At 44.6% G+C, this 70,943-nt stretch overlaps 1 protein-coding gene, 2 long non-coding RNA genes and 1 other non-coding gene across 4 annotated transcripts; 1 reads left to right on the top strand and 3 right to left on the bottom strand.

The window, feature by feature from the left end:
• Positions 1-19,901: 19,901 nt before the first annotated feature.
• LOC116561443 lies at positions 19,902-21,784 on the bottom strand. Its single transcript, XR_004273432.1, has 2 exons — positions 21,673-21,784; positions 19,902-21,548 (listed from the first exon to the last, which is right to left on the bottom strand). It is a non-coding gene; the product is annotated as an uncharacterized LOC116561443 (long non-coding RNA).
• Positions 21,785-23,526: 1,742 nt separating this feature from the next.
• LOC116561442 lies at positions 23,527-24,779 on the bottom strand. The gene is made up of 2 exons (XR_004273431.1): positions 24,386-24,779; positions 23,527-23,923 (listed from the first exon to the last, which is right to left on the bottom strand). It is a non-coding gene; the product is annotated as an uncharacterized LOC116561442 (long non-coding RNA).
• Positions 24,780-25,644: 865 nt separating this feature from the next.
• GATA6 (GATA binding protein 6) lies at positions 25,645-59,546 on the top strand. The gene is made up of 7 exons (XM_032293219.1): positions 25,645-25,890; positions 27,309-28,471; positions 33,525-33,691; positions 38,016-38,141; positions 39,460-39,547; positions 39,643-39,746; positions 58,205-59,546. The coding sequence occupies exons 2-7, from the start codon at positions 27,346-27,348 to the stop codon at positions 58,370-58,372; spliced, it is 1,779 nt and encodes a 592-aa protein (XP_032149110.1). The 5' UTR covers positions 25,645-25,890; positions 27,309-27,345; the 3' UTR covers positions 58,373-59,546.
• On the bottom strand, positions 36,683-36,789 carry LOC116561629. Its single transcript, XR_004273527.1, has one exon. It is a non-coding gene; the product is annotated as a U6 spliceosomal RNA (small nuclear RNA).
• Positions 59,547-70,943: the final 11,397 nt, after the last annotated feature.

The raw sequence follows: 70,943 nt of genomic DNA, 5'->3' as shown, positions 1-70,943 counted from the left end.
GCTGGACTGTTTTAAATTTAACCCTTAACAATACGGTTTATTTCCAGGCCTCCAGTCAAGTAAAGGCGATTCTACGCAAAACCCTGTGAAAATTCTAGAGATGGAGTCCTAGGCTCTAAGCCAGTCACTCAGTGGGAAACCACCATTTTAGACATTGGGAGTTTAGGTGTACAGTGTGAGTGAGACTGAACGCACTCTTTATTTTGCTGAAAAGGCTGAGTAATTAGCCCTTTCTTGATTTTACTTCCATTTTGTTATTGATTGTCATGCACCTAATTCCAGCTTCTCATCTTATCTTTTTTTGTCGATGCTGTTTTGAGATGGAGTCTCACTCTGTCGCCCAGGCTAGAGTGCAGTGGCGTGATCTTGGCTCACTGCAACCTCTGCTTCCCGAGTTCAAGTGATTCTCCTGCCTCAGTCTCCCAAGTAGCTGGGATTACAGGCTCACACCACCACACCTGGCTCATTTTTTGTATTTTTAGTAGGACGGAGTTTCACCATGTTAGCCAGGATGGTCTTGATCTTCTGACCTTGTGATCTGCCTGCCTCGGCCTCCCGAAGTGTTGGGATTACAGGTGTGAGCCACCCCGCCCAGCCCTAATTCCAGTTTATTTTCTAATCGCAATCCTTCTACGGCTTCACGCCTCCTAAATGAACACTGTGACCATCATAAGCTAAAAAGAGAAGGATATTCTGTAGAAAGCTGGGGAAACTTACTTTTATTAATGTGAGGGTACTTGGGAAAGCAGTATTAATCCATTCCATTTTTTTTTTGTAGGTTTATTTAGATCGTCTGATGGTTAACTTTATAAATTCTTATTGCGTGATTAACTAAAGACAAACCATCAAAAAGTGGGTTCAAAGTCACCATGATTTCTTCCCAAGGCATGCTGCGAAGTCAGTGAGCACCAAAGCTACTGTCGGGGACCAAGAATGAGTTACTGTATATTTCTAGAGCCACTGTATTTCTCTTTGGCAAGGAAGTAGAGTTGAGAGGAAGATAGAAGACACATAGATGCTTCTAAATTATGCAGGAAAAATGTATGTTTCTATGGATATTTTTCTTTCTGGTGGTGGTGGTGGATCCTAAGTTTTAAACTGGAGTGAAAGTCTATGTAGCTGGGATTTGAGACAGAGGGTGGATGTCTATGGTCTGAAGCTTCTCGAGGGCGAGGGTAGAGTGTTCTCTAGGGTAGGGTAAAGAGAAGTAGAATCCTTCCATTTGCTTCTCTGCTCCCCACACTTGTGTGCCTGCCTGGGATAATCTAGCTTCCTCAGCTCTGCCACCCAGTACCTCCCCTGCAGTGGTTGGCTATGGAGAGAGACAGTTCAGTGGACATGGTGGGTTATCTATCCATTCTCCCCTTCACCCATCTCAATGAACTCACATTTTTATGTTAGTTTACATCGTCACCCATGTACTTTGGGAAGAGATCTCAACCTAACACATGATTGGCTAAACCAATCGGCTCATTCCATTTCCCACTGAGGGCCATTGGTTCAGGAGTGGGCATGCGACTTACGGGGTCCAGTCAAGGTGAATCTAAGGACTCCTGCTTGGGATCCTGTGACAGGGCTTTCCTCCCTTCCACCGCATGCCAGGATGTGCAGGAACCATTGTGTTCCTTTTGCTACCCGAGAAAAGCAACTTAAAGATGAAATCCAAAGAATGAGAGAGGCATGTGAAAGGGGGTGGCAGAGAAATGTGGCAGGAGGTCCTGGTTAAGGTGACTCCAAAGCCAATTCTGCTCTGAACTTCCCGTTACAGGAACACATAAATGTCCTTATTGTTAGTCCAGTAGAGAAGATATTCTGTATCTTATCTTGGAACCAAAAACATTCTAGCTTTTTACAGAAGTTGGAAGCGCCTCCATACACCCATTTCTGGGGGCCATGTTTTCCCTCTGACATGATGTTAGGAATGGTAGTAAATTGCTCATATGCACCTAGAATGTAGATTAAATGTATACGCTTGCAGTGAACAATAGCAGAAAACAATGCAGTTCAAGTATAAAACATTGTACAGTGAGGAGAAGGGAGTATTTGAGGCTTTAACCAACATTTATCCCTCCCTTCCCACCTTCCCTCCTTCCCCTTCTTCCCCTCCTTCCTCTCCCTCCTTCCCTTTCTTCCCTTCCTCCCTGCCTTCCTCCCTCCCTCCCTTCCTCCTCCCTCCCTCCCTTCCTCCTTCCTTCCTCCCTTCCTCTGTCCCTCCCTCCCTCCCTCCCTTACTTCTTCCTTCCTCCCTCCCTTCCTCCCTCCCTTCCTCCTTCCTTCTTCCCTTACTCTGTCCCTCCCTCCCTCCCTCCTTCCTTCCTCCCTCCCTCCTTCCTTCCTCTGTCCCTCCCTCCCTCCCTCCTTCCTTCCTCCCTTCCTCCGTCCCCCCTTCCTTCCTCTGTTCCTCCCTTCTTCCTTTTCTCGCTCTCTTTCTTCTTTCAGAAAGGATCTCCCTCTGTTACCCAGGCAGAAATATAGTGGCACAATCACAGCTCACTGCAGTCCCAACCTCCTAAGCTCAAGCGTTCCTCCCACCCCAGCCTTCTGAGTAGCTGGGACCACAGGTGCACACCACCATTTGTTGTATAGAGATGGGTTTTTGCCATGTTGCCCAGGCTGATACCATATTATTCCTATGGAGAAATCTGTTCCAAGTTCCACATAAGCAACTCATAAGTGAAATTGTCGGGACTCTGTGGGTCTCAGGTTTCCCATGAGTGTGTCATATTAAATAAAGTTTAAGATATCTTCTAGGTTTAACATTCTATGAATCTTTGTTACTGGTTCATTTTAAGTAAGTTTAATGGAATTTCTGAAATAGGGCAGCATTCTTGGATAACATGGCATTCGAAGATTGTTCATTCCCTGTTCAGCAAGCTGCGTCTTGTTTGTTTTCACAGCAGTTGAGGATTTACCACCATTATTTTAACCATTTTTGAAATTCTAGCACTCACATTTTGCCACTAAATATTTATACACAAAATACCTTATTTATTGCAGCGAACTCATTATTTTGATTTGTCAGTTTTTATGGAAACCTGAGAGATCCAAACAGGCTCATATTTCTAAGCAAAGGTAAATGGAAATTTCCTCCTCCGCCCACGTGTTAGTCAAAGTAGGAACTTTTTCTAAGAGTAGAGACATTGGCTATCTTTAGATAGTTTCAACACAAAAATGACAAAAATGCAATGGTTCATAATACTCTGGTTTAATATTTAAGTTATAGATTGAAAAATAAGTGGTCTAGGAAGCACAGAGGCTGCCTTTAAATAAAAAGATCCATGCCTAGAGTCATGATTAGGCAAAGCCTACTTTACCTGTAAGTCGGTGATTGCTTACCTGGCAGGAATTAAATGTTTCTTTTTTCTCTCTCTCTCTTTTTATTTTTTATTTATTTATTTTTTTGAGACAGAGTCTCGCTCTGTCACCAGGCGCCAGGCTGGAGTACAGTGGCGCAATCTCGGCTCACTGCAACCTCCGCCTCCCAGGTTCAAGCAATTCTCCTGCCTCAGGCTCCTGAGTAGCTGGGACTACAGACACGCGCCACCACACCCGGCTAATTTTTATATTTTAGTAGAGATGGGGTTTCACCATGTTGGCCAGGATGGCCTATATCTCTTGACCTCGTGATCCACCCGCCTTGGCCTCCCAAAGTGCTGGGATTACAGGCGTGAGCCACTGCGCCCGGCCGGAATTAAATGTTTCTAAGTGACTCCTCTAAAAACTCTTTCCCATTAGCCCACACCAAGAAGTCTGAAATTCTACCAATAAGTCTTTTAAGAAACTGTGCTACACAGCGTGTCCACTGGAAAAAAAACTTTTTAACCCATCACCTTCCAGTGGCACGCTAGCTGAGACCAGCCTGATGGCCAGCTGTTTGGGGGTGAGTGCTGAGACGGAGAGGAAGGGAGTACTGAATCTGGGGTACCCTACTGAAAGTCCCCTTTGGGTACACAGCACTGGGTATGGGAGCAGGGGACCAAAGGCCATCTGGTTCATTTCATGGCTTTTTCTCAGAGTTTCCTATATATCTTGATTCAAAAGAAGTCAATGGATCTCATTTTCCTTGAGTCTCTGAGGGTTCAGATTGGAAGAAAGCTTCCTTCTACATCATTCCCATTCTCTGTTCTCTTGTTTCTAAATGTATGGTCACCTACCCATCAGTCTCACTGGGCGCCCTGTGCTGCCGTGGCCTGGAACTTATTCTTTGGCAAAAGAACAGCTGTTTGGATGCTGCTTCTCTCCTCAGAATGACTGCCTTAGGATTATGTCCAGGAATAATGTGGGTCCCTGATTTGGCGCATGGCGAGGGAGGAAGTGAGAGACAATTCCTTTGTTTCTTCCTCAGTTCCAGCCCACAGTCCCCATATCTGTGTTAGAGGTGAAGCAAATAAGGCCGGGCATGGTGGCTCACATCTGTACTCCCACCACTTTGGGAGGCCAAGGTGGGCAGATCACATCAGTTCAGGAGTTTGAGACCAACCTGGCCAACATGATGAAACCTCATCTCTACTAAAAATACAAAAAATTAGCCGGGCATGGTGGCACATACCTGTAATTGCAGCTACCTGGTGGGCTGAGGCAGGAGAATTGCTTAAACCTGGGAGGCAGAGGTTGCAGTGAGCCGAGATTGTACCGCTGCCCTCCAGCCTGGGCAACAGAGCAAGACTCTGTTTAAAAATTTAAAAAAGAAAAGAAAAAGGAGAGAGATATGAAGCAAATAAGGGAAAAGATGATATTGATGTTTGCTCTTGGTGCTGTGGAACAGAAAAACAGGAGACCTGATGTGAGTCTCTGCTGAGTCTCTGCCAAGGATCTGTTTGGAGTGCATCCATTAGGTAGGATATCTGATAGTGACAAATTTTTAAAAAGGATTCTGTAGGGCAGCAACCTCACCTACCTTCTCTTTCTTCTTCTTTTTTTTTTTTTTTTTTTTTAGTAGAGACGAGGTTGGTTTTGCCATGTTGCCTAGGCTGGCCTCCAACTCCTGGGCTCAAATGATCTTCCCCCCTCAGCCTCCCAAAGTGTTGAGATTACAGGCATAAGCCACTATGCCCAGCCCAGTGTTCTTATAAGAGTTCCGCCTTGTGTCTTGTTGGATTCGCATGTCCAACAGGGATATCTTGGTTAAAGTACAAGGACATAGAATGTACTACGTGCCAGGAAACATGGCATGTTTAACAGCTACATAGAATAGGGCTTAACAAAGAGTTATTGGAACACTTATCATTTTTCTTTAAAAAGAAAGGAAACTTTAAAGAGGAATTTTTCTACTTCCCACAAGGCTTACGTGAGAGTGTGCTTAAACTTAGTTTGCTTGGCGGTCTTGTCCCTGTTTCCCTATACCGGGGGCTTCCAGGAAGGGAGGAGCACTGTTTGATGTAGATTTTCCACAAGTAGGTTGCCAGTTCTCACACTATGCATTGCCCTGGCCCCCAAGTGCACAGAAACCTAGTTCATGCTGAACACAGCAGTGGAAAATGTAAGTGATGGTATTATTATTATTATTTTTAAGACGGACTCTCACTCTGTCGCCAGGCTGGAGTACAATGGCGCGATCTCAGCTCACTGCAATCTCTGCCTTCTGGGTTCATGCAATTCTTCTGCCTCAGCCTCCTGAGTCGCTGGGACCACAGGTGTGCTCCACCACCACGCAGGCTATTTTTTTTACTTTATTTTATTTTAGTAGAGATCGGGTTTCATCATGTTGGCCAGGATGGTCCCAATCTCCTGACCTCGGATTTGCCCGCCTCGGCCTTTCAAAGTGCTGGGATTACAGGCGTGAGCCACTGCGCCTAGCCAAGTGATGCTATTCATAAATTGCGATCAACATAAATGAAAACCTTGACATTTTACCTGAATGAGCCCTTCACAGTGACCCTTATTTCTTCTGTACTCTTTTCTTTCTTCTTTTGGTGTGACCTTATCTTTTTGGTTTTTTGTTTTTGTTCTGGTATGTGCTAGTCATCATTCTGTTCCTTTATGTTATACTCAGTGGCAAAAGGAAGTTGCTCACTCTCAAGACTGAAATCTGTTCCTTAATATCAGAATGATGAAAACAAAAGAGGAGAGTGACTTGGGTACTGAAAATGGAAGGTATGCCTATGCTTTATGTTCAGGGTGCTTAAGACATTGTTGGTGTTTACCAAATTCATGGGGATTTGTACTACGAGCTATTAATTCTTTTATTATTATTATCATTTTGAGCAGAGTCTTGCTCTGTTGCCCATGCTGGAGTGCAGTGGTGCAATCTTGGCTCACTGCAACCTCTGCCTCCCAAGTTCAAATAATTCTTCTGCCTCAGCCTCCCAAGTAGTTGGGATTACAGGCGTGCACCATCATGGCTGGCTAATATTTGTATTTTTAGTAGAGATGGGGTTTCACCATGTTGCCCAGGCTGGTCTTGAACTCCTGACCTCAAGTGATGCACCCGCCTCAGCCTCCCACTGGTTTTATTTTTTTGAGGCAGGGTCTCACTCTGTTGCCCAGGCTGGAGTGCAATGGTGCAATCATGACGCGCTGCAGCCTTGCCCTCCTAGGCTTAAGCATCCTCCTGCCTCACCCTCTGGATGAGCTGGGACCACAGGCATGTGCTTCCACACCTGGCTGGCTTTCTTTCTTTCTTCTTTTCTTTCTTTTTTTTTTTTTCTTTCTTTCTTTCTTTTCTTTCTTTTCTTTCTTTCTCTCTTTCTCTCTTTCTTTCTTTCTTGTGTAGAGATGAAGGCTTTATTGAGGTTGATCTCAAACTCTTGCCTCAGCAGTTGTTTTAAGAGGTTTAATAAGTTACTGGCCAATTCAGAATTCTAAATACAACCAATAAAATGTTCCTAAGTGGCTAAATTTTGAGAAAAAATGTGGAGTGTATTTTGAAGTTGGGGGCCTAGAATTGGAGTTGAAGTTGAAGGAGTGGAATGTTGTGAAATATAGAGTTTATAAAAATTCAAAGTCTGAGAAGTAAAGGAATAATGTCCAATGCAATAATTGCCTCAAAATAATAGTCTTTTTTTTTTTTTTTGAGACAGAGTCTTGCTCCATCGTAAGGCACCAGGCTGGAGTGCAGTGGCGCCATCTCAGCTCACTGCAACCTCTGCCTCCCAGGTTCAAGCAATTCTCCTGCCTTAGCCTCCTGAGTAGCTGGGACTACAGTTGTGCACCACCACGCCCAGCTAATTTTTGTATTTTTAGTAGAGACGGGGTTTCTCCATGTTGGCCAGGATGGTCTCTATCTCTTGACCTCGTGATTCACCCGCCTCGGCCTCCCAAAGTGCTGGGATTACAGGCATGAACCACCGCGCCTGGCCTAATAATAGTCCCTTTAAGAACCAATTGTACAATGCATGAGATTAGAAAATTTCCATGGGTTAGAGTAAGGATTTGTTTATATTCAGATAATTGATTCAGGAAATGACCCATGATATCATTTGATCATCACCTCTATTCAATATGGAATCCTCCCAAAAACTAATGTTCAAACCTTCTGGTTTAGAATTCTATTTAGGAGGATGTGGGAGAAAAAAAAAGTTGAAATGTAAGAAGCCATCTAAAGAGATTGTTGTCATTAGTGTGGAATGGCATGCTATGGATAACGCTGGAATTTATGCTTCGGGCTTGGGAATTACCTAAAACCTTGGGCAACAACTTGTTCAACCAGCATTTACTGAGCTCTGTGTGCTGGACACTGCATCAAGGGGAGTAAAAAGATGAATGAAACGTAATCGGCTCTCCTCAGATCTCCCAGACTCAGGGAGCAAATGGCGCAGCGATGATGAGTGGGTTGTCTTGGCCGAGTTGTATGACTGGTTTTCAGCACTTGGCTAGTTCCCCGCTTCTGTTCCCTCATCCATAAACTGAAGAGATGGGATAATGAACAAATGGGCCTCCTTGGGCTGGTCAGGCGGTGACACAGGCTGGAGAACTGGACTGACCAGCTCTGCGGTTAAGCCTCTGAACTCTTCAGGCCTCAGTTTCTTCATCTGATCCTCAGGATAATAACTGTGCCCACCTTGCAGTGCTGTTATGGGAATTACATTGAGACAATCCACATGGAGAGCTTGGTTGACAGAAAGCACTGGGGAGCCTGGCACGGTGGCTCAAGCCTGTAATCCCAGCACTTTGGGAGGCCGAGGGGGGTGGATCACGAGGTCAAGAGATCGAGACCATCCTGGTCAACATGGTGAAACCCCATCTTTACTAAAAATACAAAACATCAGCTGGGCATGGTGGCGCGTGCCTGTAATCCCAGCTACTCCGGAGGTTGAGGCAGGAGAATTGCCTGACCCCAGGGGGGGGAGGTTGGGGTGAGCTGAGATCGCACCATTGCACTCCAGCCTGGGAAACAAGAGCAAAACTCCGTGTCGAAAAAAAAAAAAAAAAGAAAGCACTGGGGAGATGTTAGCTGCTGTTACCACTACTGTTACTACTGTTCCTAGGTATTTGGAGAAACATTTCCATATTTGAAATTATTGGCACATTTGTCATTGTGCAGACAGCACATTCGAAGGCAGATAAAATGTTTTCACTTTTATTTTTTACTTTTTTAAGACAGAGTCTCTCTCTGTCACCCAAGATCGAGTGCAGGGGTTTGATCGCGGCCCACTGCAACCCCTGCCCCCCAGGTTCAAGTGATTCTCCTGCCTCAGTCTCCCAAGTAGCTGGGATTACAGGCGTGTGCCACCAGGTCCTGCTAGTTTTTGTATTTTTAGTAGAGTTGAGATTTCACCATGCTGGCCAGGCTGGTCTCACACTCCTGACTTCAAGTGATCCACCTGCCTTGGCCTCCCAAAGTGCTGAAATTACAGGCATGAGCCACTGCACCTGGACTGTTTTCACTTAAATCAGAAGGTTTGACATCATGGTATCACTATCTAGTGCTAATTCCACACTTTGGTTATCATAGATGATGATGATGATGATGATGATGATTTTGAGACAGAGTTTTGCTCTGTCTCTCAAGCTGGAGTGCAGTGGTGTGATCTTGGCTCACTGTAACCTCTGCTTCCTGGGTTCAAGTGATTCTCCTGCTTCAGCCTCTCAAGTAGTGGGATTACAGTTTCCTGCCACCACGCCTGGCTAATTTTCGTATTTTTAGTAGAGACAGAGTTTCACCATATTGGCCAGGCTGGTCTCAAACTCCTGACCTTGTGCTCCGGCCCCCTCAGCCTTCCAAAGTGCTGGCATTACAGGCATGAGTCGCTGCTCCCGGTCTATCACAGATTATTTAAAAAGGGCAGAGAGGCTATATAGATGTGATCCCCATTATTGGCAGATTTGATATTTACAAATTTGCATACTCAGTAATGTTTATTGGTAATTCCCAAGTCAGTACTCACAGCGCTTTCCTGGTCATTCTCAGATGTATCTGTGCAGAGCAGTAAAAAGTCTGAGTTGACCAATATGCTTGTTCCCAGCTGAGGCTCAACAGGGCTACGTTCTGCCTTGTTTCAGCGCCCATACTGTAAACAAGTGTCCTTTCGAAGTCTCTGTAGTGCCACGTTTTTCACATTTTTGTTCCTTTTGTTGGTGATTTTGCTGTTTGAAATGGCCTCTGAGCATAGTATGAAAGTGCTGTCTAGTGTTTCTAAGTGCAAGAAAGCTATAACGTGCCTTACCCAGAAAATATATGTGTTAGGGAAACTTCATTCAGGCATAAGTTACGATGATATTGGCTATGAATTCAATGTTAATGAATCAACACTACAGATGACATAAGGTGTCTTTAAACAGAAACACACATAAAACAAGGTTAATGAAAACATTGCGACCAGAGGCTCATAGAAACTTAACCTTGCATTTCCCCCGGGAGCAATGGGTCAGTACCCACCAATTCAGTGTTTGTGGTAACTTAACAGCACATAGCTATCATGAATAAGAACAATCAACAGCATGCATGTACATGTGTCTATATGAATGTATAGATGTTTGTGTGCATGCGAATGTATATAGATACTTAAGTATTATATTTTGTTTTTACAAAATTGCTGATAAATTTGTCAGAGTGAATGAATGGGGCTCTTTTGAACTGAGAGTCAGACTTGTGAGTTGGGCTTATTGGAACAAGGCCAGTATGTTGGAGGCTGCGAATCACATTTGTAAAGAGATTATTTTAACTTGTCCATTAAATAAAGAATTGTAATACTAGCTCCTCTCTGAGTGGTTGCAAGAAGAGGAAATTGATCTTGTCCTAGTCCCTATTTTGAGCGATTGGTCTCTAAAGCCTCCCATTGCTGCAAGGAAAATTCCAGATTTAACAGATGGATTGAATGAATAAGAAGAATCCATAGCATGACTTTGAAAGCCTTAGGCATAAAAGCTATGACAGTACCTGGACTCTGGAGCCAAGTTGCTTGTATTTGAAGTTAATCTCTGTCATTTAGCTAGCTGAGTGACCTTGGGCAATTTTCTTAGCCTCTCGTGCCTTCCCTGTAAAATGTGTACCTACCTCATAGAGTTAGGAAGACAAAATGTAAAAGCTCTTAGAACAATGCCTGGCACAAGGCATGTCCTTGTCCAATATTAACTCTTATTAACGTTACTAATCTTCGAAGCTGCCCTCCATCTCAATCATAGGACCACGAATTCACTCACTAGACACTGACTCATCATGTTCTATGTCTTAGCAACTTAGTAAGCTAGTATCTGACTATAGATACATGTAGATAATTTTGCAGATCTGTGGATATATGGGTATATTAAACTCTCTTATGCAGTTACTCCAAGGAAGAGACTGCCAACAATGGATGATATAGTTTCTCATTTTTTGCTTTGCCAGGGAGCCAGAGGGGAGTGCCATTGGTGAAGGCAGACATGCTACCCGCTGTGTGGGTGAAGGAAACTGTGGCAGCAGAGATCCAGGAGAAGACACCCAGCTTTGGAATGCAGGGCACCAGGGATTCTGTGCAGGAGCAGCAAGAGTCTCCCCTTTGGATCCTGGGAGGGCTCTGAGTCCCGGACTGAAGGACAACCTGAAACCTCAAGAGACCACAGTGGTATTTCCATCTCCAGCAGCACAAACACTTGCTAAATGCTGACAGGCACAGGGCCTAGTGCTGGGTGCTGCCTGTCAGAATTCTGACTGTCTATCTGCAAAAGCCTTCATGGTATTGATTGCTGCTGGCTGTGGGGATAGCAAGGGGGAAATGACCAAAGAGGTTCACACAAGGGCTTTGGAGATATTGGCGATGTCTTCTTAAATTATTATCATTTTTTACAAGTTTCTGAAATAGAGAAGGAGTCTTGCTTTGTTGCCCAGGCTGGTCTTAAATTCCTGAGCTCAAATCGTCTGCCTGCCTTGGCCTCCCAAAGTGCTAGGATTACAGGTGTGAGCCACCATGCCTAGCTGATATTGATTTTATTTCTTAAGCTGGATAATAACTGCATTGGTTTTTGTTTCAGTTCTTATAGACCACACACACACATATGTATTAGATATACTCTTATAAGTACATATATTTATAAGTATATAGTTTTGGCTGCAAAGATAAATACCAAAATTACAGTGACTTAAACAAGTTGCAAGTTATTTCTCTTTCTTGGAACAGTCTGAGACTAAGTGATCCTCTTCTAAAGCTCCGTGATGTCACACTCTCTACTGCCACTTCCTGCAATATGTGGCTTCTGTCTCATTGTCCTGGGTGGCTGCTCCAGTGCCTGCCATCATGTCTAAATTCCAGCCAGTAGTTTGAGAAAAGGTTAGGGGAAAACCATGTTTCTTTCCTTTTAAGGGAATGATCCAGAAGTTACAATTTTTTTTGGAGGAAAGAAATTTTTTTTTAATAATTATTATTATTTTTTGTCTATTTTTAGTTTTTTTTTCTTTTTTTTTTTCTTCTTTTTTTTTTGTTTAGAGGCAAGAAATTTTTTTTTGGAGGCAAGAATGTTTTTGGTCACCCAGGCTGGAGCACAGTGGTGTGATTTCAGCTCACTGCAACCTCCGCCTCCCAGTTTCAAGTGATTCTCATGCCTCAGCCTCTGGAGTAGCTGGGATTACAGGCCTGTGCCACCACTAGCAGATAATTTTTGCATTTTTAGTAGAGACGGTGTTTCTCCATGTTGACCAGGCTGATCTTGATCTCCTGGCCTGAAGTGATCCATTGGCCTCAGCCTCCCAAAGTGCTGGGAGCCACCGCATCCGGCTCAGAAGTTACAATTCTATCTTATATCCCACTGTCTAGAACCTGGTCTCTTAGCTCCCCTTAATTGCAAAAAAAATCTGGGAAATGTAGTTTTTAGCTGGGCAGCAATTAATAGAGCTAAAACGCCTTTTGCTATATAAGAAAGGAGGTGCCAACTCAGTGGCTCATTTCTGTAAACCCAGCCCTTGGGAGGCCGAGGTGGGCGAATCACGAGGTTAGGACTTCCAGACCAGACTAGACAACAGGATGAAACCCCATCTCTACTAAAAATACAAAACTTAGCCAGGTGTGGTGGCGGGTGCCTGTAGTCCCAGCTACTCAGGAGGATGAGGCAGGAGAATCACTTGAACCTGGGAGGTAGAGGCTGCAGTGAGCCGACATCGTGCTACTGCCCTTTAGCCTGGGCAACCAGAGCGAAACTCCATCTCAAAAAAAAAAAAAAAGGAGAGCAATATTAGAGGGCAAAAAGCAGCCTCCGCTACAAAGTATATATAAGTGAGTAATTTAAAGAGCTGAAGGGAAAACTACCCTTCTCAGTGCATTAACTACGAACTTATTTATTTAAAAATCATTATAGTCTTGGCCAGGCACATTGGCTTACAGCTGTAATCCCAGCACTTTGGCAGGGCAAAGTGGATGGATCACCTGAGGTCAGAAATTCAAGACCAACTTGGGCAACATGGCAAAACCCTGTTTCTACTAAAAATACTAAAAAATTTAGCAGGGCAAGGGGGAGCGTGCATGTAATTCCAGCTACTCAGGAGGCTGAGGCATGAGAATCATTTGAACATGGGAGGCAGAAGCTACATTGAGCCGAGATTCCACAAGTGCACTCCAGCCTGGGTGACAGAAGGAGATCCTATCTTAAAAAAAAAAAAAAAAAAAAAAAAAAAAAAAAATCATTAAGTCATTATAATCTTGAAGGAGAACAGAGGAACATAAACTATAAACATTAGAAGTTACTGCTGATTGATAACTAGTTTGAAATGAAGAATTAAAAACTGTAGTGTAAATCAACCAGAAGGTGATTTGGATTTTTTTCCTCATTCAGGGTGGCCTTGAATAATTTGAATTTTTAAAATGCTACATGCCCTCAACTCTTCAGAAACATAACTGGCAGTTTTAAAGCACAGGGACCTCTTGCATGCCAAGGTTAAATTGGTTCTGGAGTATTCATGAGTATTGGTGCCACGGACATGAAGTGATTGTGTAGGAACAAAGGTGGGAACCCACTGTTTCTCTTCTCATTTGTCAGGTGAGATCTCAGGGAGGTGGTAGAATCTCAGGGAGTGGTGGAATAGGAACGGAGGGAGCTTGAATTTCTTTCTTTTTTTTGTTTTTGAGATGGAGTTTTGCCCAGGCTGGAGTGAAGTGATGCAGTCTTGGCTGACTGAATCAAGTGATTCTCCTGCCTCAGCCTCCCTAGTAGCTGGGATTACAGATGTGTACCACCAAGCCCGGCTAATTTTTACATTTTTATTTTATTTATTTATTTATTTTTAATTTTTTTATAAAGATGGGGTTTCACCATGATGGCTAGGCTGGTCTTGAACTCCTGACCTCAGGTGATCCACCCACCTCGGCCTCCCAAAGTGCTAGGATTACAGGTGTGAGCCACCGCACTGGCCAATTTTTACATTGTTAGTAGAGACAGGGTTTCACCATCTTGGCCAGGCTGGTCTTGAACTCCTGACCTCAGGTGATCCACCTGCCTTGGCCTCCCAAAGTGCTGGGATTACAGGCCTGAGCCACCACCCCCGGCTGGGAGCTTGAATTCCTATTAAGCCCTAGAACAGTGCTTGTGAGAAGGCTTGAGGAAGAAGAAAAGCCATAGGTGGGACAGGGAGGAGGGTTGGGGTGAGGTGCAGCTGCCAGGATTTTGAAAGTAGAGAATGAAGACTATTAAATAGTAAGTAGAAAGTCTGATGACAGGTAGAGAATTCATTTACAGTTCCAATGTGAGGGGACAGCCCTCAAGCACCTGCTTCCCAAAAGGCCTACAACAGTCTAAGTAAGAGGCTGCCAGGGCCTGGGGAGAGTGTGCCACAGGCCCACAGGCCCAAAGACAGTGCAGGTATGATTGTAAGTGAAAGCTAACAACAATGGCCTGGAACATGGCAATAGGTTGTGATGCTGGTGAGTGGGGATTACTATTTGATGGCATATGGAGGAGGCTGGTGATATCATGTCTTGACTTCAGAGAAGTGAGTGGGAAGGTTATGGGGAATGTGCTGTATATTTTCATGTGCCATTCATTCAACGAACACGTATTACATGTCTGCTATGGGCTAGGCCCTGCTCTAGGCTCTGGGGAAATTGTGAACAGAACAGACAAAAATCACAGCTTTGTTGAGCTTACATCCTGGCGTTCCAGCCTAAGTTTATTATTTTGGGTTCCACTTTAATGCCCCAAATCTAGTTATAATGTACTTTAGCAGATTCAGTCATGGCCTGGCCCTCATAGCGTGCAGCAGTGATCTCTGTGTCTGAAGAGGTTTTCATCCTTAAGGCCAATTCTCCAGTGAATACACTTAGGGATTTGATCATTTCTTCCTCATGGACATTCCTTATCTTTTGTTCTAAAAGGCATAGTTTTGCGTCTACATTTTAAGTATAATTTTATAGTTAAAAATCTCTGGATGCATCAGAATCCTGCCAACCTCTCCCCTTTCTTGCTGGCACTTCATGCTACGGCTCCAGTTAGTTATCTTTGCTTCTTCTCATTTCCTAAGCTTTGTCTGATTAAGTCATTTCTCAAAACTCATTCAGGTGAGTTTGGAAACTCCTCCAGGAGCCTTCCCTGGTTGCACTCCAGCAGATCCCGCCACCTGTTGTGGCAATTTTCTGTAACATGGTCTGTCTCTCCTGGTTATCTGGGAGCAGTTTGAGGGCAGGGCATTGTCACGAATCTTTGCAACTCTCGTGCCCACCCTCGTGTTTGTCTCAGCAGGCATTTGATCAAGGAGTTTGAATGACCAAATAAAACAAACTTATTTGCACTATCAGCTAGGGATAGACAGGGTGAGTTGATGATTGCAAATAATTTCCTGAAGGAAATGTCTAATATTCTCAAAATCTTTTTCTTGTCTTTTCTTTTTAGTTTTGATCACGTTCCTACCTCACTTCTTTGAGGCCTTGCTACCTCCTCTCTTCTCCTTAAAAAGTGGCCTGAAATAGAAGTTTGTGGTTTTGCTTATATATCAAACATCTCAAACAGCCTGTATATTGAGGTAGACACTCTTCTAAGCATTTTATAAATGTTAATTCATTTAATTTTCTTTTTTTGTTTTGTTTTTCTTTGTTTCTTCTTAATTCATTTAATTTTCATGAAAGTCATGTGAGATGGTGACTGTTAACATCTCCTTTTCACAGATGAGAAAAATGAAAAGTGTGTGTATTTTGTCTGTGTGTGTGTGTGTGTGTGTATATATATATATATATGTATTTGGAGACAGGGTCTTGCTCTGTTTCCCAGGCTGGAGTGCAGTGGCGCAATCTCAGCTCACTGCAACCTCCACCTCCTGGATTCAAGCGATTCTCCTGCCTCAGCCTCCTGAGTAGCTGGGATAATAGGCGCCTGCCACCATGCCCGGCTAATTTTTGTATTTTTAGTAGAGACAGGGTTTCACCATGTTGACCAGGCAGGTCTCGAACTCCTGACCTCAGGTGATCCGCAAGTCTCGGTCTCCCAAAGTGCTGAGATTACAGGTGTGAGCCCTGCGCCCCGCCGGAAGTAGAGATATTAAGGAACATGCCCAAGATCACACAGCTAAAGAGTAACAGCAAGCTGCGTATCTGGGATTTGAACCCATGCCTCCATAACTGGTGCTTAATCTAGCTCCAGGTGCAGAGGTGCAGCCAGCTGCTGCAGCGGCTACACTGGGAAGACTCTTCCTTATGCACCTAGCCTTTTGCACTTCTGCCCAAAGCATGCTGAGCTCTGGACAGAAAGAGGACTTTGAAATGTAAAGGTTGACAGCTTTGTAGATCCATACTGTGGTTTTTGGCTAGGGTTTGCTGGGCACTGGTAGTCACTCTTTAAAAATGGTGTGATATTCACACTGTTTTTGTTGGATAATTGCGTGCCTTTAATTTGTGGTATTGTAAACAGAGCAGAAAACTAGTTTAGGAGTAGCCAGAAAAAGTTATTTGATATCCATTAAGTCAAGTTTCCATTTTTATTCACCTTTGTAGAGGTGAATATTATTATGGCCTGTGAAAAAGCAACATTGTAATATACTCTAATGGGTGTCTCTTGAATGAATAGATTAAAAATAAAAATCCCTTCTGAAGGTAGGCAACAACTCTGCTTTCTTCCCTAATAGGCTAATACGATTTTCCCCTTAGGTATTATGACAATTTAGCTCTCTGTAGAACATGAGTGTTAAAGGGGAAAAAAAATCATATCTTTCTTAGTTAATAGACTTAGAATAGTGATTTTTTTTTAAAAAAAAGACCTACTTAAACTGCTGCTACCTAAAATGTTTACCTTAGTCAGAAAACTCTGATAGTTCAAGATAAATGAAAACATTAGCTCATGCAAAAGAATTGCTTATTTGGTAAATATGATGTTCCTTTAGAGTAAACACTGAGAATAAGGGCGTCCATCCTCAGAGATTGCCTTTGGTCAGTGTTCTGTGGTTTAGTGGGCTTATATTTACAGGCAAAGAATAAATAATTTAGATAGCATCTTCTATCAGAAGACATTTCAGTGGTTTGAAAACTTGACTCTAAGTTAACTGTTCAGCCTTTGGAAATAGATCATTCCTTTTGTTTAGCACACTGGTGCAGTATTTAGATTAATGTGTAAGTTTGTATTTAACCTGACAGAAACCAAAAAGCCAGACCTGCCACATGCTAGCAGTCGTCCTGGGGCCCTGAGAGACATACATGCAGTAAAGGGGACCCAAGTCATTAGTTTGTGATTAATGTTTATAGAAGGTAATATTTCTACCATTTTATGTATAGAACAACTGAGTCACCGAGAGGTTAAGTGTCTTGCCCTTGATTGCAAGGCTGTTTAGTAGTCAGGAAAATTTAGCACTCATGCATGCACATTGACCACAAGTTTGCATCCAATTCTCTCTCTCTCTCTCTCTCTCTCTCTTTTTCCCTCCCTTTCTCTTTTTGATTGAGACAAGGTCTCACTCTGTTACCCAGGCTGGAGTGCAGTGATCTCTGCTCACTGCAACCTCCACCTCCTAGGTTCAAGTGATTCTCCCACTTCAGCCTCCGGAGAAGCTGGGACTAAAGGCACATGCCACCATGCCTGACTAATTTTTGTGGTTTTTGTAGAGACAGCGTTTCACGATGTTATAGGCCAGGTTGGACTCTAAGTCCTAACCTCAGGTGATCTGCCCATCTCAGCCTCCCAAAATGCTGGGATTACAGGTGTGAGCCACCCCAGCTGGCCTTTTTTCTTTCCTTCTTTCCTTCCTTCCCTCCTTCCCTCCTTCCCTCCTTCCCTCCTTCCTTCCTTCCTTCCTTCCTTCCTTCCTTCCCTCTCCTCCTTCTCCTCCTCCTTCTTCTTCTTTTTCTCTTCTTCCTTCCTTCCTTCCTTCCTTCCTTCCTTCCTTCCTTCCTTCCTTCCTTCCTTCCCTCCTTTCTCTCTCTTTCTTTCTTTCTTTTTTTCTTTCTTTCTTTTTTTTTTGACAGAGGGTGGGGTTTTGATGTGTTGCCCAGGCTGGAGTGCAGTGATCTGGTTATAGCTCACTGTTGCCTTGAACTCCTGGGCTCAAGCGATCATCCCACCTCAGCCTCTTGAATTCTCACCAGTTCTAAGTTTTGTGAGTTACAGTTCCTGTACTTGCCCACAGGCAGGTTATAGGCTGGAAGTGAGAACAAAACCAAGAGGATGGTGACGACCACTTTGGAGGGGAAGGAACCCACCCAGGCTTGCTGTGGTTAACAGAGCTGACACAGGGGCTGATGTTCCCCCTGGGTCCAGCCCTCTTGGACCCTCTGGCTCTCCACTGATCCCCAAAGGTTTCTGTCCATGAGGATTCAATCAGCCTTGGGATGGCTGGCCGGAGTTGGTGAGGGGAGCAGGAGGGCTGTAAATCTGGGAGAGCTGCAAGTATTCAGGGTCTTGAACTTTATCAGGTTTGAATGTGTGATTGTGAAAGTAAAGAGCAGAGAAATGACAGCACTCAGTAAATCAAACATAGAGAAGATCAGAACTGTCAAAGACAAGAGAAAAACAGGCGGTGGGCACAAACGGCAGAAAAACTGCAGGGACAGGAGACTTTTATGTTCCCTCCAGACTTTGCCTCCTGAAAAACAAACCTCTTTCCCTGTCATATTATCTTGAGAACAGTATTCTTTGTTTTATCCCATAAATTCCTTTTTAAAGTTTTCATTATGAAGGTTTAGATCTTCTTTTAGAAGATAGAGTGCTATAAGAAACAAAAACCAAAACAAAACAAAACAGAAAATCAGTTGAAAAATCACTAGAGTGACCTAGATTTTTTTTTCCTGTATCAATAAGTGTTCCATAGCTTCTCAGAGATCTTTTTTTCTTCTTTCAAAAAAACATGTGATTAAAGTATAATAAATTTGCATATATAGCAATACCAAATTGAACAGTAAAAGGCATAAGAGAAGTCTAAAGTTAAATGATCAGGTCACTTTAATTAGTTCTTTTTCCCCTGCTAATATCCAATGCCAGTCCTCAAGGTTGCCCTTCTTAGTGGCCTGTTAATTCACTCCTGTGTACTGTCAGAAGGAGATTCCTGGGAAGGGGTGCTGCTTAGGACAGGGATTCTTTTGTTGGAGCAGAGGAGGAGCCTCAAGATTACTGTCTTTGTCCTGTAGAAGGCATTACAGAAGATCTGTTGCTGGCATTTGCAAGGGGAACAACAAGGGCTGTCTCCTCTTCAAAGGAGCCAAAGACAAGTAAAGAACCTATGTTTGTCTCACCCTTCACCTCCTTTCCTACCATAATGCAATAAATAAAGCCCTCACTGCTGGTACATAGAAAAGGCTTGAGACCTCTGGTGAATTGCGGGTCCCAACGTTGAATGAGTGCTCAAATAAGTTATTTCCTGGGAATTAATTTCGCTCCTGGGGACTGTTGGGTCACACGAGAAATCGAAATTTGGTGTAGTATATGAAAGTCTATTACAATATAGATATTAGTAATAACACTTATATAGCATTTACTATGTGCCAGGTACTATTAGCAGTTTACATGTAAGAAATCTTTTCGTCCTCTTAGCAATCCTGTAGAGGAGATACTTTTATTATCTTCATTTTGCAGATGAAGAAACTGTGGCACAGAGAGATTGGACTATTTGCCATGATCACAGCGCTAGTAAATGGTGGCATCAGGATTGAAACCCAGGCAGGCTGGCCCAGGGTCCTGCTCAGGCCCACTGGCTCCTAGACATTTCCTCAGTGTATGAGCCACTCCTTTCTTTTCAAACCCGCTGGGTCGCCTAGAGGACAGTCTGGACTTGGATACTTTTCTAGAGAAGGGAAAAAAACTCAGTCATCTCCTTCCATCTTGGCAAGTGGGACTTTGCCTAACTGGCTTTACAGAGGTGCCAACTTTCTAGACTGTAAACACTTCAAAACTAGGAGCTAACTTTTCTCTTTCTTCCTTGTGCAGTGCATACTCAGTATGCATTGGGCAAGTGTCAGGGAACTGGAGGTCTGCATCTTGGTAGACAATCCTTTGGTCCTAATTCTCTCTATGTTTGCAACATAGCTGAATGGAGAGGTCATATTTTTGGTTAGTAATTTTTATTTGTTTGCTTCTTGGGCACTTTTTGCCCTTTTGATTGTCTCAAAGAGGGGCATTTGTAATTTAGCAAGTCTCCAAAAGCTGATTTCCTTCTTTTTCCTGTTTCCTTTTAGTAATCCCTGTCCCACACTTTTTGGTTTTGAAAAAAAAAACAAAAACAAAAACAAAAACAAACTATAGAACAGTCAGGAAGGTCTTTGGGCTGAGACAGCCCAGGGAGAGTGATATCTGGACCCAGGCCCTAGAACTGGCATGGCCTGAACACCTTGTGATACCAGCAAAATCCAGGAAGAGCCTAGGTCCTGCCTATCTAGTGGGTTGGAAATTTCTCCATCTCTTTCACCTTCTTGGGAGCAGAAATACTCCCTTTTCCTCTGATGCTCTGATTTTTCTCCTCCCCAGAGGCTGGTGGGGTAAGGATTAGATAGGATGGATGATTTTTGGCATTCACCTTATTTGGAAGGGCTAACAAGAAAAGAAAGGCATCTTCCACTTCCCAACCCAGTGTGAGGGGACAGACAGGAGACCCTGGGCTGCCTTTTGGAATTGAGAGTCCTGCCCCCAACATCTGCTAGAGAACACATTAGGGGAGGCAGAAGACTTAGGAAAGCCCCCTGCAGGGAAGCCAAGGGATCTCATCTGCAGCTACCCCACCAGCCCCCACCCATCACTTCCTTATCCTATTTCAGAGGTCGAAAAGGTTTATGCTGGTCTGCAATATGGACTCCTTTTACTTGAAGGGAGGAGAAAACTTCAAAAAGTCACACCTGACTCCCCAAACCCACTTTTTAGTATCCAGGATCAGGAAACTGGATCTTCCCTGCCATCACCCTTTGGTGAAAGGGAAGGGATCCAGGGACAGGGCCTCAGCCCAACTGGCAGCCTTAGGCTTTATGTAGTGGTGCCAGTAGCAATTAATAATGATAATAAATACCACATTTCATAACCAAACCCAAGCCGAGGATGACTGAATGATTGGACCTCTGCCTCCCACCTGCGTGCCGTTTCTCTGCGAGTCCACACCCTCCCGGGCAGCCTCAATTCCACCCACCACCTTCAGCCTGGGGTTCAAAGGAATGGCTGCTCCCCAGGACCAGCGACGTGGAGCAGCACACTGCCTCTTAGCAGACCCACAGGGAGTGGAGTGGTAAGTGGGGGCGGTTTGGTTTTATCTTTATTATTTAGCATCAGAAAATAATAAAAATACGGTGGTAATTTTGGCCCCCTGAGCTCGGTTTAGGTTTTCTGCGAAGTGCAGGATCCCCAGCTCCCACCTGGAGCTCCAGAACTCCCGGGGACCCCAGTGTCCGCCCTGTCCCCTAGGGCCTTGTCACTCCCTGGCCCCGTAGCCCAGGGGACTTCACCTTCCCTGGGCGGCGGCCACGGGTCCCGCCCGGCCCCTCAGGGGTCTGCGGCCGCCGAAGTCGGGGTCTCAGGGCGTCAGGGAGCAACCAGGCCGCGGGGAGGGAGGCCGGCGCCGGCGCGGAATTTCTTTATCGGGATTTGGGAGCCGCGAGCTTCTCCTTTGCTTCTTTAAGCGATCACGGAAAGACACCTTTCGATCTTTTGTCAGACATCTTGGCCCTTAATAGCTAAATTTATTTGGTTTAAAGCGGCCACGGGAGAAGCAGGGAGGGAAGATCTTTCGTCGGTCATTGGGTGGCCTAGATAACAGGCTTGGAGAGAGAGGGGAGAAGAAAGTAAAAAGGTTAATGGATGAGGGGAGGGCTGGAGGCGCCCGGCGAGGGGCTTGGAAGGCGACCCTCCCCCGGCCGCCCCCTTATCGCGGCCCGAACTTACCCGCGGCGCAGCGAGTACATTAAGTCACGTAAACAGCGCGGAGAGGAATGCCACCGCGGTGACCTCTCCTGCGCCGCCGCCGCAAGCCCACCTCCGCGCCGTGCTGGCGGCCGCCAGCGGCGCGCGGGGGTCGGCCGGGGGCTGCGCTGGGCGAGGGGCCTTAGGGCCGGGTCGGGCCTGCGCCGCGCGCGGGGCCTCGATTCCGACCGCCCGGGGACCCCGGCGCAGGCTCTGCGCGGCCCTTCCCTAAGTGGCTGGCGGCGGGGAGCCGGGGCAGGGGGTGGGGGCGACCTTCAAGTTTCCGCCGCCACCACCTGACGTTTCTAAAGAGTGTTTTTGGTTTTCCGAGAATTAAAGAAAATCGCCGCCAGACTGGTCGACGGCCTGCGGTGCAAGTACGGCCACGCAGTAGGTGACAAGCCGCCCGGACCCCGCCGCTGGGCCCGGACGCTGGCAGGGGTTGGGGGCTCGGAGGTGACCCCGGGTCCTTGGGTAGAAGCGTCCCGGGGACGGGAAGAAATATGGTATAAGCGGGAAGGCCTCATAAATCTGAGCTGTTAAAAATCTAAGTTAAAAATATGTTTTAAGTCAGAAATGCATTCTTTTTCTTTATGAAACATCGCTGGAGCAGCCAGTTTTGTGACAGGGTCGTAAAAATGAGCGTGAGTTGGCGCGGGTGGAGGTGCGCGAAGACTCCGGTCCTTGCCCGGGTCTCGCCGCTCCTCCGGAAGCGGCGCACATCTGGGTCCTCAAACACCCTTCCCGTTTGGCAGCCAAGCCCCTGCCCCCTGCCCAATTGGCTGCAGTGTTCTGGGTGGATTCGAATCGTGAATCGTGGTATGGCGCGGCCCAAATAAATCAACCCTGCGGACAGGTCGCGCCCAGGAATCAGCCCTCTGTGAGGGTAATGGGGACCGCTCGCCCAGGAGGGGCCGCTCATTGGGTCTAAATAGACCTGAGATAAATAGTTTCGTTCAAGATTAGCAAATCCCGAAAGAGGAGACAGACGGGGTGGGGGGGGGGGGGAAGGAAAGGAAGGAAAAGAAAAGAAACAAATACCGATGAAGAAAACAAGAACTTTTAAGAGCTTGTCCGCGTACCTTGGACACTAGTGGGGGTCTTCTTCCTAGCTCTTGGGGTTCTCCCTTGTTTGGGGTTCACCTCTTCCCTCCGAACTTCCTAGTTTGCTGGCTTTTCAGACCAGCTGGGGCGCGCCCAGGAAGCTCCACGCGCGGGCCTGGGGCTCATGGGAGTGGCTTTGAAAGCATGCTTGTCTTCCCCGGTGTGGTCCCTAGCGCCAAAGATGCATTGGGGAAAAGGCACATTGGAGAGATCAGGAAGCCTGAGTTTCTGTCTGAATCAACTGTACGAGTTAAAAAGTTTTATTTTTAAATTAACCAACATTAAAAAAAACCAAAACAGCATTCACTACCTATTCCCTCGTTTGATTGGAAAACCAGTCTGAAAAAATAAATACAATCTGTGACCATGAAAAGGAGCAATCACTTATTTTTCTTATTTGTTTTGAACATTATTTTAAAAAATAGATAGGGAATCTGGAGGGTAAAATGCCGGGTCCCTTCCCGAGCCCTTAGAGCCCGAACGTTGTCGAATCGGTCAATGTCCATCCCGCCGCTCACCTCTGTCCCAGCAGCGCCAGGGCCAGCGCGCCCTCCCGCTGCGTCTGCGGAGCTGCGGCAAAAGCAGGTCCCGGGGGGTATCAGTGTCCAGGAATATCGGTGCAGACATCCTTGTACTTGCAAATACCAAAGAAATACACAGGACAGGGATCAGGCTCGCGCCAGGGCTCGATCTCCTCGGGGCTCAGGGTTGGAGGCCGTTCACAGCCTGGACTCAAACTGAGCCAAAGAGTTTTATTTTTAGCAAATAAGATGATTTTTAAAAAATTGCTTTTAATAGCAAACCTGAGAAACATTATTTCAAAACGTTGAAATCAAAGGAAATCAAATGTCCACAACACATTTCCGTCACTGCTTACAAATAAGCTTCTGCAAAACCCAGTCCACTTAAACATTTGGTCGGAACTCACGAAAAGAACTAAAAAGCAAGGCATTCCGAGTCCTGGCAGGGGTTGAGTGGCTGGGCGGACGCCTGGCTATCTCATCTGGAAGTCGCACATTCGATCGCACTCAGGTTAAAATTTAAAGCCCCTGGATTCTGCTCCAGTCGCCAGCCTCTCCATTCCAGAGTTTTCTACCTTCAGCCTTTTCAAAATGCGGGCACGCTGAAACTGGGAGCCGTCAAAATGATTGGGGGAGGCAAAGTAGAATGCAATAAAAGTGACTACATTCGACGAGAACGGTTTCTGGACCTTCTTGGTAGCAATTTAAAATTCAGAAGTGTCTAGCAGCAATTTACAACGAAGAAGGAAAAAAGAAGAATTATCGCTAGCTTCCTGAATTCCTCGTCCCCTCCCCCGCACTGCCAGGCCATGTCCCCACGTCCCCGTTTCCCCAGGAGCCACAGGTTCACAACTCACAGTTACGTGCAGAGGAAACAACGCTTAGCGACGAGGTCTCACCATCTCTGGAAACCATACTTTACAACGCACCTACCCACCCCAGTTCAACTCTGCACAGCCTCCTTTTCCCTCCCTAACCGGGAAAACACTAATGTAAAAACAAAACAAAAAACCAGACCCTAAACACTTTCTGGGAGACTGACCTTTAGAAAATCATTTACTTCGATTTACCTTGTGTGTGTGTGGGGGGGTGGGGTTTAAAAATGCATTATCACAAAAACAACTCCTCTTGTCCTAAAGTTTCCCTCGGCAGCCTTCTGGGGTCACTTCTGTCGGAAGAAATCCTTTCTGTGAGCGAAAGGGAGAGAGACATATATCACGGCTCCGGCAGCGGACGAGCCTGCGGCCGCGCGAGTCACTGCTGACAGATAGGCGCTGATAACCCCGCGACGTTCATTTCCAGTCCCTTTGCCCGCTAGGGACCGTATCAGTTTGTACAGAGTTGTGATAACCGTTTGGACGGAGTGAAGAAGGGGGTGTGTATATGAACGTGGGGGTGGGGAAGCAGCATTTAGCGCTGGGTCCAGGGAAGGCGACACCCCTTCTTCGCAATGACTTATCTGCGACTTACCTGAAACTCTCCCCGGGGAAAGCTCAGAGCAAATGGGACATCAAAAGTTGGAGAGCGTCCTCGAACGCGACTGATGTGGAAACCCTTTTCCATTTCGAGCGCCCTGTAGACTACCGTTCTGTAACGACCCAAGTTAAAAGTTCCCAAAGGTCAGCTGGGGAATGCCGTAGTGAGGTATCTGAAACTTCCCGGGAATTTATATATTTAAGAGCAGTAAAGCTAGGGAGCCGGGCACTGGGTCCTACTTTTCCAGATTGTTGGAACCCGGGTTATTGACAGCCACCAACACCTGAGCCGTGCTAGGGCATCCCAAGATAGGGTCGGAGAAAGTTTAAGGTCGGTCTCACACAACTGTAGAGCAAAAAGCTCATTTGCTGTGAAGGGGCTAGGCGGGGTGAGGGTAGGGGGGCGCACAGCACGTTCCCTCCTCCTTCTGGGGGCGTACTGACCCACGGGCTGGAGCGCCCCTCCCGCCGTGGCGTCGAAGTGGGGCTGTGCACTGCCAATTCCTCCCGTGCCAAGGCTCCCTCCGCCTCCCTCGTGTGGGTGTGTGTGCGACTGCGGGAGCAGGAGGGTGCACCGCCGCTGGGTGGGTGAGGGTCGCCAGCCAGGTTGGGGGTTCTGTGGCCCTCGCCCCTCCCCCAGCGTCCCTGGGCTCAGCGCCCTCGGGTGGACTCGCCCCCACTCCGGGGATAGAGCTCCGGGCTCAGCCCACGCCCGCAGGCAGCGCGGCGCTCATTGTCTGCCTGGGCGGCGCGCTCCCCTCCCCCTCGCCGTCCCCTCCCCACCCTCTTTTCTCTCCTCCCCTCGATCCCTCCTCCTCCTCTTCACCTCCAGCGCCCAGCTGCTCGCGGAGCGCAGTTCCGACCCACAGCCTGGCACCCTTCGGCGAGCGCTGTTTGTTTAGGGCTCGGTGAGTCCAATCAGGAGCGCAGGCTGCAGTTTTCCGGCAGAGCAGTAAGAGGCGCCTCCTCTCTCCTTTTTATTCACCAGCAGCGCGGCGCAGACCCCGGACTCGCGCTCGCCTGCTGGCGCCCTCGGCCTGTCTCCGCGCCTGGGAGCACCCTCCGCCGCCGCCGTTCTCCAAGCGCAGCGACAGCCCGAGGTTCGGCTGCTTCCTCCTCGCGCGATCTCTCCGCTTCCCTCCCCTTCACCCTTACTTCTCCTGGTCCCCTTGGCCTCTGGCTCTCCGGCCCTCTCCAGGCCGCAGTCAGCTCCGAGGGTGTCTCCCTCCTCCCCTCCGGGCGGGCTATAGTGGCTCCCAGGCACCCGGGACACCGCGGACCAACTTCTAGTCTCTTTTCCTCTCCTCAAAGCGCTTATCTGCGCGCAGTCTTATCTCCGAGTTATCTCAGCCCAAAGGGGCGGGAGCGGGTAGTCAGGCAGGCAGAGAAACTTCTTTCTTGCTATCTAGCCAGGTCTGTGTGTGGGCATTAATTTTAGTGTGGTAATCTCCGATGAGCCGAGGCGATTTGGAAGAGCAGCCTGGAGGAGGCCAGCCCCGCTGCATTTCGCCTTCCTCCCCCACTCTCTCCGAGTCTCCCTGTCATTCTTCCGGCTCTCAACTTTGGGGTCGCCTCGGCTCTGGGGCGGTCTCACGCCCCCCCAACCCCTTGCGTTCCCCCCTCCTTTTCTCTGCGCTCCGCTCCACCCAGCTACGTCCGATTCCGGAACGGTCCGGCCTTTCTGCTGCTAGAGATGACCGCGGGGAGGGCCGGGTGGCTCGGCAGGCGTGAGCGCTCGCGCTGGTGGCAGCAGGGGCAGGCCGTGTCTAAGGTGTGGGGGGCCGCGGGGACGTCGGTGGGGTTGGCGACTCCCGCCCCGCGAGCTCCCCGCACTGCCTCTGCCAGGAAGGACCCGGCTGCTGTCCCCGCCCTGACGTCCCACTTTCCCTGGGCCGAGTTGCATTTCTCTCTGGGGCTCGCAGCGCAGTCCAGAAAGCTCCGGGAGAGCCAGTACAGGAGAACGCGGCGGTTTCGTTTTCCTGGACAGGTTGCCTGCCTTCCTTATGCGAACCGTTTTCCCGCGGGGAACCCTCACCCCGAGGCATCCGCAGGAAGGCGGGATGCGGCGTTGGCGACAGGCACAGCTACTTAAATTCTTTTGTGTGTCATCAGCCCGGGGGAGACACTTTAGGGCGGAAAGAAAGCCTCAGCCAGCTTCTGCAGATCACCCCTGAGGTCTGGCGCGCGCACGGAGAAAGGATGCGGCGGAGAGGGTGGGCGGCTAGGGCGCGAGACCGGAGCGGTGCCTGTGAAGGAGGGCTGGTATCCCAGTCTTTCCATGGCCCTGTGGCGGCTGCGCAGGCTCCATTCGCCTCTCCCTTCCCAATCCTCACGCCCCGGGCAGAAATGGGATGTTTGAGAAGTCTCAAATGGGATCTTAGACTTCTGAAAGATCCCATTGGAGGCGGATCCCGTTTGAACTAGAAAAAGGATTGGAGGCGAGGTGGTGTGCAGCCGAAGCTCTTGGTAACCCGTCTGTGTCTCTCCTACCGTTCTCGTCTCCCCCACCCCGCCTCAGGACCTAGACGTCAGCTTGGAGCGGCGCGGGACCGTGGATGGCCTTGACTGACGGCGGCTGGTGCCTGCCGAAGCGCTTCGGGGCCGCGACTGCGGACACCGGCGACTCCGGAGCCTTTCCAGCGCGGGAGCCCTCCACGCCACCTTCCCCCATCTCTTCCTCGTCCTCCTCCTGCTCCCGGGGAGGGGAGCGGGGTCCCGGCGGCGCCAGCAACTGCGGAACGCCTCAGCTCGACGCGGAGGCAGCTGCAGGACCCCCGGCCCGCTCGCTGCTGCTCAGCTCCTACGCTTCGCATCCCTTCGGGGCTCCCCACGGACCTTCGGCGCCTGGGGTCGCCGGCCCTGGGGGCAACCTGTCGAACTGGGAGGACCTGCTGCTGTTCACTGACCTCGATCAGGCCGCGACCGCCAGTAAGCTGCTGTGGTCCAGCCGCGGCGCCAAGCTGAGCCCCTTCGCACCCGAGCAGCCGGAGGAGATGTACCAGACCCTTGCAGCCCTCTCCAGCCAGGGTCCGGCCGCCTACGACGGCGCGCCAGGCGGCTTCGTGCACTCTGCGGCCGCGGCGGCAGCAGCCGCGGCGGCGGCCAGCTCCCCGGTCTACGTGCCCACCACCCGCGTGGGCTCCATGCTGCCCGGCCTGCCGTACCACTTGCAGGGCTCCGGCAGCGGGCCAGCTAGCCACGCAGGCGGCGCGGGCGGGCACCCCGGCTGGCCCCAGGCCTCGGCCGACAGCCCCCCATATGGCGGCGGAGGCGGCGCGGCGGGCGGCGGGGCTGCGGGGCCTGGCGGCGCTGGCTCGGCCGCGGCGCACGTCTCGGCGCGCTTCCCCTACTCGCCCAGCCCGCCCATGGCCAACGGCGCCGCGCGGGAGCCGGGAGGCTACGCGGCGGCCAGCAGCGGGGGCGCGGGAGGCGTGAGCGGCGGCGGCGGCAGCCTGGCGGCCATGGGCGGCCGCGAGCACCAGTACAGCTCGCTGTCGGCGGCGCGACCGCTGAACGGGACGTACCACCACCATCACCACCACCATCCGAGCCCCTACTCGCCCTACGTGGGGGCTCCGCTGACGCCCGCCTGGCCCGCCGGACCCTTCGAAACCCCGGTGCTGCACAGCCTGCAGAGCCGTGCCGGAGCCCCGCTCCCGGTGCCCCGGGGCCCTAGCGCAGGTAAGGGTCGCGCCTCGGGGTGGGAGTGCGGGTCCGAAGCGGTGGGACACATGAGGGACGCGGAGCAGCTACTCCACTTGGGCCCTGTTTTCAGGACTTTCTTGTCCGAGTGCGAGGAGGTCGGCCTGGTCCCAGGAAGGTTTGCAGGCCTGTGGCTGGGTGATCAAAGTCTGGTAGCACTGAGGCGATTCTGTTGTGCCAAGTTCCTTTCCGCGGAAGAGACCAAATGCACATCTGCATCTTCGTGCCTTGGAGAAGTTCTCAGGGACTTGATGACTAGTGAATGGCATCTGCTATTGGGGAAAAATAGAGGCTGGGAGGGAACTAACGGCGCTTGAGCCCCATCGCAGACCCTACTTTGGGCCAGTGGAGGAAATTCCACGATGGGGGTAAGTTTGGGAGAGTGGTAGGCCCTTGATCCACCCCCAAACACGCACACATGTACATGCAGGCTCACCCAGTTGAACTCTCCAAAGGGTGCGTGTGTTTTCCTAGAGAAGGGTGTTTAGAAGAAGAGCACAACAGAAGGACCTAGATATCCTAGGGAAGCTAGTTGGCATCTCCCCTCCCACGAGGGAGACAAGGAAAGAAAAAATGAGGACACTTGGAGTGGCCAGACTTGTGACTTCATCCTGAAGGAGAGCTGGTGGATAGGCCCTTGGGCTTGGCATCAGCTGGACCCTGGTTTGGGACTTGTGCTCTCATGGCTAGGCTGCAACCCGGAGGTCCTGGAGCTGGGGCACCTATTCCTTAAAAATTTAGCCCACCAATTTTTCAGCTTCCAATTTGACTCATACTCTAATTCCTGTGTCTGGGAGCCATTAGGGGGTAAACCGTGAAAACGTTATTGTCAAAAAATACCTGGAAGTACCTCATTTTGAAAAGTGTTTTGTTTACTCTAGCAGAAGGGGGTGTTTAGGCTCCTTTTCTCAGCTGCAACCTTCTGCGCCCTTGGTGCTTTCAGCTGGCTCTTCTTACTGTATATTTCACCTGTTTGATAATCTTTCCTCTAAGGAAACAGCACTTTTTTTTTTGTTGTTGTTTGAAGGGAGGTGTGGGGGAGGCCCCTTGTGCCACAGAGGTGGCAGAGCGCAGGGAGGGACGTTAGTCCAAACAGTCCTACCCCGATGTCTTGTGTACCCCAGGTCTGTGCTTCTCGTAGGAGCCTCCCTGCTACCTTTAGGGACAGCAAGTCAGTCCTTCTAGGGGTGCAGATTCCTTAGGTTAAGTGAGACATTCCCAGCCTTGTGTGCGAAAGACACAAGAGACACAACCTTGTGTGCTCGAAATACAAGAGGCTTGAAAGTGAAGGAACTGATTTGAACAGCTTTCTGCTGCCTTGCAAGGAGACAACAAGACATCTTGGTAACAAGTTCTTTCTCTCTCCTCTTCCAAGTTCTGTAAGACTTGGTCTCAAAGTTCTCCCACCCTCACTTTTTTTTTAAGATAGTCTCTCTCTGTTACCCAGGCTGGAGTGCAGTGGCTCACTAAAACCTTCGCCTCCTGGGTTCAAGCAATTCTTCTGCCTCAGTCTCCTGAGTAGCTGGGATTATAGGTGCGCACCACTGCACCTGGCTAATTTTTGTATTTTTAGTAGGTTTTGACATGTTGGTCAGGCAGATTTCGAACTCTTGACCTCAGGTGATCGACCCACCTCAGCTTCCCACAGTGCTGGGATGATAGGCATTGAGCCACCATGCCCAGCAAAATTCCCTCTTTTTGCTTCTGCTGCAAAGCTGGCCCAGGAGACCATCTTTCCCATGGGTGTGTGGAATGGGATTGGGGAACCTGTTGAGATTTGCACTATTGGTCTGGGACTTGAGAGTAGAGGGCTCTCATCCTTACTGCTACATAGGGACCCGTGCTTGGCTCCCAGGATCTGAGAGACGGAAAGACTGGGAATCTCTCCGGGGCCAGTGGTTGGGTGTGAAGTTTCTTTTGTCAGTCAGAAAGTTCTGTAGGGAATGTGCAAGGGTGTGTGAGTTGGGTGAAGGGTGGTTGCAGCTTGAGCCAGCACCCGCAGCTCTGCTTATTTCTTGACACACCTTAGCTTGATCTCCAGGTTCCTTTCCCCCAATCTCCCAGCATTTCATATGACTGAGAGAGAGTCTCTACACGTTTACAGTAACTGGTCCTGTAGGAGAAATCCTTTTAGACGCAGTATGGGGCACTTGCGGACAAGCCAATATGTTTCTTTTTGTTTTAAATTCGGGCTATGCTTTTCCTAATTTTTTCATCTTCTGGGCACACCACAGTTAGAGAAATTTTCTGTAGACCCAGAAGATTTGCTATTTTTTAAAGTATGTTTAAAAACAAGGGTAGGGATTTGGGAACACCCAGCTTTTGCATAGAGTCTTTTAGGAAAGCAGGAAGTGACTGGGACCAAGCTAGTATTGGGGTGAGGGGTGGGGAGTGAGTGACCCTAACTTTGCTTGTCCTCACAGGTATTCTGAGGCTGGCTTCCTAGCTAGATTTCCTGTTTCTTCAACCAGATTTATTTATTTTTTTTTTGAACAAACCATTTTTGGAGACAGACACTTTAAACACCAGGGCTAAAACCTGAGTGCTGAGCTTTATCAGCCCGCAGAATTTGGAGGCTTCTGGGAACCCACACTATACACCTCTCGCTGACTGGGTAGATGAGTTGAGGAGTCAAACACAGTTCTGCAGAAGCTTAGGAGGGCGTAGGACCCAGGAAATAAAGGGGTGTGAGGACTCCCTTTATTTCCTGGGTCCTACACCCTCCTTAAACTTCTGTAGAACTGTGTTTGACTCCCTGTGTCCTCGTACCACACAGAGAAAGACAGTTGGTGGTGCCCTTCTCCCCTGAATCTCACTCTCCAACGACACCCCAAACAGCCATGTTAGGAGAGAAATGGCAAGTTGAAAAGGGGAAACTTGGTGAGCAACACTCCAACAGGATCAGATCTTATAGCTTTTATAAAGACAGCATTTTTTTTTGTGTGTATCACCTACAGGATTATAGCTGCCTGGTGGGTGTGGGAAAGAGGTAGGGAGGGAATGAGAGCTTTTATTTAACTAAAAATAAGCCAGCTTCCTAGATTGGGCTGGGTGCAGTGGCTCACGCCTGTAATCCCAGCACTTTGGGAGGCTGAGGCCTGAGGTTAGGAGTTCCTGACCAACATGGTGAGACCCCACCTCCACTAAAAATACAAAAATTAGCTGGGCGTGGTGGCATTCACCTGTAATCGCAGCTGCTCGGGAGGCACGAGAATCACTTGAACCTGGGAGGCAAAGGTTGCAGTAAGCTGAGATCTGCACCATTGCACTCCAGCGTGGGCGACAAAGCAAGACCCCTTCTCAAAAAAACACAAAAAACAAAAAAGCCTTACTAGCTTGTATTTATCCGACGTGCACTTCTAATTAAATTTTGTCTTTGGCTTTTCAGAGTTCTACCTGGGGAGTTCACACTGTCTTCTAATAGGATTCTTATTGTTCTCAGGCATAGGACTGGGTTTTCCAGGGAATGCCCCACTCCTCTATCTAGAGGGGCTCTGATAGGTAACATTTTAAAGTCAACAACAAAGACAAATACCTTGTTTAACTTCAGTGTCCTTGAAGTCCTGACCATTTTACTGATTACCGTAGTCAATAGTGGCTTTTAGGGCAAAGAAGAATAAATCTTTGTGATGTGTTGTAAGTTGCAGTATCCCCATGACAACTTTGAACTTTGTAGGATGCTAGGTTCTTTAAAACTTTGTTTTTTGCATTACTGACCAGTACTGATAGTTTCTTTAAAACTTAATATGAAATGAGAAAGGAGACATGTTTTGTAAATAGTACTGATGGAATTAAGGAGTTTTTATGCTAAAGTCATATTTAAATATCGTTACCACACAGTTGATGGTAGACACAAGCAATAAGCTGTAAAGGGATGAGAAAGAACAAAAAGGTTTCGCTAGCACACAATCTTCAGATAAAACAATGACATGTAGTGTTTATTTACTTTAAAATGTGATTCAGAAATGCTTTGTCAATAATGCAAAACTGGAACATTTAAACCTTCTGTAATCTAAAGAACGGTAAACAATGGGAGACTTTCTTTTTTTCTTGCCTATACTTTATTCCATATTTAACCTTCTTGAGAAGTAACAAATGTTACAACATTTACTCTTAATTAAGATTTGTTTTTATTAGCAGGTTTAGATTATTGTGAATTCGGAAAACCAACCAAAGAATAATTGGCAAAACAAACAGATTTTAAATGGATTGCATAACTTGAAATGACCACTGGGAAGGTATTGGTAATTTTTTTCAAACTGTAAGGTATCACCCTCTTGTAAAAATTTTGCAGATAGAAGCAGTTGGGCCCACTTCTACATCAGGGTATTTTAGTATGTGATTTTTGTGGCATGAAAATAAAACTTAAACTCTGTGCTTAATGTTAGTACATTTTCCTCCTGAAAAGATGTAATTTTCTAATCTCTAGTTTCTAACTAATGTAGGTGCCTAAGAATAGTACTTTTAATTTCACTTGTGTATCTTTAATTGAGAAGAGGCACATATGGATGTGTGGCAGATGTAGAAAACACTTTTTAAAATTACTTGAGATAAAAGTAAATTTTATCAGCCTCGCTGTGTCCCCGGATATTTGTGGGTTACAGCGGGGCTCGGTGGTCAGTGGTCAGTGTTGCTGTGTGGCTTGCTCAGGTTTGGCAACGACGTACTGTAATGATGATGGATTTCAGTCTTTAAAAGCTCGGGGACAGCTTGAGAGTAGGAGTCAGGGGACTCAAGCCGACCTCCCCACCGCTCATCTCGGACTCTGAGATCCTCTGCTTCCAGCACTGTCTCTTTTCCGGGGTCAATACTGAGGCGCCTTGGGGGTGCAGAAGTATTGGACAGAGGGTTAGAGGATCAATAATGACGAAATCAAAACCCCTGCTCCTGGCTTTGCGGCCAAGGAGAAAAGGCGCAGCCCGGAAGGGCGCGGGAAGCCGGGCACCGGGACTGGGGGCCGGGATCTCCGGGGCCCGCGGGGAGGGAAGGCCCGGCGCGGCCTCACCGGCCTTTCGCCCCGCTGTCGCCGCAGACTTGCTGGAGGACCTGTCCGAGAGCCGCGAGTGCGTGAACTGCGGCTCCATCCAGACGCCGCTGTGGCGGCGGGACGGCACCGGCCACTACCTGTGCAACGCCTGCGGGCTCTACAGCAAGATGAACGGCCTCAGCCGGCCCCTCATTAAGCCACAGAAGCGCGTGGTGAGTGTGACCTACCCTGCCCCTGGCTTGCGGCCGGCTCCGGGCGCTCCTGGCCTGGCCCGCCCCGCCCTAAATTGCCCAGCCTCGGGCGTCACCCCCGGGGACAGGTGAGGCCTCCGCGGTCCCACCCGAGCGGGGACTCAGCGGTACCATCCGGTCCCGGCAGTTCCAACGCCTACCCACTGGCGCCCAAGTGGAGGTTATCCCGAAATTGGAGTCTGGGAAGCCAAGATAGCCTTTCCCCATATTTACATGCTGGGAATGACGTCCCTAATGACAAAAACAAAAAAAGGAAGGTGCAAAATATTACCATGTTTTAAGAAAAAAAATCTACCTCTAGGTGTACTTTGCCGAAACACTGTAATAATTCTGGTAAGATAGGCAAGAAATTGGTGATGGTAACCCGGGGAGAAAAACACCTACTGAAGCCGGGCGAAGGAAGACTTTTTTCACTGTGTATGGTTTAGATTTTATCCTTGAAAACCATGTTCACTTATGCCATTCATCCCCCAAATAGAATGTCATAAATCCACCCACCCTCCCGCCTCCTCACAGCCACATTCTTTTGGGTGCCTTTGACTTTGTCCTTTCCACCTTCTTGGTCCCTCTACCTCTTATCCTCAGGAATATCCTCAAATTCCATATCGTGGATTGCACTTGAGTCTGGTGAAAATTTATTTGCTCTAACTTTTGTTGTTTCGAAATCAGAGAAATTCGTGGAACTTGAGAAAACTGTGGTTTGTAAGTTCTTAAGTTGAGCGTTTTCACCGATTCGCACACGTTTTACCTTATTGTTGTCTGTTTTTTAATTTTATTTTTTGGTTTGTTAGTGTTTTTTTGTTTTGTTTTGTTTTGAGAGGGAGTTTCCCTCTTGTTGCCCAAGCTTGGGGTGTAATGTCACCATTTCGGCTCACCGCAACCGCCGCCTCCCGGGTTCAAGCGATTCTCCTGTCTCAGCCTCCAGTGTAGCTGGGATTACAGGCATGCGCCACCACCCCTGGCTAATTTTGTATTTTTAGTAGAGACGGGGTTTCTCCATGTTGGTCAGATTGGTCTCGAACTCCCGACCTCAGGTGATCCGCCCGCCTCGGCCTCCCAAAGTACTGGGATTATGGGCAAGAGCTACTGCGCGCGGCCACCACGTTTTAAAGGAAGGGAATCCTGATTTCGGGGATTAATCTCGTATTGTCATTGTTATGTGTGCTTCTTAGCAGGCGAAGGTATTTACTGCTGTAATGGTTAGAGAAAACAAAGGAAAGCTTTCACCAACGCCACTGTAAGGCTAACATTTGTTTAGCGAAGTACTCATAATCTAATAACCCTTTAAAGCTAAATATGTTACAGTTAGATGCCAGACGTCTTAAGTATCCCAGTAATTTATTTAATTGTTATACTCTAATTAGCAGGAACAAAGCTACACATGTTGTTTGTGTTAAATAGATTAGAGTGAAATTGCATCACAATGTAAGTCTGACACCTTAAAGAGAAGCAATTAGTTTTATGGTTGGTTTTGTTTTAATGCATTTAAAATAAAGTGGCCAAGGTTAATTTAATGAGTGTATATGCCTTAAACTCATTACAACCTCCCACAGCTTACAATTTTCTTTAAAGGGTACCCTTAACTGCAGTGTGACTCTCTGTGGGTTTCATTTTCTTTAAATGCATCATATTAAAGAAGTAAAAGTAGTAACTGGAAAATATCCCACAGAAGTTCCTTGTTTTGATATAATAGACAACACATGAACAATGAAACTTATTTTTCTAGAAAGCCACGTTGAGCTAATTGAACTCTCAAAGGTAACATTTTCTAGAGATTGAGCAAAAATTTGATGGAATAGTAGCTATTTAGGTTCCGGTTGCATTATAAATTTGATCTAGTAACATTTAAATACTGCCATTTGTTTTGTGCATGTACCAGTAAAAATAACTTAGGAGGAAAAAAGAACAGTCTTTAACATTTCTGAATCAATTAGCTTTCTTTGTGCTTAGCAGGTGTCTTGGCTATAACCAAGGTCAGCAAATATGCTTTGTAAATGGGTTATAAATGATACCAATTGAAGGGCGTGTCACTATCAATTAGGTCTCCTTGTTGGGCTTCTTATTTATGGTTTTGATGGATCTTGCTTAGTTCTCAGAAACAGAATGTTGAACTCAAGTTTGTTTAGCCAGCAGTATAGAACCAATCACTGTGAATTTGAACTTGCAATACATTGCAAAATAAGAGATTTATGGTGTAACTTGAATTCCTTGCCAGTGAGGAATATGACTGAGATCACTTGTTACAAGGAACTTTTATAACCCATTCACCTGCATTTCACATGTTTATGAGGACTGGCTTCACTTATGATCTGCAGTTGACAGTCATAAAGTCCTTTGTTATAATGGCAAATTCTGATAACAAGTTTGCTTCACATTGGCTCCAAATTCCACTGGAAACTGTCATAAATGGCTTGCTTATAAAGTGAACCTTCCTGTCCCTCATTTACTGATTTCACATTTATGAAGGGAAAGGAGTCCTTTGCTAGAAGATTATTTTCTTTTAACCACAAAGAAAGAAAAAAGAAAAGCCTTGATGTGTAAAATTTTGTTAATATTTTTGTCGTCATTTTAGAAAAGCAACTTCCCAAGTAGCTCTCCCGTGAGCCAAGCGTACTCATTTCAACTAAAAGTCAAACTGATTCTTAGCACTGACTTCTTAGAAATGTTGTAGTGCTAAAAGGTTTGCCAGTTTCTCTTTGTGTCTATAACTTCTCTGTAAAGCATGGTGCTAAAGTAATGCAACAGGATGCGAACTATAAATGCAAATTCTAATTTTATCTTTTAAATTTGCCAGCAAAGGTTTTGGAAGTCTCCGTCCAGTAATCTGTGAATATTTGAGACATACTCAATTTACATTTCTGTTCTTCATTCTTTACCATTGATTTTCTTAACTTCCCAAATTTTGTAATTTTCAACTTGGTTTGGTCCTGAATTTTTCTCTAATTTTTTTTTTTTAATATGAAAAGCTTCAAGAATTTGTGTGTCATTCTTTCACAGGGGTCATGCTAATCTTCTCTGTATCCTTCCAATTTTAGTATATGTGCTGCTGAAGCAAGCACCCATATATATATATATATTTTTTTTTTTAACTGAAGCCATGTCACAATTTGTGTAGTAATTCAAAGCATTTAAAAGGAAATTTAAGCTTGGTAAAACAAGTTTTATATTTTGCCATTCTGGGTAGGAAATTATATTAGCTTAAACTCTCATCCTTTATAATTAACATGTAGTAATCTAGAGGAAATAAATTCCCTTTAAGGATGTTATGGGCCTAAAGAAAACATGGACATGGGAGTGACAGTGGCAGACAGGTGGCCTTTTACCTTTCCTGGTAATACCAATTAACCCTTTGTATGAACAAAAGTTGAGAATTATACTGACAGGGCAAATGTATTGGGATCACTGCATCTGAGACAATGGCAGCATTAAGATAATGCCACAAAATTTGCTTGTATACTTTGTAACACAGATAAAACAAAAATGTAGGCAGCAGGCAGTCATATGGCTATTATGGAATGTGTTGAAATATATTTCCTTTTTTTACAAAACGCTTATCCCTCTTCTGAAATCCATTTCCATTAATGTACATAGGTCCTTTCAAAGTTTCTGGTTTACTCTTTTACATATGTCTGAGAAGTAGACCTAATGATCCTCAGTTTTTAGGAGAAGTGGAGACTGCCCAGAACCATTTAGCACATTGGCAAGTGGCTTGTGATTGCATTTCATGACTTAAATCTCAGACCTGTGACAAAAGTGCGCAACCAACTGCTGTCCAAGGTTGGGGTGGGGTGTGGTGTGGTGGGGGCACTTGCTTGTTAATGTCTGGTTGTGGTGTTACTTCTGGTGTGTTTCAAATATAAAACCGTTTGTCCAACTTTTAGGAAATCTTTTAACTCCCCTAAAAAAGGTGCCAGTAGTAACTGGGAAACTCTAAATTGGAGAAGAAACTATGGGTGAAACTCTCCTTGTTATGCTCTGGTAAAAGCTATGCATGAAGTCCCTTCTGGGTATTCTTGAATCCACGGAGACAAGCTAGCTGGAGGGGCAAATCCAACTTGTAAGGTCCAGCACGCTATGCAAAACTCAAGTTTCTTGGTTCGGAAAAGTCAACCTAAATACACTGCAATTGTTTTTTCTCAAGGACCGTTTCATTTATAATAAAACAGATACATGCTTGTTGATGACAGGGACAGAATACCTTAATGTATGTATGTAGCATATATATATATATATATGTATATACGTGACTTAGATTTTTCCACTTACGTTCTTGTACTGCTTCTAGCCTTCATCACGGCGGCTTGGATTGTCCTGTGCCAACTGTCACACCACAACTACCACCTTGTGGCGCAGAAATGCTGAGGGGGAGCCCGTGTGCAATGCTTGTGGACTCTACATGAAACTCCATGGGGTATGCCATGTATTCTGCTTACTTGCGTATACATTTAGTATCTCGTTTGGATGCGATTTCAGTTAAAAAAAAAAAATCAGCAAATGAAAGATATGCAAGTGAAAAATTTGAATGCATGTAATTTATTACTGAATATGTTTAATATATTCAGTGTACATACTGGGTACATTTTATTGAACTGAAGGTGGTATTATAATATGAGCTCTTATCCTATGCACCAGTAGGAAACAAAAAATGCCACCAATTGAACTATTGTCCTTTAAGACACATTCCAATTTTAGAAGTGTGAAAAATGTGCAATTTAGAATTGGTAATATGTTAGTAACCATTTTTAAAACTCCACAGTTAAGGAAATCAATAAAAAATGCACAATCACCAGTCTATATCTCTTAAAAATTTTGAATATAATCAGACAATTGTGCAAAGGAGTAATACATTTAATAGTTATAGTCAGGTTGGGCGCAGTGGCTCACGCCTGTAATCCAAGCACTTTGGAGGCCAAGGCGGGCGGATCACCTGAGGTTGGGCGTTCAAGACCAGCCTGACCAACATGGTGAAACCCCATCTTTGAAAAGAAAAAAAAGAAAAGAAAAAAAAATAGTGTAGTTTAAAATATTTCATAGTTCATTTTAAAGGATTGCAGAAAATATTATAAACACTTCAATCTTAAAAAGAAAAATAACCTTGCATCTGTAGGAGGAAGGAAATACATGATGAAAGATGTATTTCAAAGATGAAATAATACTTATTCAGTGAAGAGTTACTCATTTCAAACAATAAACATTAAGTTGAAGGAATTCTCCTTGGCAAATCATCTCATTCTTTCTCAAGGAATCTCTGCATTTGATGAGGAAAGTGTAGTCTTTGTGCACTTGGGATCTTTTGAATGTGTATAAAAATTGGATTGAAACTTATGCCAAGTCCCTTTCTTTTCCTCTTTTTTTAAGACAGAGTCTCGATTTTGTTGCCCAGGTTGAAGTGCAGTGGCACGATCTTGGCTCACTACAACCTCCACCTCCTGGGTTCAAGCGATTCTCCTGCCTCAGCCTTCCAAGTAGCTGGAATGACTGCCACCGCAGCCAGCTAATTTTTGTATATTTAGTAGAGAAGGAGTTTCACCATGTTGGCCAGGCTGGTTTCAAACTCCTGACCTCAGGTGATCCACCCGCTGTGGCCTCTGAAAGGCCTGGGATTATAGGCATGAGCCCCTGCACCCGCTGCCAAGTTTGTTTAAATGAGGGCTTTCGGTACCAATGTTGGGTCTTTGGTGTTTCTTCAATATAATATTAAACTTATGGCCTATGTGAAAATTTTTTAGGTGCCCAGACCACTTGCTATGAAAAAAGAAGGAATTCAAACCAGGAAACGAAAACCTAAAAACATAAATAAATCAAAGACTTGCTCTGGTAAATATAATAAAATGCCATTTGATTGTAAAGTATTTGCCAAGCTTAACAGTAGAGTAGATGTATATTTATAAGGTTAATTTTGACTGTTGCAGGTAATAGCAATAATTCCATTCCTATGACTCCAACTTCCACCTCTTCTAACTCAGATGATTGCAGCAAAAATACTTCCCCTACAACACAACCTACAGCCTCAGGGGTAAGTTAAAACAGCATAGACTCCTAAATTAGTGGGTTTCTCTCTAGTAAATTATCTCAATTTTTATCTTATCTGGTAGTACAATAATCTAAACCAACAGTTCAGTTTAGTTAGTTGATACCTAAGAATAGTTTTTAGAGGAAATTACATTTAAATGTCAACAAAATGACAAACTTAAGTACTCTTAATTAAGATCTCTATCATTTTTTATGGTTAAATTAACCCAAGTAAAAGCAAGCGGTTTTGGTTTAAAGAGCTTTAAATTGTTTTATTTCCAGGTTTTTATCAGAGTTGCTATATATAATATGTATATATTTATGTATTTCTAATGTAGATCAGAAGAACTATGAGGCCAGTGGTTTCATAGATAACAGTGCCCATAACATTTAAGTAGCTTTTGTTTATCGTATCAATTCAAGCTTTTATTCTTTTTTTTAAATCATCCACCCAAAGCAAAGATCACCATAAAGTGTTATGTGCTGCTGTATTCACTGATTTCCTTTGCCCAGTTGTGTTCTTGATGGGAGAGCTTGCCTTCTAAGACACTTTAATTGTAGTGGGGTTTATTTCAGCTATGACAAAACCTAGGAGCCGTTTGTGCCGCTGTGGACACTTCTCACTGGATCTTCATGAGGATCACAGACTTAGCGTTTGTAAAGCTGTGACCAAAATTCAGTTTGCCTCCAGTAAAGAGCATGTTCCCACCCTACTCTTTCCCAAATTTACTTGGAATGCTCTTAAAAATACAGGGCCTTCCCTCAGACCTCAGTGAGCTCCAAAGCAAGGCCTCCGGCAAGCAGGACTCTAAAATGTGTCCTTATGCCTCTTGGGACTATACTGAGACCAGATTAGAACTAAACACCAGCATTTAAATGCCTATTTACTTAGTAATTGTTTTCTACATCTAGTTTTACCCTGAAATTATTTGGGGGTACTTTAAAATACTACAGATTCCTGGGCCCCACCCTGGATTTTCCGAGTCAGAGTCTCTGGGTGTGGGGCTTGGATATCTGTTTTTGAACACGTGCCCCAGGTGACATTGGAACTACTGCCCTGGAGGTGTTTGGGAGCCACAGATCTGGTTTCTTTCCACCATCTTTTCATGGCTTTAACAAACAAAAATTAAATATTTAAAACAAAATGTTTAAACGGTGCTTAAAATTATATTTGATAGTTTTATTTGTCCTCCAACCCAAATGCTTTTGAGCCTTTTCTGTAATGAAACAAAGCGTCTTTTCAGTTTCACAAGGGTAGTTGTTTTTGTTACAGACTCAAGGTAAAGAATGTTTCTAGGCTTTATAAAGATGGGCTCCGTGCTATCATGTTGTGTTTTACAGGCAGGTTAGATGTAACTAAGGATCCAAAGTGGCAAATAGAATATGTTACTTGGGAAATGTTAAAAATTATTTTAAAAAATCTTTTTTTTTTTTTTTTTGGGACGGAGTTTTGCTGTCACCCAGGCTGGAGTGTGCAGTGGCGGGATCTCGGCTCTCTGCAACCTCTGGGGTTCAAGCAATCCTCCCACCTTGGCCTCCCAAGAAGCTAGGATTATGGGCATACACCACCTCATCCAGCGATTTTTTTTTGTATTGTTAGTAGAGACGGGATTTCACTTTGTTGGCCAGGCTGGTCTTGATCTCCTGACCTCAGGTGATCCACCCGCCTTGTTCTCCCAAAGTGCTAGGATTACAGGCAGGAGCCACCATGCCTGGCCTAGTCCTCAGGAGCAATTATGTAGCTACAGGCAAAACAATTTGGTTTTCTAAAGCAAGGAGGAAGCAGCCTCTCTCTTAGCTAAAATGAGGACTGCTGCCAGTTCCAAGTCACTTCTGTTGGTGGTACACTCCAGCTGACAAAAAGCCTAATTTGGATGATAAATTGCACTGCAGCCAATATTTACCCAACAATGGGCTTCCGGGACTTGGAACCATTGTGGGTGGAGTCAGTTTTGCTCTTGTGATTTTCTGATGTAAAATTTCAAAATTGGCTATTAGCAAGTCCTATCAGTTGCCCTCCAGGGAAAGGAGTGAAAAGGCAGTGAAAGGGCCATCCATGGTCTGGCTAGAAGAAGGGACTTGGGAGTTCATCGCTGGTCCCAGGCGTGTTCCGGGATCTCTCACCAGGGATCTAGAAAATGGAGGTGGCTTGCTGGTCAGTGCCTTTCGGAGGATTGATCAGTTCCCTGCTAAAGGCCAGGAGGAAAGCAACAAGGATGTTAAGGATGGAGTTGGAGAGTAATGGTTTACACGCTAGGTCTTCAGCTGCAAGCTTCCATCCCTGTGGTAGCCCTGCAGCCTCCACGGGGGCTGAGAAGCTGGGAGTGGCTGATGTGAGCTGCAGACAGGGGCCATCTCTCCAAGCTCTCTAGCCTCTGTGGGCTGGGCTGCAGAAACGCTGTGTGACTGCAATTACCTCGGCAGGGGGTAGGGTTGCTGGCCTGCGGACCTCTCCAGTTCCCCAGGGACTGACTGACTCATGGCCTTGTTGCGAGGGCACATGGCTGGTGCCTGGGCTCTCGGGGTAGATGTCTTCAAAAAAGCCTCTACCTGCTGTGGCCATTATGGGGAAACCTCTTGTCTGCCGGCTGCCTTTGGAAGCTGTCCCCCTCTAAGAATACCTGTAGTAGGTTCGAGTGGCTTCCCCAGGTTGTTTTCATGGAGTGCTCACATATGCCTGTGGGTCCCTTAGCACTTTTCGATGTCCTCTCTGGGAGGGGTGAGCCTTCATGTGTATGGCATGGCCCATGTGGCAGCCAAGTAGCTGTGAAGAGTCTGCTGGAGGAACCATCTGTGAGCAGCTGGTTAGAAGCATTTTTTAAACAGTGGCTATGTTGACAAAGGTGTGTCATTTTCCCATTTTGGTCACAGTGCATGATGTTGGAGGGCAGCTGGCTTTGTGACTGATTGCCCATAGGATTTTGTGAAATGCTGTGGGTGAAGAAAATATCAGATCCACACAGCAAGGTTGTATCTGGTGTTTAGAAAGTATATGTATTACAAACACAATACCGAGGTGGCTTGGAATTTAAGCCTCCTAAGGCAATGTGTTCACCCCACAGATCTACAGCGCTCACTGTGACTGACTGGTAGAAATTAGTAGTGCAGGGTGACCCTAGTTTGATGGGGCCATGGAGCTACAAAGCAAAGGGCAATCTCAGGCACACTCCCAGCAGAAGATGGAACTGGGGGCCACATATCCCTCCATTTAGAGATGTAAGTAGTAGTATCACTGCCTTTCTTCAATGACTGTGAGTTACAGCAAGAATTCAAAAACTGTTCCAGAGGCCCATATGAAGCATGCTGTTCAGTTTAATTACCCCTTGAAAAATCAGTTGCAGGAGGTCACGGGTAGACATTCCCAGCAGGCTTCTTTTAAGTCCTGGGACATGACAGGAGCAAGGTTCTGACCTGTCTTTCAGGTGGCTATTTAAGTGATGGCACCAGGATCTTAGCATGACTGACACCAGCGTCCTGAGCTCTCTTGGCCAGGGTGAAAGGAGCCATAGGAGCTGAGTATTGTGGAAGGGGTCTGTTGTGGTTGTCTGCTTCTGGGAGAGGGGCTCCAGGGCTCCCCTCCCCTAGCAGGAATGAAGGTGTGGGCATAATTTCTAGTGCACGGCATTCTTCCAGGGTAAGTGTCCTAATGCCATGAAAATTTTTGCGTTGTTCCGAAGCCTCATGTCTTAGCTTTATATACTTGTTGTTAATCTGTGCTTTCATGAGACTTGTGTCTGGGCAAAAAGGAGACATTCCTTCCTGTAAGAGTCAGCAAGTTGATGACCTCGCCACCTTATGACTCAGTTTCTCTTGGTTATAGACTGTGTGTGCTGGAGGCACAGGGAGGGCAGTGTGTTTCTGTCTGAGTTCAAGAGGACTCATGGCTATGCAGCCCTGTTTAAAATATTGCCTATTTTTTCTCTTGAAATCTTTTGTTTATTAAAAATGTATGTGAAATTTAATTGTTGATAGATCGTTACTTTCCATGGCAAAACCAGTCTTTCTTTCTGGCTAAGAATTTTCTCATGCATGCAGATTTACTAAAAAAATCTATATTTTGCCGGGCGCGGTGGCTCACGCCTGTAATCCCAGCACTTTGGGAGGCCGAGGCAGGTGGATCACGAGGTCAAGAGATCGAGACCATCCTGGTCAACATGGTGAAACCCCGTCTCTACTAAAAATACAAAAAATTAGCTGGGCATGGTGGTGCGTGCCTGTAATCCCAGCTACTCTGGAGGCTGAGGCAAGAAAAAAAAAAAAAGATTTTGTTTGGCTTTTATTCTCTATGGATTATGAAAATATTTAAATTATTTTTTCTTGAATTCCATTTATTGGCTGAATTATAGTTTATGGTTTTTTCTCTTATTGATATTTAGGAGAGAAACATGGTAACATTCTATTTCTGCAATAAGTTTTAATAAGTACTTCACAAATGGTCCTATTCCTTCTATTTCTCTTCCTATAACTCAAAATTTGTAAAACTAGAGGATACTTTATAGCTCAGTTCCCAAATTTTATAGTTAAAAAGTCTTTTTTTCTTAATTTCTTTTGTGATTCATTTGGAGATGAAATTAATAATCTCTGAAAATGACAGCTACAGAAAAAAAAAGAAATTATGAATGAGACAATGAGAATAAGGAGTCACTGAACATATTTTGCCTGCCTAAAAATAGTTTCTATAAATAATTACTTTACAAAATTAGGCCAGTTGCAGTGACTCATGCCTATAATCCCAATTCTTTGGGAGGCTGAGGCTGGAGGATCACTTGAGACCCAGAGTTTGAGATCAGCCTGGGCAACATAGCAAGACGCCAGTCTCTAATTCTATTTTTAAAATAAAATGAAAAAAAAAATTAAACCCTACTTAAGTTAATATTAAAACTGCCAATGTAATATTGAAGTCATAATTAAACATAAAATATTGAAGTTAGGTGGAGAGAAATATATCTGACCAGTCCTTGCTTTACTGGTCCTTGTTCCACTTGAGTAAAACAAAGTGCAATTCCACATCTGGAATTGCTCAAAACATATAGGTGATAGGGGTGGGTGGAGAGAGACAGGTATAAACATAGATCTTACTATTGGTCACATTTGGACATGCTTTAAAGGGGTGGTAACTAGAGTTGGAGATGGCTTCACAAAGTAGAGGAAATTAAAATTAGTTAGGATTTTTGCTGGGGAAAGATTGGGATAGAGGTATCCAGGAAAGAAGAAGGGTGTGGGAATTTCTGGAGCTGAAGGAAAATAGCTCATTATGGCTGGAGTGTAGGGTGTAAGAAGCCAAAGGCAGGAAGTGAGGCTGGTAGAATGGGTGGAAAGTAGATATTTGAAAATATTTCAAATCAATGTCAGGTCAGCCTTAAGCAGGGCCTAAATGACAGGATGGACTCTATATTTAAATCCTGCTTCAGTGACAAATGTGTTTTCTGTCTGTACACGGGAGTCCAACAATTAGGACACTCTTACTGGAGGGTTCTGTATTTTGATAATTTATGTAAACAAAGGCTAGTATGCTCCCTGCTTTCAAGTTTACAAGCAGGGTTCCTCCTCACAATTAGGGAGGAAAAACATCTCCTTTGAGCTGACTCTATGTGCGGACCTCCTTTAGGCCTATGCTGTAAATGTCTCTCCCTCCAGGGATTCTGGGGGCACAGTGATTGGAGTGGCTGCCTGGTGACCTCTTCTAATGGAAACATATTTGGCATGGCATGTTAGTGATAGGAAATATGTTTCCTCACCTTTGTGAGGCATGGCTGGTGATACACAGCTTCCACAAATACAGGTGGACATCAGGCTGAAGGATAGAGACTTAGGATCCTCGCCAGCTGCATCTGGGCCTGGGTGGGTGGGCCTTAACTACTCTTTTGGTATGTTTCTTGCTAGTAAATAGGTGTCATCGTTCCTGTCCCATGTGTGCTTCTGGGACGCTGTGTGCTGAGCAGGACCTATTTCCCTACTATACTCACTCCTGAGCTGTGTGGTCCTTTGAAGGAGTTAAACACCCGTGAGTACTTGTGGCCAACAGCAGTGATCTAGGGACTGGCTCAGGTTAAGATTATTTGATGTTATTTATAAGGCCCTCTGAAGAAAGCTTAGGCAGGTAAATATTTTAAATTGTTTTTATAGATTTTTTTTAAATATTTGCATCCTGTGGTGAAAATAGAAAAACACCATAAGGTCCTGTAGCTACTATGCAGTTTCCAATGGAGGGGGGATTCTTTATTAGCAGATTTACACTCCACCAGCTTTTTCTTCAAGTAATGGGATTATTTTTGATTTACTGTGCACTGCAGTTGGTCACAAAGGTATAGTTCCCATGAAAGAGCTGAAAGGTACATTTGTGAAGGACTTATGTTGTGCTTATACTGTTAAGTTGCTCAGAGGAACCTATGAAGGTGAGCTCTAAGGCAAGAGACTGCAGGGGCTGGAACAGAAAATTACTGCTTCATTTTTAACTTGAATATTCCACAGAGCTTCTAGAGGATTCAAGAGCCAAACAGTGGTGGATTGGGCTTGGATTTTATCAAAGTGCCCTTGAGCTTTGAGGAAGTTTTTCCCTTTCCTATACTCTCACTTATAAGATAGTGAACACAGGGAGGCATGAAATCAGTTTGTCAGGTACCTTTATGTGCTGGGTGCTTCAGATACATTTTATTTTTTCCCCTAAGCGAGACTCAGAAGTTAAAGAACAATCAAGGTCTTGTGTCAAACTGAGAAGCATGGTTTCACGTTGGCCGCAGGTCTGGCGGATGAGGTCAGCATTGTTGCCAGTACAGCGTGTTAGATTAATATGTGATATTAGGTCATTTCTTCGAAAACTTTAGAGAGAAGAAAGAATGTTTTCTAAAAGAAATTTGACTAACTTTGATTAATTTCAGCATCAAATATCCTCCCACTGAAACAGGTGGGAAAACAGTGCCAGAGAAGTTATTTGCTCTTGACCAAGAATGTATTTAAGGCACTTAATGCAAATTTTCTTATCAATGTTATACTTAGAAATCAAATGTATAATGGTACTAAGAATATAGTAGTTGTGTAACATCATGTAAAAAAAAGTAGTAAAAATTACTTTTGTTGACATATCTAATGTGGTTATAATAAGATTCTTTTAAGAGAAACACAAGATTGCAGTACTGAAATCCTTCTAATGCTGTGACTTAAGTCCATACACAAGAAAATGCCGTTTTAGAATTTTTTAGAATATTCAAATTGCCTTCAATTAAGTTTTAGGGAATCACTAAAAAATTTCTTATTAGGCAAGTGCCCATTTTTTTTTTTCAGTCTGTCATCCAAAAACACTTTTTTCCAAATGAGTAACAAAAGAGTTAAAAAATCATTAATCTCCCACAAGGGCCTGTGAGAGAGTTGTGGTCAGGTATTATTATTGCCTCATTTATAAACCAAGATCCGAGTGACTCCTTAAGGTCACAAAACAAGCCAGTGTTGAAGCCGGGACTGGAACCGACGTCTCCTGCCTCCCAGTCCAGGGCTGTTACCACTCCCAGGGAGTTGACCAATCATCACAGTTATTAATATCCCACTTGCCACATGCTACAAGCCATGAACATAAATATTTTGTTGGCATTTTATCTTCACGCTCCCTATGTGCCAGGCTCCTTTTCTTTCTATATTCACAGCCCCTTCTAATAACTCACGTTCTTGTCTGACCACACTGGCCTTCGCCAATGAGAGTCACACGTCACCCCAGCAGGGAATGTTCAAGCATGTGAATTTGCATACTTTCATTTTGATCTCAAGGCTTTTTCTAGACTTCGTTTTCTATCCTGTGTGTGTGTGTGTGTGTGTGTGTGTGTGTGTGTGTATGACGGGGAGGAGGATGGTAAGAAGTAGTTAAAAAATGCATCGTGTGCTGCATAGGTATCCAGTGGCTTTGTATGTACATTAGGAAACAGTAGTGCTTTAAATAGTTTGTAATATATATGTCCACACAATTTATCATGAAACTGTGGTTTATTTAATAAGTGACTCATTATCACTATCTAATAGCCAGAATACTGGATAAAGAATAAGTGTGGGCAGAAGTTATTCATTTCTTATGGCCTCATCCCAGAACACAGCTTTTCTTTGCAAATTACAGATTCTTTGCAGTTTTCTTCCACTCCTGCCTCTATAAGAATATACAAAATTGTCAGAAAACATGAAATAATGTTACGGGAAAACATGGCCAAATTTAAGAGATCTGGCTTAGATTGCTCTGAAAGGTTATTGCTAAATGAATCTTCGAAGAAAACGAATTCCTTTACTGGAACAAAAGTAATTTATTATGCATTTCATGGGTGTCTGCCAGAAGAGTTACGAGCAGTATGAAGATCCAGTGGATATGAATTAAGTACAATCTGTTAGTTCTGTTCATGTTTAGAACTACCTGTTAATTTTCTCTGAAATTTTAATAATTTAAAAAGGCATCTCCAAAGACAGGTGTTGGCAGTGTGACAATTCATCACTCAGATACCCATCACATCAGGCTTTTTTTTAGAGGCCCAGTATGCAGAATTTGTGAGACTGAGCACAAAGACATCATCTTATTGACCTCATATTTTAAGAATGATTTGAACAAATACAGGGCATTGATTTTAATGTCCTGTTGGGGTCTTATGAGTAAACAGTTCCAAGTTAACATCTGATGGTGCTTAAATCATGACCCGACTTGATAGTGTGCTTGCTGCCTGTTTTGGTTGTTGGCCTGGCACGGTTTCACCAGAGTTGGGCCACATGCTCCAGAACCATATTTTTATTTTATTAAACACAAGCATTTTACATTTAAAGTGCTCATTAAATTTAGTTGCTTGATGCGTGGTGAAGCCTGAATATGGTCAAAAGTTTATTCTGGGGGTTCGCGGATTAGCAGCTGGAAGGAAACAGATTCCAGCAGCCAGGCGCTAGCCCCGACTCTGTCTGTGTGAGTATAGTGAGCTGCCAAGGTTCTGTAAAGCCTCTGTTTTCCTCCTTCTACTAAAGAGGAAAAGTAATTCCTACCATCTGGTCCTTAGGAGTATTGTGTAGAGTAAGTGGGAGATGCCTGGAGACCTTTGAAGTTTAAGAAGAATAAATAGCAATACTTAAATACGGGTCTTGGAAGTTAATAGTAATCAGCTTTATTTGCATGGCGTTTTTTTTCATCTCAAGATATTAGAATAAGATTCTCACTTTCTTAATGAGGAAATGTGGAGATGTAGAGTTATTGTGTTAAGAAAGTAACCACATTTTAGAGAATTTATTTCACTAATAGCAAATTTTTAATTCCTTCTGATACTTAGCACTTTCCTAATGCTTTTTGTGGTTTAAGTGCATTGTAAAGGCTTCTTGGTATGATTTCTGTAATTGAGATGGAGAGATTAAGATGCTCATCCAATCTCTGGAAAAGCCAGTTTTGTTATAAAAATTAAGATAATAGTTCACCAGGTTTTAAATCTTGCCTCAGGATCCTGTCCCACTTAATTTGAAGATTAGAATAGTGAAATTCATTCTGATTCATTTAGAAGATTCTTTAGTGTGCTCAGTGACTTCAAAGTTGTGGGACAAACCCTCTCCCTTGCAATTTATATTTGTACATCAGTATTTTGCTGATAATCCCAGAGTACTTACAAAGTTTGACTGATGCCTTTCTTCACCACAACATGCTTGCTGCTGAGTGCACACAGATATATAAAACAATCTGGTCTTTTATCTCTAATAGGTGATGTGTACAGAATTGTTTTCCTCTTCTTGAAAAGGGCAGCATCCCTTGGTGTGGCTATAACCTTGTCTACTCAGGCCTAGAAGGGATGAGACGGGTAGGGATAGGGGCAGATTGAGGGAGCAGCCAGTGAAATTTCCAGTAAGGAATTTGTTTGCTGAATTCAAAAAATATACAAAACTATTCTGCTGAATAGTTAGGTCACCAGTTGAGGTGATGGTGACTTTCCCTCTATGAGAGAAGGTGTCCATGTTCTTTTGTTTTATTAAGCTGTTAAGAATTTGAGAGTTTCACTGTGATTGGTTTTCACATGTCCTGGTGGAGACAGAATCTGTGTGTGTTCATGCGTCTTTTGTGTGCCACCTTCTAAAGTATTATTGAGTCTTATGTCTGGTCCTCTGTTACTTCCAGCCAAACTGAAATGATCGTAGTTTATATAGTGGAAGTTACGATTTGCAAGAAAGCATTTCCCCTTTGTTGGAATTTATACAAAGTTTTTAATTCCTCTTTTGAGGAAGGCAGCTATAAAGCACCACAGGAGTCTAACCTAGAGGTTACAAAAGCAGAGAAGAGCTTTGGCAGTGAGGGCGGCTGGCTTCCCCTCACACAAGAAAAAGCCGTAAGCACAATCTCACTCAGATGTGTAGGAAGGATGGATCAGAGGCTGGGGGAGCCGACAGTCTGCCTCGCAGTGAAGGAGGCAGTGTGATCACCATCAAAGTCTTCTGCTCTGGGAAGGATCACACAGTCGCCCTTCAGCCTGCCTGGGGTGCAGTGTTTTCTTTCTTCAGACTGAGACTGCATGAAGAGAGATTCCAGCGAGGAAGATAGAGCATGCCCCGTACACTCCTCTGGTTTTCTTCCTCAAGTGAAATTTATGCACATAATCCACAAGCCAAAGAACCTGTGTTTGGAAAAGGCTGCACCATTTCTGGGTTTCCTTTTCTCGGGTGTGTTGCCTTTCCATCAGAAACTGTCTCTCACCCTACCGGTTATGGGATGTGTGAAATGAAGGGAAACAGAGACACTGCTGGGCATTTGTCTCCATGAGTTGATCCAATCAGAAATATTTGACTTTTCAGATATGTATCTAAAAATGAGTGAAGGGTCCTCACAGGGAAAAAAAAATCCAGGTGATCTACAGAAGAACTGTGCCTACTTCTCAGGATAGCGGATATTTTCCATGTCCCAGTCTGCAGCAGCCCAAGCTCTCCCTCAAGTCATTTATTCCTTTAGGAGGGAGTTTTCCAGCCTAGCTGCTCGGCCTGTCTCCCACCTAACCCCACCAGCTTTCAGTGCTAAGCCCAGGCTGGGTCTGGCCCTGATAACACATTCTTTCAACAGGAAGTGCCTCCATTTTCAGTTGTCTGTGGGAGGGTGGAGGGCAGATAAGCAGTGAATGGAAACACAGAGCCGATTTCTGCTCCACCCTCCTTGCACTTTGATCAGGGAGAGAGCAGGGACCTCGGCCTGGCCTGTGCTGCCTGTCTAAAGGAGGGAGGATGGTTGAGCTGTGGGCATTCCGGAGCTCTCCCTCCACTCCTGTTCAGGAATGTTTGTTTAGGTTGGTCTAGGTTAGTGAAGTGCCTGCTTTTGCTGGGTTGCAATGTCTGCTATCTGAACTAAAGTCCTTTGAAGGGTTGAATTAGATGTGGGAAAATATATTCACCAATTGAAATTTATACGTGTGTTTGTATGCGTGTGCATTAGGTCCAGGATCATCGTACATTTTTCTCTGATTACCAGCCCTCCCCGCCCCCACACGGATTGTACCGATTCTTTTTTTTTTTTTTTTTAAAGACAGGGTTTCACCATGTTGGTCAGGCTGGTCTTGAACTCCTGACCTCAGGTGATCCGCCCACCTTGGCCTCCAAAGTGCTTGGATTACAGGCGTGAGCCACCACGCCCGGCCTGTACCGATTCTTAGTAGGCAGCTCTTTACTCTCATCAGTGAGGGAAAGAAACTTAATGACAGGATGAGCCAGACTTCTTTTTTTTCTTGGAGAGAGAGTCTCGTTCTGTTGTCAGGCTGGAGTGCAGTGGCACAGTCTTGGCTCACTGCAACGGCGGGTTCAAGTGATTCCCCTGCCTCAGCTTCCTGAGTAGCTGGGACTACAGGCGCACACCACCATGCTCAGCTAATTTTTTTATTTTTAAATTAGAGACGGGGTTTCACCATGTTGGCCAGGATGCTCTTGATCTCTTGGCCTTGTGATCTGCCTGCCTTGGCCTCCCAAAGTGCTGGGATTATAGGTCTGAGCCACCGTGCCTAGCCCTCCAGACTTAAAAAAAATTTTTTTTCCCAGTCCTCCTACCTCACCCCAGACTTCTTAAGGAGAGCTGCTGTGCCAACTCTGCAGAACGCCTTCTGCAGTTAGAATATTGGTTTTCAGGCTGGACGTGGTGGCTCACATCTGTAATCCCAGCACTTTGGGAGGCCAAGGTGGGATTGATCACCTGATGTCAGGAGTTCAAGACCAGTCTGATCAACATGGGGTCTCTGCTAAAAATATAAAAATTAGCTGGGTGTAGTGGCGGGTGCTTGTAATCCCAGCTACTCTGGAGGCTGAGGCAGGAGAATAGCTTGAACCCAGGAGGTTGTAGTGAGCCAAGATCTCGCCACGGTACTCTAGCCTGGGCAACAGAGTGAGACTCTGTCCGCACCCCCCCCCCAAAAAAAAAGAATATTGATTTTGAGAGCTGAAGTTGCACTGATGCATGGGGCCGACGTGTTGGATATTTTAACTTATATACAACTGTGAGTTTCACGTGTGCTTGGCTGGTCAGGCCCTGGCCTATGCCAGGTGGCAGGGAGATGATTTCAGGGGCGCATGGGGCCCTTCTGACCTGCCCTCCTGTCAGTACCCTGACTCTGGTTCCCTCCCATTTTTTTTTTTTTTTTTTTTGAAAGGAAGAAAAAGAATATTAAAAAAAAAAAGAAAAAGAATAAAGGAAAGGAAGAAAGAGGAAGAGGAAGAGGGAGAGAGAACAGGGGTGGTGCTTTATTGCCCGGGCTAGAATGCAGTCTAAAACTGGGTATGCCTGTAATTGTGTTTAATAATAGAGACATTAAAAAAAAAAATGAGGGAAGAAAATAATTAACAAGCAGCCAACCAATATTTCATTTAAACCTGTAAATACGTGTGATGTAGTACTAATAAGAGTGTATATTTTGTGTATTTAAAGTGGAGAGTTCTATGAATGTTAATTAAGTCTACTTGTTCCAGATCTGAGTTCAAGTCCTGGATATTGATGTTAACATTCTGTCTCATTGATCTATCTAATATTAATGTTAAAGTCTCCCGCTATTATGTCAGTACCCTGTCAGTACCCTGACTCTGGTTCCCTCCCATTTTTTTTTAAGCCACTTTCTGATGGCATCAAGTCTGGTTTGCCCCTCAAATGCCTTGTGCCTTATTTTTCTGGTGTTCATGTCTTCAGTTCATCTCCAAAGTTATTAGATTGGTGCAAAAGTAATTGTGGGTTTTGCCATCACTTTCAATGCCAAAAACTGCAATTGCTTTGGCATCAACCTACATAGATTTACTATGCAATTTAAGTATTCAAAGAAAAGTATAGATGGCTAATAGGCTTGGCCCTCTCAGCTAGTCCCGTTTCTCCCCTCCTCCCGGGGGACCCTTGTGATACTTACACATGTGCATAGATAAATTGCAGTTATGACGTGTAATTCATATCTTGCCGTTTTTCACTTAGCATGGTATTACAGGATTTTTTCCATTTTGCTCCATGATCTTATTATTCTTAGTAATTTCATAATAGTTCACTGAGCGGATGTACCCTGCTTTTCTAAACTGTTCCCATATTATTAGACATTAGATTGTTTCTGTGGTTTCTACTATTAGAAGTAACCTTGCAATGGTTGGCTTCCTTTGTGGAGCCTTTCTCTTCTTTTGAATTACTTCCTTGTAATACATTTCCAGAAGTGAAATTACAGGGTGAAGTAAGCTCTGAACTTCTGGATGGCTGTTGACACTGCTGCTAACTGCCTTCTGTAAGGTGTGTGTGTACCAGAATGTAGCCCTGCCAGCCATGAGTGAGGGGACATCAGCCTTGCTTTGCAGTATTTCATGTTTAAATATTATATCCCCACATAAAATAAGGCTAGCAAGCATTGAGCACAAGTACTTGCTCCATCGTTTTTTCTGACAGGCTTAGCTATTGGTTTTAATTGCAATTGAGCAGATTTATTTTTAGGAGCGCATCACTCCTGGAATTTGAGGGTTGTCTGCCCTTTAATGGTAGGACTCTTGGCCTGCCAAATAACTTAACATTTTGTCTGAAAAAATGACAGGTTATTTGACTGTTTTTGGGATTGTTATTCAGGTGTAAGAATAACATTGAGGGTGTTTAATGTTCCTTTAATGTGGCTTGTTGAAAAAGAGTTAGTGAGTGACCAGGTGTGGTAGCTCACACCTGTAATCCCAGGACTTTGGGAGGCTGAGGCAGGTGGATCCCTTGAGTTCAGGTGTTTGAGAACAGCCTGGGCAACATGGTGAAACTCCGTCTCTAAAACAATACAAAAAGTAGCTGGGCGTGGTGGCACATGCCTGTGGTCCCAGCTATTTGGGAGGCTGAGATGGGAGGATCTCTTGAGCCAAGGAGGTGGAGGTTGCAGTGAGCTGAGATTGCACCCAGTGCACTGCAGCCTGGATGATAGAGTGAGATCCTATTTCAAAAAAAAAAAAAAAAAAAAAGTAAAAAAGTCATGAGACTTTGGCTGCAGAACATCTTGATTTATTTTTGTGAAGAACCATCAGTGACAGTTTGAATAGGGTCATTCTGGAGGTGGTTCTCTTTGAGGTCTGAGTGTCTGCATCTGATCCTGCCTGGTGATGGGGTAACTTGCCTGGGCTGAAGGAGAGAATGAGGAGAATAAATTAGATCCAAGCCCCTTAGCTTTGAATAATAGGTAACAAGAGTAGCTTATACTGACATAATCTTTACTGTTCTCAGTCACTGTTACAAGGACTTTACATATATTAGCCAATTTAATTCTTTTTTTTTTTTTTTCTGGTAGCTATGTATAGTCATCTCATTTTTTTTTTTTGAGATTCAGTTTTGCTCTTGTTGCTCAGGCTGGAGTGCAATGGCACAAGCTTGGTTCATGAGCAGCATACTTCACCATGCCTGGCTAATTTTTTGTATTTAGTAGAGACTGGCTTTCATCATGTTGGTCAGGCTTGTCTTGAACTCCTGATCTAAGGTGATCCACCTGCATCAGCCTCCCAAAGTTCTGGGGTTACAGGCATGAGCCACCATGCCAGACCTAGCCAATTTAATTTTTGGAAGAACCTGACATGGGTGCCTCTTTTTATCACACCTTATAGGTGAGGAAACTGAGGCACACAAAGTTTTATGTCAGGCTTCTGGTTTACCTCTCCCACATGGTTTCTTCACTCTTTTGCTTCATCCTTCTGTTTTTCAGCTGGATTTTCTTCTAAACAGGCCAGGTGGCTGCCTCTCTCCATCTGTCCTGCCTCCCATTTAACACCCTTCTCTCGCCAATAACAATATCTTCCCTTTATGGAATGTTTAACATGGCAAGGCACCATGCCTTCGCTTTTACAAACAGCTCATTTAATTGTTACAGCCATCCCTAAGGTGGGGAATGTGAGGACTGGGGCACAGAGGAGGCTCAGGGACGAGTGCACTCAGCAGGGGACTGAGCCAGGACAGGACTGGAGAGTCCAAGCTCCTTCCCCTCCTCCCCATGCTCCTGTGCGGGCTGCCTTGGTTCCTTGCCTGGAAGTCCTTGCCCTCTGCTATTCCTTTTCTGACTCTTGTTCTACCTTCCTGTCTCAGCCACTCATTTGTCACTTATGATAAACAGCCAGCAGTCACTTATGATAAACAGCCATCATTCGACTTTCTAGTGTGTATGGCTCCCCATATAGCCTGAGAGCTCCTGGGGCAGTGACTGTCTCAGGCTCCTGGTCCACTGTTTGGCTGTCAGTTGGTGCTTTGCTAACCAACCTTCCTTCCTTCCTTCCTTCCTTCCTTCCTTCCTTCCTTCCTTCCTTCCTTCCTTCCTTCCAACAGGGTCTTGCTCTGTCCCTCAGGCTGCAGTACAGTGTTACAGTCATAGCTCACTGCAGCCTCCATCACCTGGGCTCAAGCAGTCCTTCCACCTCAGCCCCCCAAATAGCTAGGATTACATGCGCAGCTAACTTTTGTATTTTTTGTAGAGATGGGGGTCTCCCTATGTTGCCAAGGCTGGTCTCAAACTCCTGGGCTCAAGCGATCCTTCCTCCTTAGCTTCCCAAAGTGTTGGGATTACAGGCATGAGTCGCCATGCCCAGACTACTAATATTTCTTGTTGCTGGCTGTGGTGGTGGTGACAGAATCCTCTGCTGCCTTGGCACTTCCCTACCATTTGAGATGGGCTATTTCCTGGTGGGCCAATTCAGGAACCCTCTCCATTTCAGAAAATAACACTTGCCGTGGTGAAGTCAGATTTAATCAGATGCATGCAGATATGCCTGTTTTGGAATAAGAAAATCTTAGCAAAGTTGGGCATGACATATATTATTATAAGGGAGCTCACTCTAATAGTTCCTCTCTCAATAAATAATTCTGTTGTGATTGAATATCATTATTTCTTTGAGGGTTAAATCTCGGTCCATACTGGATTTGCTTCTAGTGGAGTTTCTGGAATTAAGGGCTAAAGTTAATCACTATGTTCATAAGTGTAACCGAGTTCATGGCATTCAGTTCGTTGGACAGGATTATTTTAGTTCTTTCAGAATTGCCACAAGAATCCCTGTGAAGCTTTAGTAGACATCTCACTGATTTTGTGAAATTTGCTTTTTTATGCACCTAAAACCCTCAGTTTAAGTCTTTACATTTGTGTTATGTAAATAAAAGTTTGGATGTGGGACCAGGGCTGTTGCTGGATTTTCATAAACCCTCATTTCTGCTGGGCAAGAGAAGGCGTGGTTACCTGTGAGGGAGTCAGGTTTGGTCTGTCTGCTTGGGAGGGAGGAAGTCTGGTGCTTAGACTCAGTGGGCTTGCTTGCCTGAAGTCCTGCCTCCCAACCTCATGCCCTTATGGTGAGGATTGAGAGCAAACCAGATCTTGCTGGAAAAACGAGTAGAGTCGAATCTCATTCACTTGCAGGCCATGGAGGCTCGGCACACTTCCTTTCTATTCTGCTTGCTTCTGGTGCCAGAGGAATGGCCGTTTTAAGGATTTAATGGGATTACATATGTAAAAAAGAAATTCTTCAAAAAGTACACAATGTCCTACCTCTGTCAAATAATAAGTATCTGGTAATTTATAGAATGGAACTCTGAAAGTTTGGAAGGAATAAGGGCTTCTGAACTTTTTAGAAGGAAAAAGGTGATTTTAAAAAGTACATGATTATGGCTAGATTTTTCAAAAAGTTTCTCAAGAGCAACTTTTTTCAAACCGTTGTCTAAACAGATTTTAGTTATTTTGGTTTGATTCTACTAAATTATATAATGTTTCCTATTTGGCCTTTCTCATGTGAATGGGAGGAATGGGTGGAACAGGGGAAAGGTGAACTTGTGCTTCAAAAAATCATTGTGAGGCTGGGCGCTGTGGCTCATGTCTGTAATCCCAGTACTTTGGGAGGCCAAGGCGGGTGGATCATGAAGTCAGGAGATGGAGACCATCCTGACCATGGTGAAACTCTGTCTCTTTAAAAAAGAAATCATTGTGGCCAGGCAAAGTGGCTCATGCCAGTAATCCCAGCACTCTGGGAGGCTGAGGCAGTCAGATCACTTGAGGTCAGGAGTTCGAGACCAGTCTGGCCAACATGGCCTCTACCAAAACCCCGTCTCTACTAAAACTACAAACATTAGCCAGGTGTGGTGGTGCATTCCTGTAATCCCAGCTACTCGGAAGGCTGAGATAAGAGAATCACTTGAATCCAGGAGGTGGAGGTTGTGCTGAGTGGAGATAGTGCCTCTGCACTCCAGCCTGGGCTACAGTGAGACTGTTTCAAAAAAAAAAAAAAAAAAAAAAAAGGAGAGAAATCATTGCCATGATCATGGCAGATAGAGGATCTAGCATTTTCTTTAAAATGTGGTCTGCTTCAGACATGGGCTGTTCTTGTAAAGAATTAAGGTAAATGAGGTAGATAATAAAACTTGTATATGCATGGGTTTATTTTCCATGAAGTCAGTGCTTAAAAATTTCACTTATCAGGGAATGTTAACTGTAGCTTTTCTTAAAAAGTCTAAAAAGAGTTTGTCATCACCAGATAAGCCTTGTTAGAGCTGTGTGTGTGTGTGTGTGTGTGTGTGTGTGTGTGTGTGTGTGTGTGTGGTGGGGGTGTGTGTGTGCGCGCGCGCGCGCGTTCTCTGCATTTTCTCTTTGGAAATTATTAGGTTGTGTGTGTATCGTTAATGCCCGTTTACCAGCTCAGTGCAGTTTGTTTCATCGTCAGAGATCTTAAGAGTTTGGCACTTTTTACAAATAGCGTTCCTTCAGTTCTTCCTTTTGTGCAGTCCTGCATCTTGCCAGTGGCTCCTGCCCTGAGTTCTAAAGTTTCCAGGGTTTAAGTGGCCACGGTCAGGTCACTGTGCAACGCAGGGCAATGCCCCTGCTTGCTGGGGGCAGGGGATAGCAATGTCGACCTCACTTCCCCTGCACTGGGTCCGCCCAGGAGCAGCTCTGGCCCTGGCTGCACTGACCCATTCATTTGTTCCCATGTGTTTAGCAGGACCGTAACCGCCTCTCCCCTTTCTCGTCTCTCCTCTCTGTCCCCCTCTTCTGCCAGGCGAGTGCCCCGGTGATGACTGGCGCGGGAGAGAGCACTAATCCCGAGAACAGCGAGCTCAAGTATTCTGGTCAAGATGGGCTCTACATAGGCGTCAGTCTGGCCTCGCCGGCCGAAGTCACATCCTCCGTGCGACAGGATTCCTGGTGCGCCCTGGCCCTGGCCTGAGCCCACGCCAGCCAGGAGGCAGGAGGGCTCCGCCGTGGGCCGCGCTCCACTCGTGTCTGCTTTGTGCAGCAGTCCAGACAGTGGCGACTGCGCTGACAGAACGTGATTCTCGTGCCTTTATTTTGAAAGAGATGTTTTCCCCAAGAGGCTTGCTGAAGAGTGAGAGGAGATGGAAGGGAAGGGCCAGTGCAACGGGGCGCGTCGCCTCCCCTTCTGGCCAGGGCCACTCCAGCCAGCCCGCCTCGGGGGGCGGACCCTGCTCCACTTCCAGAAGCCGGGACTGGGACCCGGGCCTTGCTTGCTAAGGAATATTGAGAGAGATTTTTAAAAAAGATTTCGCATTTTGTCCAAAATCATGTGCTTCTTCTGATCAATTTCGGTTGTTCCAGAATTTCTTCATACCTTTTCCACATCCAGATTTCACGTGCGTTCATGGAGAAGATCACTTGAGGCCATTTGGTACACATCTCTGGAGGCCGAGTTGGTTCATGAGGTCTCTTGTCAAAAATATCACTCAGTTTGCAAGACTGCATTGTAACTTTAACACACACTGTGACTGACATTTCTCAAAGTTCATATTGCGTGGCTGATCTGAAGTCAGTCGGAATTTGTAAACAGGGTAGCAAACAAGATATTTTTCTTCCATGTATACAATAATTTTTTTAAAAAGTGCAATTTGCGTTGCAGCAATCAGTGTTAAATCATTTGCATAAGATTTAACAGCATTTTTTATAATGAATGTAAACATTTTAACTTAATGGTACTTAAAATAATTTAAAAGAAAAATGTTAACTTAGACATTCTTATGCTTCTTTTACAACTACATCCCATTTCTATATTTCCAATTGTTAAAGGAAAAATATTTCAAGAACAAATCTTCTCTCAGGAAAATTGCCTTTCTCTATTTGTTAAGAATTTTTATACAAGAACACCAATATACTCCCTTTATTTTACTGTGGAATATGTGCTGGAAAAATTGCAACAAAACTTTACTACCTAACGGATAGCATTTGTAAATACTCTAGGTATCTGTAAACACTCTGATGAAGTCTGTATAGTGTGACTAACCCACAGGCAGGTTGGTTTACATTAATTCTTTTGGAATGGGATGTCCTATGGAAACCTATTTCACCAGAGTTTTAAAAATAAAAAGGGTATTGTTTTGTCTTCTGTACAGTGAGTTCCTTCCCTTTTCAAAGCTTCCTTTTTATGCTGTATGTGGCTCTAGATATTCATATAAAACAAGTGCATGTGAAGTTTGCAAACTGCTTTAAGGCCTTCCTTTCAAAGAATAGTCCTTTTGGAGCTGTTTTATACCTTTTATACTTTGGTTTATTTGAAGTTGACGCATGGGGTTAGTTACCACTCTCCATGTGCATTGGGGACAGTTTTTGTAAGTGGGAAGGACCCAGTATTATATGATATTTGAATTGATAAGCATTTTGTATGAGGTCAATGCTTAAAAACTTTCTAGAAAGTTCACTTTTTTTTTCTGTGAATGAAATATATTCTGGCCCAAGAACAGAGTGATTGCCTTTCTAGTTCTTTGCTTTTGCAGAGTGCCTTGAAGTCTCAAAGCTCAACTGAGGCTGCAGACCTTACACTCATCAGAAGATCTGTAGAAATGATTCCAATGGCCTCTTTGTATTTTCTTCATTGTTGAATGGATTTCAGGAAGTCAGGAGGCTGTTTCACAACATGGAATGATGGCGTTTACTGTGGCTCCCTGATGTATAGTACTTGTTATTTTTCATGTACTTATTACAGACATTTTATGGGGTTCAGTCCGAACCTTTCAAGAGAAGGAATGCCTTCCTTCATGCTGGTGAATGCTCCTCTATGGAGGGACGATGTCTGTACCCGGGGTGTGTTTTTGGGGAATTTAGTAAGGCCCACATGCACCCTGATATCATAAGGTGGGCCAGAACAATGGTTAAGAGTGTTGGCTGTGCAGGCAGATCACTGGTCCCTGATTGGCGTGGATGGGCAGGTTATCCAGCTCTCATCTTTCTAATCTAAAATAAAGCAAATAGTATATAAATCACAGGATTAGGTGAGATAGTCCATGCCAAGTACCTAGCACAATACCTGGCACACATTAAGTATTTTTTTTTTTTTGAGACGGAGTTTCGCTCTTGTTACCCAGGCTGGAGTGCAATGGTACGATCTCGGCTCACCGCAACCTCCGCCTCCTGGGTTCAGGCAATTCTCCTGCCTCAGCCTCCTGAGTAGCTGGGATTACAGGCACGCACCACCATGCCCAGCTAATTTTTTTTTTTTTTGTATTTTTAGTAGAGACGGGGTTTCACCATGTTGACCAGGATGGTCTTGATCTCTTGACCTCGTGATCCACCCGCCCCGGCCTCCCAAAGTGCTGGGATTACAGGCGTGAGCCACCGCGCCCGGCCACACATTAAGTATTAACGTGACTTTGAGAGTGGCATGATTTGCAACATGGGTCCTTTGAATAATGTCTGACACCCTGGAATATCAGAAGTTTGTGCTCTTTAAAGAGTCTGATGTCCTGTGGGTCACCTGTGCTTCGATAAGGCCAAGAAGAGTGAAACGAGAGACTCCCTCTAATCTAGGGGGTTGCAGAAATGGAGGGAGGATGCATGAGAGCTGATTGTTTTATATTAGAACAAGGCTGTTCCGACAACAGAAGAGAATTATTATTCCCACGAACTGATGGCTGTTTTCCTCCCTCTTTTTACAGTTCTCATTACTTTGAGTGCTTTTTGGTGAGGTGGGAGTTGTTAAAATTAATACAGTTTGATTGGAAAATGAATTTTTCTTATTGGGGCTTCCAAATGATCCTTTTTCTGGGATGATCTCAAATATTGCTCCTTCTAATTCTAAAAAGAATTCTAGTTTTTTATGAAACAAATTATAATGGACAGAGGGGGAGGGGGCTTCTTGTAGCCTGTCCTAACACAATGAACTCCACTATCTGGGCTTTTAAATGATTACTTTCTTACCTAAGATTGCATAAAGCAGAAGTTTGATAAATTTGCTCCAAATGCACAATTTTAGCACTCTTCTCCCGAAGTGTGACATGCAAAACCGAGCACAACCCAATTATTCCTCAAAATGGAATGTATTCAAACAGATGCTGCACCTCAGCTTAAAGAATCCCCAGACCCCATACCGTGGGATGTAGGATTTATGTCCTCTGTCACACATGGCTGATTTGAGGCCATCTTAAATAAGTGAAGGCTCTGTCTGGGGTCTCTTTTCAGGGTCACTTAATGTTGTTTCCTGGTGCCTATGGGAGGGTCAGGAAAGCAAAGGGAACCATTCATTTCCCCGTGCAAATAAATTAACTTCTTGCTCATGGGAAATGTTTTTCACAGCCCTTGGAAATTTGATGTAATTTCAGATCATAGATAAATTGGCTGCATTGCTGGGGGGGTAACCCAGTGAGTCTTCAGTGGCTGTGCTAGATTCCAGGCTGTGTTCAGGCTCAAGCAGTGTAGTGGGGAACAAGGTGGGCGGCAGAAGCAAATATTTTCAAAATCAGGCAGTGCTGGCTTGTTAAGGTGCTATTTTCTTTTTCTTTCTTACTTTTTTTTTTTTTTTTTTTTTTTTTTGAGACAGAGTCTGGCTGTGTCATCTAGGCTGAAGAACAGTGGCGCAATTATAGCTCATGTGCAGCCTCAACTTTCTGGGCCCTAGCGATCCTCCCACCTCAGCCTCCCAAAGTGCTGGTATTACAGGCATGAGCCACTGCAGCTGGCTAAAATGCATTTTGTTTCTGGGTTGAAATACTAGCAAGTCTGTGGTAATACTAGTTATCTTCTGTTGTTTGGGAGCTCTAATTGGCAGTCAGATATGCTTTGATTATTTTAAATGGCAAACATATTAATAAACTTGCTGGACCAAATCTTTTAAAACAGGGTCTGTGGGAAAAAAATGTGGTACCTACAGCTCTGGCTGCGTGAGATCCCTGGATGGATTCTGTGTGGCTGAGGCTTTAGCAGCTGGATTCTGAGAAGGCCACCTCACTCATGACCTGGTGGGGCTGGGATCAGGCAGGAGAAGGTGACAGACATCAGTAGGACGGGCAGAAGAGAAGAGTCAAAGAGTGTTTTCATTTGGTTCAATTTCAAGATAAAGGATGCCAGAAAGTCTTAGTTTATAGGGACTTTAGATAAATAAATTGTGGTTTCTAGTTCTAAATTGCTCCTGAGGAAAGTTGGGGTGTTACAGGTGCGTGTCTGCACCTCCGAGACTCATATCAGAGCAAGCACCCATGCTCCTCCAAATATTCTTCAGCATATTCCAAATCTGCACTAGGGAACCAGCGTGACCACGGGTGCTTCACTGCTCTTGGTGCCTGGTAGCTGTCACAGGGAAGTGACCATTACACAGTTGATGTCACTATTTTGGCTCAAGAGATATTTATTTTGCTTGGTGGCTTTTTTTTTTAAGAGTGAACATTTAAAAAAATGACTAAAATATAGTGATTAAAGAATGTTTAATGAGGAGAGATGCTTATATCAGTGATCTGTCTGTCAAAATATTTATCTAGATGTCCCACAGCTTTGGGGCAAGTTGTTTGCTCTCTCTGGATCTCAGTAGCCAAAAACTGGTGAGATCCGGCAGTGGGATCTAGGAGGTCCCTTCCATCTGCGTTTGCATCCCACAGTCCCATGGGCAGACTGTATGCAAGGTGATGGTGGGTCTGTGGCTAAGTTTGAGGGGCTCATAGGGCCGCTTTGTGAATAAGGATGCTGGTGTATTTAGAAGCACCTCTCTTCCTGTCTGTTTACCATCTGAGATCTGATTTCTGGAGGCCAAGTCCTTCCTCCCATAACCTTAAGCCATAGAGGGTTACAGTTGCAGTCACAGTCACAAACCCAGGGGGCTTAGTAAGGACTGCCGCCGCTCCCTAACGCTGAACCTGTTTGGTCTGGGGCCCCCATATGAAACGTAGACAGCGATACGAATCCAGACCGGAAAATGGAAAAGTCTGGCATCGGAGCAGTCAGCAGAACAAGGAAAAAACAGCTTTGCTTTGCTTGGCCCATGGCTTCAATATCTTGTAGTTGGTTTTCTATTTCTTGGAAACAACCAATTTTTCATTGTTGTTTGCCTTCTGTGTCTTCTCTTTAGCTATTACAGAGTTTTCCTCTCTGTCTCATCACTCCCTTCCAGGGTTCTTACCCTTATTTTTATGAATTCTATTTCTTTAATGTTCTAAGGCTGGTCTGAGATAGGAATAACAAATATTTATATAGCACTATGTGCCAGTTTCTATGCAAAGTGCTTCATTATACCTATTTATCTAATCCTCATACCAAGTTAATGGGGTGGTACTATTCCCATCTTAGGGATGTCTCAACAGAGGCACAGAGAAGTTAAGTCACTTGCCCAAGTTTGCACTGTGGCAGAGCTAGGATTTGAGCCCTAGCAGTGTGGCTCCAGAGCACGTGCTCCTACTCACTACATCATATTGTCTTTTCATCTTGATTAAAGGGTGAAGAAATAGACAGGGCATGGTGGCTCACACCTGTAATCCCAGCACTTTGAGAGGCCCAGGTGGGTGGATCACCTGAGGTCAGGAGTTCAAGACCAGCCTGGGAAATATGGTGAAACCTCTGTCTACACTAAGAATACAAAATTTAGCCAGGTGTGATGGTGCCTGACTATAATCCCAACTGCTCAGGAGGCTCGGGCAGGAGAATCATTTGAACCAGGGAGGCGGAGGTTGCGGTGAGCTGAGATCACACCAGAAAAAGAACAGAGCGGGAAGCCATCGGCATCTGAGAGTGGAGGCTATGCTGTTTCGTCCTCCCCTTGCATCTCAGAAATACACAAGTATCATTTGCAACACAGGTATGCCTAGTTTAAAGAAACTGAGTAAACGTATATTTCTTACAGTTAGTTTTCTTTAGAACATGCAAGAAATTGCCTAGTTGTTAGCAGGAAAAGTTTGGAGGTATCGTGCTATTTTTGGAGTGAGTCCATTCCCCTTTTCTTGTAACTTCAAGTGCAGCTTATTATGCTCTTATCTAGCTCAAAAGATTAGGGTAAAGCATTTTGTAAAGCGTAAAAAAGCTGGTGAAATGATGAACGGTGGTTAAAACTGAACACCAGAGAGAACAAGGAATACCTTGTTGTGGTGTAAAATCTCTCTGCTTAGCTGTGCCAAAGAATTTTTTCAGGAAAACTTGCACAAGATCTTGGCAGTGGTGTCTTGGGCTTTATCTTTTAAAATAAGTGTTCATTACTGCTTACATCATTGTTGCTATTATTATTTTGTTAAGTGTGCATTGCCAGGGATACTCTGTGTCAGGGGTTCTCCAACTCCCATGTGCATGAGAATCACACACAGGGCTTGTGAAAGTCACAGAGTCCCTAACTTCCCAGAGAACTGCATTCTACAGGTCTGGCCTTGGAAGCTGCATTTTTTGGCCTTTGCATTAATTAAAATTTATTGGCTATTACAAAATCACAAAGTTGTAAGTTAGAACGCACTAAAAAATAATTGTCCTTTTCACCCCTCTACCTCAGTCACTCAGTTCCTTTCCCAGATGTGACTCTTTCTTTCTTTCTTTTCTTCTTTCTCTCTCTCTCTCTCCCTCCCTCCCTCCCTTCCTACCTTCTTCCTTCCTTTCTTCTCTTTCTTCTCTTTCTCCTCTTTCTTTTCTTTTTTCTTTTTTTTTTGAGATGGAGTCTCCCTCTGTTGCCCAGTCTGGAGTGCAGTGGCATGACCTTGGCTCACTGCAACCTCTGCCTCTCAGGTTCAAGTGATTCTCCTGCCTTAGCCTCCTCAGTAGCTGGAACTACAGGCATGCGCCACCACACCCAGCTCATTTTTGTATTTTTAGTAGAGATGGGGCTTCTCCATGTTGGTCAGGCTGCTCTCAAACTCCTTACCCCAGGTCATCTGCCTGGCTAGGCCTCCCAAAGTGCTGGGATTACAGGTGTGAGTCACTGCGCCCAGCTGTAACTTCTTATTTCTTGCATAGATTAAATGCATTGACTAGGTATGCACACATAATATGTTCCAGTTTTTTGACATTTAGCGTAGCACACTATACACATTGCTTTGCATTTTGCTTTTTTCACTTAGTATATCTGGGTAGGTTGTTATTTAATCAGCACCATATTTAAGTGCATCTGTTTCCAGCCTTTGGCTATTTGAATAATGCTGCAATTAATATCCCCCATCTGTGTTATTTCATGCAGGTGCAAATATACCTGTATAATGAATTTCTGGAAGTAGCATTACTGACTCAAGGGTATCTAGTTTTCATTTTGATAGATATTGCCAAATTGCTCTCACAGTGGTTTCCCCAACTTGTATTTCCACCAGCAATGGACAAGAGTGTTTTTTCTTGGTCACAAAAGTCTGGTGTCAAACATTCTTATCTTTGTCAGTCGTGATTCTCTGAGTTTTGTTTTGCATTTATCTTATTGTGAGTGAAGTTGAACATCTTTTCCTATGATATGAGCCATGTGTAAATCCTTTTATGTGAACCATTTGCCCATCTCTGTCCATTTTCTTTACCTATTCTTTCTGTTGGGTTATTGGTCTCATTATTTGACAAGTTTTTCACATCTTAAGGAAAACAGCCCTTTGTCTGATATATACTTTAAATATATATATATATATGCTATACATACATATATATATGCTATACATACGTATATATTTAAAGTATATATATATATTTCTGATTTTTGTTTTACTTTGATTATACTTTTGAAAAAGTCATGATGATCTTATCTTTTATAAAGTAATTCAGTTTGTTGGTCTTTTATAGCTTTGGAGTTTTGTATAATATTTGGAAGTCCTTCCCCACCATTAAGATGATTTTTTAAGTCCTGTGTTTTCTTCTAGTATTTTTATGATTTTATTTTTGAGGTTTGCATTTTTTTTTCATCTGGAGCTCTTATTGTTGGTTGTTGTAACATGTAGAGTATGTACTCAACATTTGCCCAAATGGCAACCTTATTGTCACAGCATCATTTCCTGAATAATCCATTTCTCTCGCAGTGATTGAAAATAGAAATTTAAAAATATATAAATTCTCATATGTATATGTATTCTTTTATAAATTCTTATGTGGATATGTATTTAATACAAATTTATATATATATTTAGGTATATTTCTGGGTTTTCTCTTTTGTGCCAATGATATGTTTACATATGTGTCAATCTCATACGTATTGCTTTGATTATTATACAAGCATGCCTCACTTAAGGACAAGAATACTTTCGGAGAAATATATCAAGGAATTTCATCATTGTGTGAACATCATAGAGTGTGGTTACACAAATTTAGCTGGTTCAGCCTACCACATACCTAGTTACAATGGTCTCGCCTATGGCTCCTAGGCCACAAACTTGTACAGCATGTGACTCGACTGAAGACCGTATGCAATTGTAACACAATGGTAAGTATTTATGTCTCTAAACATATCCAAACTTAGATAATGTACAGTAAAAATACAGTATTATCATTTTATGGGACCACCTTCATATATATGCAGTCCATTGTTGACCAAAATGTCATTGTGTAGTGCATGACTATACTTTGCATGTACTGTACTACTTAGGAGAACTAGTCCCTTCTCATTAATCTTATTTTTTTAATAAGAATTTGATCACTATTCTTGCTTACTTATTTTTCCATACAAACTTTAGGATTTGCTTGTTCCATTTCAAAAAAAAACCTGTTGGTGTTTTTATTGGAATGACATTAAAATTTTAGATTAGCTTAGGGCAAATAAATATCTTAATTTCATTAAGCCTTCCTGTACAAGATGAAGTATGTCTTTTGGTTTGTTACAAAATTTTTTTCTGTGTCCCTTGTAAGCATTTTAACCTTTTCTTTCTATAGATCTTGTGCACATTTCTGGTTAAGTTTATTGTTAGGTGTTCAATACTTGTTTGATGTCAGTTTAACTCTTCTATTGTTATGTTCATTAAGAGTATAGTAAGCCTCTTTCCCAGAACCATTTCAAATTCTCAAATATTAGAAAAAAAAAAGAAAAGAAAATTCTCATTTTTTTTAGTTGATTCTCTTGTGTTTTCTGAGGGAATACACAGTTTCTGTTTGTGCTGCTGGTGGTTCAGGTGTTGGAGGAAACACTTTTATGGTGTTGTCTGATGAAGGAAATCTAGGCACCTCACACTGCACTTAAACCATTGATTCACGTAACTTTAGAGATGGAAGAGACTTTATTGAGACCCAGCTGAGGAAATTGAGTCTGAGACAGGTTGAGTTGAGGCAGGTCAGTAAAGAGCCCGGGTTTCCAGGCTCATGGATCCATGGCCTTGGTGCTCTGGCCTAGGCTGAGAGGTCACTGAAGGAAATGCTAGAACCAAACACTGTGAGCCAAAGCTTGGACTTTGGCAGAGGCTAGTAATTTCTTTTCACTCTGAGTAATGCTTCATTAATCGGTTTAGGAATTAACAAGATACTGAGACTTGGGCCAATATGGGTTTCAAAGATTGCGTGTGTCTCCAGTCACCACCTCTGAGTTCCCTCCAGGGAGTAACCCACATGACTGCTGGTCTTCAGTGAATCACCAGGCTGCATTTGCTGAAATAAATAGAAGAATTGTGAGAGCAGAAAATCAGGACAGACACCTACACTTGCTAACCCAAACAGCCTCCGTTTCTGAGCCACTGGAGATCGGTTATCACCAAATGGACAGATATACTTGGAAATGTTTTTGTAGGCTTCACAGCTTGTAAATAAGAGACTGCATTCTTCATGCTCCCCTCTTGTTGAATCTGGCAGAGGGAAGGCCTCTGGCTCTAATCAGCTGGGCAATGACCAGTAGCTGGGCTGGCAGGAAAGAATGATGACTCCATTTGAATAAACTTTGTGAACCCACTATACTGAATTCAGAGGACCCAGATACTGAGAACACAGGATTCTTATTCATGAGAAGTCATCCTGGGAACACCTGTTGCATGTTACTTATAATTTATAAAGCCATACCAAATACAAATTGGTCTATGTGAAATACATTGGCATAGATTTCATAATATTTAACATTTCTGTAATTCATTATTCTGTTCATTCTTTCTTATATTATTTTTTTTTCTTTTTTTTTTGAGATGGACTCCCACTGTGTTGCCCAGGCTGGAATGAAGTGGTATGATCTCAGCTCACTGCAACCTGCGCCTCCTGGGTTCAAGGGATTCTCCTGCTTCAGCCTCCCGAGTAGCTGGACTACAGGCACATGCTACCATACTCGGCTAACTTTTGTATTTTTAGCAGAGACAGGGTTTCAGCACATTGTCCAGGCTGGTCTCAAACTCCTGACCTCAGGTGATCCACCACCGGGACCTCCCAAAGTGCTGGGATTATAGGTGTGAACCACCGTGTCTGGCCCATTCTTTCTTATCTTCTTCTTATTCTTTGTACTTTACCAGGACTTCCTTCTTTGTGGCTTTGTTTACCCTATTCTTCCAATTACATTTTGCCGATCACTTGAGTCTCCAGAAAAAATTTCTGACTCTTTGATACTACTAGGGAGTATTGATACTACTAGGTAGTATTTCTAGTTGAGTCCTTCCAGGAGAAATTTCAGAAGGTGCCTCCTTTTTTTTCTAAGTGAGTTAGAGATACCTTTATTTGGAACTGACCATGGGAAGCCTTCAGTTGTTGTTTATCTCTTGAATTGGGGCAGCAGATGGAGCTTTTCTCCCCTGCCCCCAGCACCATCCAATCTCCTTTCCTTGATCTCTTCCAAGCATTCGACACTGCGGCCCTCTCCATCTTACCTGAAGTCCTCTCCCCCTTTGACTTGAGACATCATGGATAAATCAGGGGTGTGGGAAAACAGAAGCACTGTGCCTTCAGAGCCATGCAAATGGCGGTTTTAATCTTGGCTCCACACACCAGCTCTGAGGCTTCTGGAAGCTCTCAAGGCTGTAATGTTCTTATCTCAAAAAGGAGGGTGACATAATCTGCCTCATATGCCAGTCTTCAGCCTTGAAGCCTTACTCAACCTCTGCTTTTTGAGGGTAGGGGCAGAGTTTGCACTCTGGGACATGATGCTAGCACAGTGCCTTTCACGAGAGGCTCTCGCTCATTTAGTTGCTTTCTACTTCCCATGTTCAGCCTAGAGTCACATCATTCATTCGTGCTCCATGTGTTAGAGTTCTCCAGGGAAACAGAACCAAATAGGATATATATAAAATCCAATATCAGTAGGATGTATATAAAATCCAATATATGGATTACATATATATATATCCTATTGATATATATAAATGCATATATTTATATATAGCAGCTATCTATCATCTATCTATCTATCTATCTAGAGAGAAGGAGAGAGAGAGAAGGAGAAGGAGAGAGAGAGATTTGTTTTAAGGAATTGGCTCATGTGATTGTGAGGGCTGGCAAGTCTGAACTCTGTAGAGCAGGCCAGTAAGCTGGTGACTCAGGTGAGAGCTGATGTTGGTCTTGAGTCTGAATTCTACAGGGAAGGAGTCTGGAAATGTAGGCAGGGTTTTTATGATGCACTCTTGAAAATAATTCCTTTTTTTTTTTTTTTTAGCTGAGTCTCACTCTGTCACCCAGGCTGGAGTGCAGTGGCTTGATCTCAGCTCACTACAACCTCCACCTCCCGGTTCAAGTAATTCTCCTGCCTCAGCCTCCTGAGTAGCTGGGATTACAGGCCACTGCCACCATGCCTGGCTAATTTTTGTAGTTTCAGTAGAGACGGGATTTCACTGTGTTGGCCAGGCTGGGAAAAGAATTTCTTTTTGGGGAAACTTCCATCTTTACTCTTTTAGGACCTTCTACTGATTGGATGAGGCCCACTCACATGATGGAGAGCAATGTGCTTGAAGTCCACTGATATCAGTGTTAGTCTCATCTGAAAAATACCTTCACAGTGAGATCCAGACTGGTGTTTGATCTTTTCATTTTTTTAAAGTTGGGGTCTTGTTCTGTTGCCCAGGCTGGACTACAGTGGTACCATCATAATTCAATGTAGCCTTCAACTTCTGGACTCAAGGATCCTCCTTCTGCTTCAGCCTCCAAATTAGCTGGGACTACAGGTATGTGCTACCACGCCTGGCTAATTTTTTTTTTTTTTTTGTATTTTTAGTAGAGACTGGATTTCACCACGTTGGTCAGGCTGGTCTCAAACTCCTGGCTTCAAGTTTCCGCTCACCTCGGCCTCCCAAAGTGCTGGGATTAAAGGCATGAGCCACCATGCCCGGCTGAATTTGTTTTATTTTGAGATGTAGTCTTGCTATGTTGCCCAGGCTGGTCTCTAACTCTTCAAGCCGTTCTCCCACCTCAGCTTCCCAAAGTGATTAAGCCACTGTGCCAAGCTGTGGTGTTTGATCAAACAACTAGGCACCAGAGCCTAGCAAAGTTGACACATAAAATTAACTATCATGCTCCACAAGCTTGGCCACTGATCATTAGCAACTGGGCCTCAGTCCAAAGTTAGAGAGCTTAATTGAAGAGGACATTGTGATGACAAAGCTTGCTGGCGACCTTATGGATCTCTGTTAGAACTCCCTCAGGATCAGAATTCTATGTTATTTCTGGAGGCCTCTCTTAGGGTTCTTTGGGGAGTTATG

This window comes from Sapajus apella, unplaced genomic scaffold, assembly GCF_009761245.1.
Source record: "Sapajus apella isolate SASKATOON/1434 unplaced genomic scaffold, GSC_monkey_1.0 scaffold29, whole genome shotgun sequence".
In the NCBI taxonomy this organism is placed as follows: Eukaryota; Metazoa; Chordata; class Mammalia; order Primates; family Cebidae; genus Sapajus; species Sapajus apella.
The sequence above is the reverse complement of the archived record's forward strand: the minus strand, read 5'-3'. Positions and strand labels throughout refer to the sequence as shown.

Coding starts and splice junctions, on each gene's coding strand:
- GATA6 (XM_032293219.1), top strand. CDS start 27,346: ATGGCCTTGACTGACGGCGGCTGGTGCCTGCCGAAGCGCTTCGGGGCC. Junction 33,692..38,015: donor TTAAGCCACAGAAGCGCGTG/GTGAGTGTGACC, acceptor TACTGCTTCTAG/CCTTCATCACGGCGGCTTGG. Junction 38,142..39,459: donor TCTACATGAAACTCCATGGG/GTATGCCATGTA, acceptor AAAATTTTTTAG/GTGCCCAGACCACTTGCTAT.